Source organism: Trachemys scripta, chromosome 11 (assembly GCF_013100865.1).
Source record: "Trachemys scripta elegans isolate TJP31775 chromosome 11, CAS_Tse_1.0, whole genome shotgun sequence".
In the NCBI taxonomy this organism is placed as follows: Eukaryota; Metazoa; Chordata; order Testudines; family Emydidae; genus Trachemys; species Trachemys scripta.
In genome coordinates this window covers 13,822,240-13,894,328 of record NC_048308.1, presented here as the reverse complement: position 1 = coordinate 13,894,328, position 72,089 = coordinate 13,822,240, and the positions used below count along the sequence as shown (strand labels likewise).

At 40.6% G+C, this 72,089-nt stretch overlaps 1 long non-coding RNA gene across 1 annotated transcript; it reads left to right on the top strand.

Moving 5' to 3' along the window:
• Positions 1–18,773: 18,773 nt before the first annotated feature.
• On the top strand, positions 18,774–41,253 carry LOC117884655. The gene is made up of 4 exons (XR_004647619.1): positions 18,774–18,944; positions 19,194–19,243; positions 20,296–20,425; positions 41,107–41,253. It is a non-coding gene; the product is annotated as an uncharacterized LOC117884655 (long non-coding RNA).
• Positions 41,254–72,089: the final 30,836 nt, after the last annotated feature.

The window sequence follows — 72,089 nt, the reverse complement described above, 5'->3', positions numbered from 1 at the left end:
TGCTCATAATAATTTTAATTCCTTTATTTGCTAGGGTTTCAATTTAACCTGTCTATTTTTTTTAAAAAGGTAGCATGTAATATGACTTTCACTACTCATTCTCTATAATTAAGTCACAAAAAAACTACTTTAACATTACATTGAGGGTTCAGTTTAAATTCACAAAAGCTAAGAAATTGAGAGATAATGCTGAAAATCTGTCCTTAATGCAGCATCTGTGAAAATCAGGCCCTTGGTGTTCCAAGTTGTGCAGCCAAAAATTGAGCTAAAATTATTGGACACTTACACATCTTGCCTTAATCTGTCTAGGCTACATTGAGAGTTGGTAGAAGTGGCTATATCCCCACTGATTTCACTGGATTTTGTTTACACAAATTCTCAATTGTGTCCCCTTTGTCTCATTTTCCTCAGATGAGAAATGGGGGCCATAATGTTTACCTCCCTCACACACGACTTATAAGGATTAATTAGTTAATATCATACAATAATTTAAAGATACAAAACAATCTACAGATGTTTAAATTTAACAAGCATTTTTATAATTTACTGTATCTTAATATTACGTGGCTAATGTTTTCTATTTCTTATAGTTAGTCATACTTCCCCACAAAAATAAAAACAAAACAAAACAAAAAAAGGACAATGTAGGTCATTTAAAGGGAAATAAATTCTTACATCTGTGCTTTCACCATCTGTCTGCCCTTTATATGAAGTGAAAAAAGAGACTATTTAACAGTAAACAGTAAGATGCAAATGTTCTAAATACATAAATACGTTCTTTGAATACCACAGCCTACATCTGCTATGTTTTTTGCATAATGGGTTTTTTTCAGTCTCTTTCTCAAACTGTTATGTGTTAGACAATTGTATGGCTGTAAGTTACCAGACTCCTTTTTTGTATAAAGTGCGCATTGCTAAGTGGTCTGCATGGAAAACAAAATGATGTGATTTGTATCATGTTGGTTGGGCCCATTCTTGTAGTGGCACAATGAGCACACTTGGGAGAGTAAAGCATGATTTCAATGAAGAGCGTCTAGTGGTGAAACATCCTACCCTACCTCTGTCACAATGTACCAACCCTCATATCACCCTGTATCTAATGCACCTATGTTTTCTATTGACTTGACACACAAAGTTTTGTATCAGAAGCTATTTTTTGAGATTACTACTAAAGTAAACACGGGGGTGGGGGAGCGGGGGCTATATATATGAGAGAGAGTGACACACAGTCTTGCTAAGCTTTTATAAGGGTTTCAAAAACTATTCATTACTGCCCACATGAACAGCTCTTCCTCCTCTAATGAGCATGCCTCATTAGAGGGTATGTCTACACTACGAGAGTAGTTCGATTTTACTTAAATCGAATTTGTGGAACCGATATTACACAGTCAAACGTGTGTATCCACACTAAGGACAGTAATTCGACTTTGTGAGTCCACACTAATGGGACAAGCGGCGACATTGGAAGCGGTGCACTGTGGGCAGCTATCTCACAGTTCCCGCAGTCCTCGCTGCCCATTGGAATTCTGGGTCGAGCCCCCAATGCCTGCTGGGGAAAAAAATGTGTCGAGGGTGGTTTTGGGTAACTGTCGTCATTCAACCGTCACTCCCGCTCTCCCTCCTTGAAAGCGCCGGCGGGCAATCAGTTCGCGCACTTTTCTGGTGAGTGACAGCGCGGACGCCACAGCACTGCGAGCATGGAGCCCGCTGCGACCATCGCTGCAGTTATGTCCGTTGTCAACACCTCGCACCTTATCATCCACCTTTTTCAGAGTCAGATGCTGAGAAAATGGGCGAGGAGGCTACGGCAGCGCGGTGAGGACATTAAGTCTGAGAGGGGCACAGACCTCTCACAAATCACGGGACCCCGCGCCGCGAACATCATGGTGGCAATGGGTCATGTTGATGCTGTGCAATGGCGATTCTGGGCCCGAGAAACAAGCATGGACTGGTGGAACCGCATATTGCTACAGGTCTGGGATGAATCACAATGGCTGCAAAACTTTAGGATGCGTAAGGGAACTTTCCTGGAACTTTGTGAGTTGCTGTCCCCTGCCCTGAAGCACAAGGACACCCGGATGCAAGCAGCCCTGACTGTCCAGAAGCGAGTGGCCATAGCCCTCTGGAAGTTTGCAACGCCAGACAGCTACCGGTCAGTCGCGAACCACTTTGGCGTGGGCAAATCTACCGTGGGGGTTGCTGTGATGCAAGTAGCCAATGTAATCATTGAGCTACTGCTGTCAAAGGTAGTGACCCTGGGAAACGTGCAGGTCATCATAGATGGCTTCGCTGCGATGGGATTCCCAAACTGCAGTGGGGCTATAAATGGAACTCACATCCCTATCCTGGGACCGGACCACCAGGCCAGCCAGTACATTAACCGAAAGGGCTACTTTTCAATGGTGCTGCAAGCACTGGTGGACCATAGGGGACGTTTTACAAACATCAACGTCGGATGGCCGGGCAAGGTTCATGACGCTCGTGTTTTCAGGAACTCTGGTCTGTTTAGACGGCTGCAGGAAGGTATTTACTTCCCGGACCACAAAATAACTGTTGGGGATGTGGAGATGCCTATAGTGATCCTCGGGGACCCTGCCTACCCGCTAATGCCCTGGCTCATGAAGCCCTATACAGGCACGTCTGAGCAAGTGCAGAATGGTGGTGGAGTGTGCTTTTGGATGTCTCAAGGGGAGATGGAGAAGCTTACTGACTCGCTCTGATCTCAGCGAAACCAATATCCCCATTGTTATTGCAGCTTGCTGTGTGCTCCACAATCTCTGTGAGAGCAAGGGGGAAACCTTTATGGCGGGGTGGGAGGTTGAGGCAAATAGCCTGGCTGCTGATTACGCCCAGCCAGACAGCTGTGCGATTAGAAGAGCCCAGTGGGACGCGCTGTGCATCCAGGAGGCTTTGAAAGCTAGATTCCTCAGTGAGCAGGTAACCTGTGACTATTAAGTTTGTTTAAAGAGAAGCTGAACCTGCCCCCGTTTCTTTACCCACTTAATATTGACTATCCTCTGCAGTTACATACCCCATTCACCCTGTTCCCCCCTTCCAACACACGTTTAAAAATAAAATAAATGGAACTTTGTTAATTAACACCGTTTTCTTTATTACGGATTTTGCGGTAAAGTGTTGAAACTGGGACGCAGACTGTGGTAGGGAGCGGGCGTAGTGATGGAAAGAACGCTTCTAAACTCGAGGAATGACAGGCTCCTGCTCCTAGAGCGGTCCGCAGTGGTGGACTGGTTGTTTCAACGGAGCCTGCCACCCCTCCTTTTCGGGACTCTGTGTGCGGGGGCTATGTGACTTTGTGGCAGGGGGAGGATGGTTACAGATCCCCTGCTGCGTGGCTCTGTGATCCAGGCTAAGGACCGCTGCATAAGATCTCTAACCACCCTCCCCCGCCACAAAGTCACATAGCGCCCCCCCTCCCACCCCCGAACATGAAAACCACCTCCCAGACTGACCAGGGTGCCTAGTGACTGCAATGTGTGTGTAACCTTCTGCTGAACCTGCCCCCGTGTCTGTACCCTGGTAAAGGTGACTGTCCTCTCCAATTACCAACCCCCTTCTCCCCCTTCAAACACACTGTCCTCTAAAAGAACATGACGGAAACAGTAATTAACAGAAACATATTTTTTATTAGCAACTACACAGTTAGGGGATGAAACTGGGACGGGGGCTTGGGTGAGGAGGGAAGGAAAGGACTTTTCAAATTTTTGGGAATGAGAGCCTTCTGGTACTTGAGCAGTCTGCAGGGGTGGAGTGACAGTTTTCACAGCCCCTGCCGCCCCTCCTTCTTGGGACTTTGGGTGAGGTGGGTATGGGACTTTGTGGCGGGGGAGGGCGGTTAGAGATAGACTGCAGCGGGGCTCTGTCCTCCTGCCTCCAGTCCTGCAGAACATCCACAGGGTGCCAGAGCGTGTCCGTTTGCTCCCTCATTAGTGCAAGCAGCGTTTGAGTCGCCTGCTGGTCTTCCTGCCGCCACCTCTCCTCCCATTCGCTGTGTGATCGCTGGTATTGCGACATGTTCTCCCTCCACTGGGTCTGCTGGGCCGCCTCGGCTCAGGAGCAGCCCATAAGTTCTGAGAATATGTCGTCCCGTGTCCTTTTCTTTCTCCGCCTAATCTGCGCCAGCCTCTGGGAGGGGGATGCTGGGGTAGGTCGGGAGACATTCGCAGCTGTGGGATGGGAAAAAGGGAGTGAATTCCTCACAAAGATACATTTTTGTGAACAATGAACATAGTCTTTCTCTGTGAAGAAGACCATGCACAGCACCTATCACATGCACACTCAGGACAAGGTCGAATTTTCGGCCTTCGCATTCAGTGCCAAGTGGGGCAGGACAGCGGAATTCGGGTAGCAGGCGGACATGGTAAGCCATAGACTTTTGGCTGCTTAAAACTTAATTTATAGCAGTGCCCTCCTTTCATGTTCAAAGCAGTGCTCCTAGCGTTGGCCAGTTCCTGCTGCCGGCAATCCGGCAAGCATGAACTCTGCCCCTGTCCCACCCCCTCGTGGCTGTCCCCGGGAAAGATCCCTGTATGCTGCCCCTTTCCCACCTCCACCGCGTGGCTGTAAACTGCCGGTTACAGTTATGTAAAGGAACAGGCAAGCAGTCCCAATACTAACATTCCCCTAATTCAAAGCAGGTCACCATGAGCAATCCTCTGATGAGGATTTCTGACACAGAGAAAGACCGCATGCTGCGTGAAAGCCAGCAAAAACCACGGCCGTATGCCACCATGCTCTGCGAGGCAATGATCCCAGAGTACTTGATGATAGCCTGGCGCGGAAAAGTTTCCTACCACGGAGGACGCAATAAGGCCGCTCTCTCCAGGAACCTCATGCAAAGGCTTTCCAATTATCTCCAGGAGAGCTTCGTGGAGATGTCCCATGAGGATTTCACCTCTATCCCCGGACCTATAGACCTTATTTTACAGTAGCTGCACTGGCAAGGACTAAAAAAGTAGAGCACCTAGGGCAAACTAATCATGATAAACCGGACATTGTTAGATTCTTTTGCAGTAGTTGCACTGCGAAGGACTAAAACGTTAAGTGCCTAGGGCAAACTAATCATGAAAAACCCATTGTTAATATTCCTGTTCTGTTCAAAATAAATGTTTACATGTTTAAAACACTTACCGACTGATCCTTCCCCTGATTCAGGGTCCGGGTTAACGCCTGGGGAGGGTTGGTAGGGGATCTCCGTGAGGGTGATGAAGAGATCCTGGCTGTCGGGGAAATCAGCATTGTAAGCGCTGTCGACTGCCTCGTCCTCCTCATCTCCTTCCTCATCTTCCCCGTCCGCTAACATCTCCGAGGAAGCGGACGTCGACAATATCCCATCCTCAGAGTCCACGGTTAGTGGTGGGGTAGTGGTGGCGGCCGCACCTAGAATGGAATGCAGTGCCTCGTAGAAATGGCATGTCTGGGGCTGGGATCCGGAGTGTCCGTTTGACTCTTTGGTCTTCTGGTATCCTTGTCTCAGCTCCTTGATTTTCACGCGGCACTGCGTTGCATCCCGGCTGTATCCTCTCTCCGTCATGGCTTTGGAGATCTTCTCGTATATCTTCGCATTCCGTTTTTCGATTGTAGCTCCGAAAGCATGGACTCATCACCCCACACAGCGATCAGATCCAAGACTTCCCGATCAGTCCATGTTGGGGCCCTCTTTCTATTCAGCGATTGCATGGTCACCTCTGCTGGAGAGCTCTGCATCGTTGCATTGGCAGGAGGATGGACTAAACGTGCTCAAAACCATGAGTATGATAACCATGTGTGTTTTTATGAGTCTATACTGTAGCACACTTAGAATGCAAAAATAAATTAGAACATTGCTGCCTATGCTTCTCTCACAGGGCTTTGTCAGATGTAATCATACCACCCGTGAAATATTTAGGTTGTTTTTTCATGGACAAAAGAAATAGGGAGGATGACTGACAGTCCAACTCCTATTATCACAAGTAGATTCTCTATCAGAACATCAATCTGCTTCTGGCTTTTCAGCACATTGCTAGGCAGTAACATGAAGCCTATTTTTAAGCTGTCTGCAGATTCTAGAATGAATGAAATATTTAATATGGAAGAAAGTTTGTTGATAAAATTGACTTGGTACTGTATCCCTCTGTCTGTTACAGGTTTCAGAAGGAACTCATAAGAGCATTAGATGTTGTAGATAAAGGATGGCTCATTCAAATGTGATATTATCCATTACTCATCCAGATTAAGAGCATATATTTTTCTCACTAAAGGACAAAAGACTGGGATGAGGGAATAGAAAGGGTATGTGCCTTGCTAAACAGGAGTTTTGCTGCCATAAGGCCCCCCAGGATCAGAAGGAAGTGTGTTGGTATATACCTTTATGGAGGTGCTCTAAGATCCATGAAGACAGTGGGAGAACCACGTTTGGGGCCATACACCTTACCCATTCTGCCCTCTCTTCAAGGCAAGGACTGTTTTGTCACCCATTCCCAGCTTCTGGCAAACAGAAGCTAGGGACACTATCCCTGCCCATCCTGTCTAAAAGCTATTGATGGACTTATCCTCCATGAATTTATCTAGTTCTTTTTTGAATAATTTTTTTTGAATAATTAATTATTTTTATTAGGTAAGTTGTCAAGGTTCCTTAATCAGAACTAAAAAAAAATACCGTTAATAATAATTTTCCAAAGGGGACACTGAGGAAGAGAGTGACGGTCACTCACCTGGTCAGTGGCACAGGCAAGAATAGAGCTCAGGTCTCCTACTCCCAGCATAGTCCAAGTCACTAGCCATTGGATCATTCTGTCTCACATTATTTTCTTTTTACAGTTGTATCTCTAGGGTAGCAATTCGCCTCCTTTTGACCTTGTTTACCCTAGAACATACTTCGGAATAACGTACATTGGCAGAGGTGTCAATAATCCATACCCCTGAGCGACATATGTTATACCATCCTAAGTGCCTGTGTGGACAGAGCTATGTTAGTGGGAGAGTTTCTCTCGCTGACATAGCTACTGCCTCTTATGGGTGGTGGAGTAATTAAGCGAATGGGAGAAATCTCTCCCATTGGCTTAGACGGTTCACCAGAAGCTGCACCACTGTAGCTATAGTGTATTTGTAGTGTAGCTATAGCCTGTATTTGCTATCCTCAGAAGCCCTCATGTGACAGCAAACCCTGTCCAAAAGGCTTGCATATACATTTTTCCAGAGCTCATCAAGAATTCACCTTTACTTGTCCAGAGGAGTTTATTATGTGGCAACATGCGCTTCCTCTCAGCATCTCAGCAGCGTAGTGTGAAAATCTAAGCAACTCCTTATCTTTGTGACTATTAAGCTGAAAAAATTGCTTTTCGGGGGCAGATCCTCCTCTAGTGTAAATCAGAAGAGCCTCGATGATTTGAACGGAGCTCAGCTCATTTACATCAGCTAAGAAGCTGGCCGCAGTATTTATTTGGGTAGTTGTCCCTCACGCTCTAAGGCTAAGCAGTTACCTTATGCAAGAATTTTTCAATTTCATCTTTATTGTTAATAGAATATGGCAAGATTCTGCTTCTGGAGGATTTTAATATGTATGCGGATTCCAACTCTATTTTTATGGCTTTCAGTTTTTCAGATTTATTAGAAAGCCTTTGATGTGTCCCAAAATGTTTCCAAGCCAAGCCATAATAGCAGCTGAAATATTCGAAATGATGATATTTTATGGCATATCAGTTACTGGGCTGTCAGTAGCAGATCTCTGACCATTTTGTAGTTTCATTTGTGTTTAAATTTACCTTTGTCATTAACTACAGGCTGTATAAATTCACTAGTATCCATTAAAGACTATAACCCCAGGCAAGCTCCGTGAAGTCCTTCTTTAATTCATCTCCTGAGAGTACGTTCTCTCTATACTTGAGGTATTGGTATTTTTATTCTATCAGTTTTTGTCTAATATTCTTGATTTGTTTGCGTCCCTCTTGATTAATTAGATACATTTAATTTTAAGTACAGGGCTTCTTGGTGCAGTTATTATCTCAGCCAAATGAAAGCTTTTGTTATAAAACCTGAATGTAAATAGAGGACTTTTAAAGTACAGACATTTTATTTAGCATGGAAGAATTTTTGGTAGCACACAGTGTGTGAAGAAGATACTTTGATAAAGTTTTAGATCTGGGGGTGACTGAGGTTCAGCGCTGTTAACCTCAGACAGTTGTTTGCTACAATGAAAACAATTCTCCACCATAAAGATATGGATCTTTTTTCCCCTCTAGCAGAACATTCCAGTGAGAAATGTAATGAATTCTTCAAACAGTTCATAGCAAGCCTCAGAATATTACAGCAATTTTTTTTAACATTCTATTCCTGCCAGTAACTGTTTCTGATGTTATTGCTAATGAGTGAGTTTCATAAAAGAAATATCTGTGGTATTTATTACAATGGATGTGCTCCTCAAAAGCAAGTATGGGTGAAAAGGGCATGTTAAAAATAAAACTTCCTCCCCCCAGTTGTTGCACAACTTCTGAAGTGTCCAAAACAGAAAATGCTTTAGAGAGAGGGACAAATTTCCAACATGGGTTCTGCATCATTTCACTGCTCCGGTGGCTCAAAGTGGCCCTGCATTTAGCTTAACTGGCAACTGAACAAGTCCTCTTCTAAAGCGTGATCCTCTGGTGGCAAAGACCCACCATGATGAACCCCCATAATATCTTCTACACCAACTCTGTTCCTGAAAAGGCTGTGGCCATGAGGAAGGAGGACTTAATCAGAATGTCCTTGTGCATGCATGATCTCCAGCTGCCATAATGGCCCCTTGGGTCTTGGCAAAGGGTCCCTTATTTTTGGCAAATATCTCTCACCTTTGACCTGACAAACTCACATATGACATATAGGATATTTATCCGTAAACTGTAACATGTAATGTATCTACAGAAAGCTTGTCACCTATCAAGATTATAATCATAGTGAGATATATGTACAGGTAATATATAAGGAATAACATGTTAATATGGGAAGTACACTTTATGCACTTGTAGTAGAAATTAGTCACCAGGACATAATGTGTTTCAATAATGACCTGTTCAAACATGAGGGAGTTGTCAATCCTCCTTAGTAAGCCAGCAAGGTAATGCAAGATTCTATTGTGTACCCTTGCCACATCATAGAACAGTCAATGGAAAACCATCAAACAGAATGTCAAATGGTCAAAACCACTTGGAGGTGAAAAGGAACATTATAGCAGGCAGGAGATCATCCTGGCTATGAATAAAAACAAAAGGCTGTTTCAGTATCACAAAGGGTAGGGAAAGGCACTGTGGATTCATTCACTGAAAGATCAAGGGGCTTTCATGAACATTTGGATCCTAATTCTTGTGAAATTGGACAATTCTGCAACACGCTGTACTTGGTGGGGGTCGGAGGTATGGGGGAGCCTACTTTATTATACAGGAAAGGGAACTATTGATAAGATTGGACCCAGGTTTGTGTTTTAAGACTTTGTTTTGTGTGGTAACCATTTGCTCCCATCACTTTCTCTCATTTCAATTAAATCGTTATTATTTTTTAAATAAATCTATTTTGTGTTTTATCCTAAGTGCTCAGAAGTGCTGTATGGTTTACATCAGCAATTTCAGGTAAAAGTGGTGAACTGGGATCCATTGCACCTTTGGGTGCAGAAGATCTGGAATCTCTGTGAGTAGCCAGTGGCAGAGACTGGGTATCATAGGTGAACAATTCAAAGTGAATCCGGGATTGGGTGCTGTTGTTAACCTGCAAGGTAAACACAGGGCTGGAATAGCTCAGAGAAGAGTGCTTGGCCATCTGAATGGCTGGTGGTGTTAGGGAGCTGATACCCAGAAACACACTGTTTTGCTGAAGGTGGGGTTACAAGGCGAGTTACAGCCCTGGGTGCCATGAGAACTATCACAGATCTGTCGGTGACTAGTATAATTGCAGCACTCCTTAGGATGCTAACAGTGGGGATCTGGCACTTGGCTTGCCACAGGCCACTTGTGGTGTGTTGGTATGGGGCAAAGTTGACCTCCTCCCTGACAGCTGTGCTGAGCACTCAGTGAGACTGGAGAATTAGGGCTAAATCTCACAGCAGTTTTTCACACGTATTTTACAATAAAACCCTCTTGGCTAAGCCTCCTGAGAAAAATATAGACTGGATAAAAACAGCATTATTATAATCAACTGGCTATTGTGTTGTGTGCACCACTGCCCTCTAATGGATAGAATCAGAATTGCTCAATGGTGTCTTAGGCCCTATACGTCTAACTTTTGCTTATGTCATTACTGTTACCATGATGCCACAACCAAGTAGCAATGGTATGCAGTATAGTGGCCACTGTGAAGTCCTAGAGACCCATGGATTGTTTCAGTGTTCAATTGTTGAGGGGAGGAGATTTTTTCCCCCCCAAAAATTTCCAATCTAAGTGCCTCTTGTCTTGTTTCAATGGTCCTTTGAACACAAATTTTATGGTTGGAATTTCACTTGTTTCATTCCTGCTTTATTTCAACAGCTAAAAAAAAGCCTCAATAGAAGAAAGATACACAAGTGCAGCTGGGGAAAATATCAAAGAGACCATATCTGGAGCAGATTGATGAGACAAGTGTGACCATAGGATCTGGCATTGCTAACAGAGGCCATCTCCTCCCTCGCCTTCAGAACTGATGGCATAATTCTAGACTCCTTAACAGTCAACCACACAGAAAGTGCCTCCAAGGCCTTAACAAATTTAACAGGAGGATCTGGTGAACCAGGAACAGGAGATTGAACCAACAAAGATACCAATCCCCAGGATCCTTTAGACACCTTAATCTTGCGAGATGAAGCAACCAGAGCCAAAATAGACCTCTTAATCTTTGCATCAGACTATCTCCCAGAACCTGATGGTTAGCAGCAAAAGCTTCTTTAAGCAGAAGCACCTGCAGTTTCTTCTCTCTCTCCTTTTGCTCTGGGTGTAAAAGTTCTGCAAATAGAACACCCAGAAGGAGTGTGGCCTTCTCTGAGGCACTTAAGGTATTTAACACAGTCATCTGACACTGAGAGGACATGAAGCAGATTTCTTAATACGCGACTCCATCTTTGGTTCCACTCTCACACCGAACTTGACCTAAAAACTATTAGCTATACTATAAAACTACCTTAAACTACACAAGAACAAACTATCCAAAGGCACTAAATAGTAGAAAACCCCAGATCTGACAGACTGAAGCGGTTCACTTCCATCTGGTACAGCAGTTGGAAGGAACTGAGGAAGCAGAGGGCATAGCGTCCCCTTACATAGACTCATTCTCAGAATTTTTTGAGACATGGAGTGAAGAGGTAGGAGGAAACGCACATGTGCTCTAATGGACACTACTTGGAGAAGGTTCTACCATTTAGATGCACTGAGTAGCACATTAACCATAAGTGGGAATGTGCAGAGCCACCCAAAGAAGAACTAAGCAGTTGTTTGGTGGGAAGTAAAGTACTGTCATGGCTCAAAAACTGGCTAAGTCAGAGAACGCAAGAAGTGGGAACTGAGAGTGTAATATCATCATGGCAAAAGGTTAACAGTGGGGCGCCCTAAGATTCTGTCCTAGGACTAGTGTTATAGTTCAAAATTATTTGGAAAAGGGCGTGCTCAAGCAGTGCTTAGAGACTAGCCACATTGAAGTTAATGGCAAAACTCCCACTGGCTTCAATGGGGCCACGATTTCACTCTAGGCCAATAATAATGTAATGTAAAAATTCAACCAGACTTGAAAAACATCTGCATCCTGAAAGGATTTCACACATTAATGGAAATGCATCTGAACCAATGGGTCAAATTCACCCCTGCTACAATTCTATTGAAATCACTGGGGTTACAATAGAATGAATTCAGCACGGTATTTTTATCCTATTCAGACTTGAGTTTATTAAAAGGCATATTTTTTTCAGCCTCGAAATGATGTGGAAAGGTTACACTGCAGCTCCAGTCATACAATAATGAAACAAAGCCAGCTGTCCTTTTCTAATGTTTCTTTTCAGTGCACTGTGGAATAGATTCTGATCAATGTTACACCAATGTTAATCTGTAGTGACTGCATTAGGTTTATTATGGATTACCCAAATAAGCAATGGAGGACAGAATCTGGCCCTTTGCAATAAGAGTCCCTTTGTTTCATTGCTATTTTTAAGACAAAACATTCCATCTTTTTTTCCCATCTCTCTAGAAAAATGGTTTGCACATAGATTTAGTTAACTATTATCTTTTAAATTCAAGAAAAGAGAAATAATAAATGTGACAGCATGATATAAAAGTCCTGTTCTAGTTATTATTCTTTGTAATGTGAATTATCTGAAAAAAGAATTTGACTATAATTTCATATTGTTAAACACAATATATCACTATCACTTAGGAATATATGATGATTTATCATAGAAAATATATCAGTAGCAGCTAGAAACATGATTGGTCTTCTCTCTGCAGCCTCTTTCACAGTTTTCCTGAATATGTCCCTAGATTACCTTTAAATATAATTATGGAGTTTGGTTGTTGTGAGGTAAGGAATAGGCTAAGTGCCAGTGTGAGTTTGAAAGACCATGTGTATCGAAAGGAGATGAGGAAATAGTGACTAGAATTTAAATAATATAATTTTCACACACTTTAAGAAACAGAAGGGTCAGAGAAATCTAAATAATTTTAATGTTGATGTTTTATGCACACAAGTAAAGCTGAGTAGCAAAGCTGAGAAAACAAAAGGGAGATTAATTTGAGCTTATACACAAGAGGGAAATTTTGGCATGTGGCTCATGAGAAATTCTTTCTTGTGGTTTAAGATAGATGGGATTTTGTATTTCTAAGTCAGTATAATAATGCTAATTTATCTAAACTTTCAAATCTGTTGCTAATTATTAGGGCTAAAAGAATACTGCAAAATCTACTTTTTCTGGATTACAAAAAGTCAACTTTGCATGATCAGTTCACAGGATTGGCACTGGGCCAATGACTGCTTGTTTTACTTGGAGTTTAAGTTTCTAGGTTTTCCTTCTCACTTACAAGATCAAGGTTCCATATTGTGCTTAAGCATCTTATAAACACATAATAAGAGCAGTCACTGCCCCCCAAATTAGAGACTAAATAGAAAAGATAGATAAAGAGTGAGGAGGGGAAATAGGCTTAGAGATATGAAGTGACTTGTCCAAGGTCACACAGCAGGTCAGTGGCAGAAGCAGAAAGAGAACCCAGGTTATCCAAGCTCCAGTCCAGTGCCTAAGCCACTGGACCATAATGCAAGAGAACTAGATGATGTAAATTTGAGATTGAAAGAAGCTCAAAAGTAGCTGCAAATGATGCAAGTGAGCTAGGCTTCTAGATACATCAGGAGAAGTGAAAAGACAATGGCTTCTCACCGGAGAGCAGAGTGAGTTGCAAAGGAGCTGCAAAGGGTAGGCTGAAGGTCTGATCCTGATATCTATTACTACTTGGTGTAATGCATGGACTTCAGTGAAACTGCTCATAGCAGCAAGATTTAGGTCCAGTAGTAAATATTTGGAGAAGTAGTTCTTATGTTTGAAGGAGGTAAGTACACATTCTGCCAGCAGATGCATACAGGTAGCTCCCATTGAAGTTCAGGGGAATTGCACAAATATTTTCCAGGATGCAATTTGGCATTATGGGAGCACATGAGGAAGTATTGTAGGTAGACAGAAGGTGCCAAAGACATTAGGGAAGATGCTCCAACATGCTTGTCTCCACCTCCTCCGCTGACTCACAATATGCCCATACATTAGAGGCAGAGAAAGCAGGGTGGAGGCATGGGACTCCGATGTGGCACAGATACACCAACAAGGAATTCCCCACTGACAGAGAAATTTTCTGCTTGGCACATATGAATATATTAAAGCCCTTTTACATGGTCTAAAGCGGCAATAATCAAATTTAAGAATATGGCCCATAGAGTTCTTCCTTCTTCCCCTTGGTTATGGCTCATTAATGATCAGATAAATAGATGCAGCCAGAGTTGTTCAGTCAGTAATTAACATCAGGTCCAAAACAAAGGCAAAATTAGGTATGTATCTTTTTAATCATGCTTTTCTCTTCTGATTAGGATGGTTATGCAGAACACTCTGCTGAGGCGTTCCGATAGAGAGAATTAATGGAAATGGGTAATTTGATACATCTCAAACAGTTGTTTTGGGGAGATATGTTTATTTCTGTAGATACTCTCGAACACACACACAAGTTATAGGACTTCCTGTTGTTCCTTTACTTCAAGATCAGATGTTTATCCACATCCAGGAAAATAAAATGACTTCTGTGACTCTGAACAATATTATTCTTAGAACAGGAATTCATAATGGCCTAGCTGCTCACTTTTAACAAGCCCTAGTAAGATTTAAAGAATTACAAACGCATTTCTCTATGGAAGCACAGGCATTTTGGCCTGCAGTGCCATTAGCATGCTGATGACATTCAGCTCTATAGGGGTTGTTACCAGTGGTGGATCGTGACTTTTTTGATAGGTAAGGCACAAGTCACAAAATACTTATTTCCAGCCTCATTCAATGTATAATTTAATAGCTACTAAAAGCTCTCCTTGTTTACAGTGAAGAACCAGCAGGACCTGGGAGCTGGATCTGCCACTGTTACCAAGGCCAGCATGGAGACCAGAGCACGAGGCAGGCTCAGTGTTCAGCAGCAGTTCTTCACATACATGCATGGCACCAACCCTGTAGAGGAGGGAGCCAGGGAGATACAGAGTGCAGGCCTCATCCCTTCCCCTTGGCAACCCTCTGCCTCCCCATACACTACATTCTTCAAATTTTATGGCATTGCGTTTCGCTATTGGAGAGAGTGAGTTGTGATAAAAGCACAATTTGTCCTTAAATCTGTATATATTAATCAATTCAAAAAATTATGGAAAATGCAGTTTATAGTTTTTGGGAATTCTTGGTTAGGCTGTGCCTCAGTTGCCTGTGCGGATGAGCTGCCTGTGGTTGTTACAGTTGTTACCTCAGTCACCAGACAGTGACATCGGAGATACCACAATCACACCTCATTATCAGGAGAGGGAGGTATTTGTAGCTGAGACTATATGGTGATAATTCTTGGACTGCATTGCAAACAACTTTTTATTTCAGAAGGTTGAAAAAGCTACTGGGGGGAAGCTGTTCTAGACTTGATTTTAACAAATAGGGAGGAACTCGTTGAGAATTTGAAAGTAGAAGGCAGCTTGGGTGAAAGTGATCATGAAATCATAGAGTTTGAAATTCTAAGGAAGGGTAGAAGGGAGAACAGCAAAAAGAGACAATGGATTTCAGGAAGGCGGATTTTGGTAAGCTCAGAGAGCTGATAAGTGAGGTCCCATGGGAATCAAGACTGAGGGGAAAAACAACTGAGGAGAGTTGGCAGTTTTTCAAAGGGACACTATTAAGGGCCCAAAAGCAAGCTATTCCGCTGGTTAGGAAAGATAGAAAATGTGGCAAAAGACCACCTTGGCTTAACCACAAGATCTTGCATGATCTAAAAAATAAAAAGGAGTCATAAAAAATGGAAACTAGGACAGATTACAAAGGATGAATATAGGCAAACAACACAGGAATGCAGGGGCAAGATTAGAAAGGTAAAGGCACAAAATGAGCTCAAACTAGCTACGGGAATAAAGGGAAATAAGAAGACTTTTTATCAATACATTAGAAGCAAGAGGAAGACCAAAGACAGGGTAGGCCCACTGCTTAGTGAAGAGGGAGAAACAGTAACAGGAAACTTGAAAATGGCAGAGATGCTTAATGACTTCTTTGTTTCGGTCTTCACCGAGAAGTCTGAAGGAATGCCTAACATAGTGAATGCTAATGGGAAGGGGGTAGGTTTAGCAGATAAAATAAAAAAAGAACAAGTTAAAAATCACTTAGAAAAGTTAGATGCCTGCAAGTCACCAGGGCCTGATGAAATGCATCCTAGAATATTCAGGGAGCTAATAGAGGAGGTATCTGAGCCTCTAGCTATTATCTTTGGAAAATCATGGGAGATGGGAGAGATTCCAGAAGACTGGAAAAGGGCAAATATAGTGCCCATCTATAAAAAGGGAAATAAAAACAACCCAGGAAACTACAGACCAGTTAGTTTAACTTCTGTGCCAGGGAAGATAATGGAGTAAGTAATTATGGAAATCATCTGCAAACACTTGGAAGGTGGTAAGGTGATAGGGAACAGCCAGCATGGATTTGTAAAGAACAAATCATGTCAAACCAATCTGATAGCTTTCTTCGATAGGATAACGAGTCTTGTGGATAAGGGAGAAGCTGTGGATGTGGTAAACCTAGACTTTAGTAAGGCATTTGATACGGTCTCGCATGATATTCTTATCGATAAACTAGGCAAATACAATTTAGATGGGGCTACTATAAGGTGGGTGCATAACTGGCTGGATAACCATACTCAGAGAGTTGTTATTAATGGTTCCCAATCCTGCTGGAAAGGCTTAACGAGTGGGGTTAGAAAGTATGCTTATTAAGTTTGCGGATGATACCAAACTGGGAGGGATTGCAACTGCTTTGGAGGACAGGGTCATAATTCAAAATGATCTGGACAAATTGGAGAAATGGTCTGAGGTAAACAGGATGAAGTTTAACAAAGACAAATGCAAAGTGCTCCACTTAGGAAGAAAAAATCAGTTTCACACATACAGAATGGGAAGAGACTGTCTAGGAAGGAGTATGGCAGAAAGGGATCTAGGGGTTATAGTGGACCACAAGCTAAATATGAGTCAATAGTGTGATGCTGTTGCAAAAAAAGCAAACATGATTCTGGGATGTATTAACAGGTGTGTTGTGAGCAAGACACGAGACGTCATTCTTCCGCTCTACTCTGCTCTGGTTAGGCCTCAGCTGGAGTATTGTGTCCAGTTCTGGGCACCGCATTTCAAGAAAGATGTGGAGAAATTGGAGAGGGTCCAGAGAAGAGCAACAAGAATGATTAAAGGTCTTGAGAACATGACCTATGAAGGAAGGCTGAAGGAATTGGGTTTGTTTAGTTTGGAAAAGAGAAGACAGAGGGGACATGATAGCAGTTTTCAGGTATCTAAAAGGGTGTCATAAGGAGGAGGGAGAACACTTGTTCATCTTAGCCTCTAAGGATAGAACAAGAAGCAATGGGCTTAAACTGCAGCAAGGGAGATCTAGGTTGGACATTAGGAAAAAGTTCCTAACTGTCAGGATGGTTAAACACTGGAATAAATTGCGTAGGGAGGTTGTGGAATCTCCATCTCTGGAGATATTTAAGAGTAGGTTAGATAAATGTCTATCAGAGATGGTCTAGACAGTATTTGGTCCTGCCATGTGGGCAAAGGGGACTGGACTCAATGACCTCTTGAGGTCCCTTCCAGTCCTAGAATCTATGAATCTAATTTAAACAGTTTTTCTATTTGGGATCATCACATTTATAGGGTTAGCTGCACCTCTGACCCCTCTACAGTCTCACTAATTTCAGGGTGGAATCCCATGATTCTCCCAGTCAAACTGGGGGGCAACAGTGCCCCTGTTTACCCACTATGATTTGTCAGCAGACCCAACTAGGTTTTGCAGCAGGAAGAAATTTACTTTTGGAAACTGTGACTAGTAGATAAATGCAGGGGCTCACAGAATATCAGGGTTAGAAGGGACCTCAGGAGATCATCTAGTCCATCCCCCTGCTCAAAGCAGGGCCAATCCCCAACTAGCACCCTCAAGGATTAAACTCACAACCCTGGGTTTAGCAGGCCAATGCTCAAACCACTGAGCTATCCCTCCCCCCTCATAACTGCTTCCTCAAAACAAACTTCATTTATTTATACATAGGAACATAGACATAAGAAAGGGTTAAACAAAGAAGCCTACATTCATCTTGTCTTAAAAGTTTTGCATTTCCCTCAAAGCCTAGGCAGGCCAAACTTATCCCAGGTACCCCTATATCTGTGGACCAGGGCTCCGTGTATTTCCCTGTAGACACTGTCTCTCCCTGAGCTCAGGGCTTCAGGTTTTTATCTACTGTAGAACTCCGTTCTACATGCCCCAGCTGAAGGCCCTTTCCACTGTCGCAAGGTAAGGGTGTTCGGTTCAGCTTGGTCAGAGAGAAAATTTGACAGATGTGAACTCTTGCAAAAGTTAACTCTTTGAACCGATTTATCAGACAACATAACAATGAAATAAACAGAGGTACACATAATATTCATAAAATAATACAGGCAGCGCTGACCTCCTTCAAAGGTATCTTCAATTTAAGGCTGAATTATAATATATTAATCATTTGCTCAATGCATCAATATGCAATTAAGACCCGATTGGGCAGATCCTCAGCTCACGTTATTTGTCATAGGCCCACTGATTTCCTGGCAATTTCAAAAGGTCCATTGAAGTCATCAGGCCTATGACAATTTACATCCTCTAGATATCTGCCCCTTGGCTGTATTTGCACATACAATTTGTGACACTGAATAAGTCTGGAGTGTGCATTCGAGGATTCTCAGAAGCAAGAATTGTTCATGACAGTAACGTTGTGTTTAAGTTTAATATTAAAGTCCATGAACTAGGAATACTAAGAAGTACTAACAATGAGGTTTTTTTGATGTGGTAATATAATATGAGAAAAAAAATGCATGTTTCGATTTTCAAAGATTAGTAGGTGAAGGAAGATTTAAATTGAATGCTAATGCGGTTTGGGAAGCCTCGAGGAAGCTACATCCTTCACGTTTAAATTCTAATTTTAAATTAGCAAGATATTTCATCTCTCAGATGAACATAATGGAAATGTAGGATTTTATATACACAGATCAGGTGCAATACCTACCTTTTTTTTCTACACAGCCCATTTTATTACTTTGATACTCAATGGCACCTCGAGTAAATGCCATTTAAGATGTGTCACTTACTATTTTTTCTTCACTTCTCATTACAGGTTCCAAATAGGACTGAGAGGTGCAGTGACAAAGTACTGCAAGTAAGGCAATCCTTGTAGTATCGTGGCTTAAAAGTAAGTGGAAAACTCTGCAGACCATGAAAGAAAGTCTGTTCTGACCTTGCTGTTCCCTCTTCCACGTTTTTGGCATGTAAATCGAAGAAGCTCAGATATTCAGATAAGTGATGAGCATCTATATTTGACTCCGAACCAAACAACCATACCTGCTACATTTCACCCATTGCTAGTTAAGAATTAGTCTGTGAATACTTGCTAAAATAAACAAAATTTGATCTCCCTCTTTCTTCCTTTTTGTTCCTCCAGTGATGAACAAGAAACATATTTATTTCCAGCAGCTAAGTGTTAGCTCACAGGTAAGGAAGTAGAGACCGTTTGCTATTGTTTGAGAATAGTCTCTCAATAGAACTGATGGAAGGAACCCCATATCACTTAATTCAGTAGGCTGGACAATATACTGTAGTTCAGTGGTTCTCAACCATTGGGGGTACGGAGAGGTCTTCCAGGGGGTACATCAACTCATCTACATATTTGCCTAGTTTTACAACAGGCTACATAAAAAGCACTAGCAAATTCAGTACAAACTAAAATTTCATACAATGACTTGTTTATACTGCTCTATAGTATATACACTGAAATGTAAGTATATTATTTATATTCCAATTGATTTATTTTATAATCATATGGTAAAAATGAGACAGTACGAATTTTTTCAGCAATAGTGTGCTGTGACATTTTGGATTTTTATGTCTGATTTTGTAAGCAAGTAGTTTGTAAGTGTGGTGAAACTTGGGGGTATGCAAGACAAATCAGACTCCTGACTGGGTAATCTGGAAAGTAGTCTGGAAAGACTGAGAGCCACTGCTGTAGTTAAATACTCTGGCCTGCCTAAATTTTTCAGTGATTAATGGTTTTAGGTACCCAACTTCAAGAGATCTGATTTTCCAAAAGTACTGGGCATTTGAATTATGAAAAATCATACCCCTATAGGTGTCTTAAGTTAAGTAACCAAAAATAGAGCCAATCAAAATTTCATCTTGAAAATGTAACCCTTTTTGTTTGAGAGAATGTTACTTATAGCTAGACTATGGGGAACTGATCCAAAACCCACTGAAACCAATAAAAGGAAACATTATTAATTTCAATAGGCACTGCACTGGATCGTGTCCTAAATAAGATGGAATGTAGTAGGATACCATAACATATTCAAAGCTTGATAATGACCGCAGATAATGCATCATGTAAACCATCAAAATAAAATAATCTATGAGTTTGAGGGAGTAAGAGGAACCCATATGCAAAACAGTGATTTTACCACAGCCAAGCATGTAAAAATCAACCTTTAACTAATATTACCACATAGAACAGCAACAATGTTATCTCTCCTAAATAACTACTATTTTTCTAGAGAAACAGATGAATCTATTGCTACACAATGACATCATTCACTCCCAGCAGCCATGAGAGCACAGCTGGTCATGGAGATGTGGAATATTAGACATGGATTAAACAGTTTTGCTGCCATGCAAAAGAGAATTGTGAGATCTTGTCACTTTCTTATATTTTAATGTTTTATGAGATAATTAATTAGCTATTTTATTTTGATGTCTGCCTTAATGACTCCTGCAGTACTCCACTAAAGTTAGTGAAGCTACATGTGTGTGAGTGACAGCAGAACTTTCATAGAATCATAGAAGATTAAAGTTGGAAGAGACCTCAGGAGGTCATCTAGTCCAACCCCCTGCTCAAAGCAGGACCAATCCACAACTAAATCATCCCAGCCAGGGCTTTGTCAATCCGGACCGTAAAAACCTCTAAGGATGGAGAATTTACCACCTTCCTAGGTAACCCATTCCAGTGTTTCATCCTCTCCTAGTAAAATAGGTTTTTCCCATTATCAAACCTAGACCTCTCCCACTGCAACTTCAGACCATTGCTCCTTGATCTGTGATCTGCCACCACCGAGAACAGCCTAGCTCCATCCTCTTTGGAACCTCCCTTCATGTAGTTGAAGACTACTATCAAATCCCGCCTCACTCTTCTCTTCTGCAGACTAATTAACCCCAGTTCCCTCAACCTCTCCTCATAAGCCATGTGCCCCAGCCCCTAATCATTTTCACTGCCCTCCGCTGGATTCGCTACAATTTGTCTACATCCTTTCTGTAGTGGGGAGACCCAAAACTGGACACAGTACTCCAGATGTGGCTTCACCAGTGCTGAATAGAGGGGAATAATCACTTCCCTCGATCTGCTGGCAATGCTCCTACTAATGCAGCCCAATATGCTGTTAGCCTTCTTGGCAACAAGGGCACACTGTTGACTCATATCCAGCTTCTCATCCATTGTAATCTCCAGGTCCTTTTCTGTGGAACTGCCACTTAGCCAGTTGGTGCCCAGCCTGTAGCAGTCCCTGAGATTCTTCCGTCCTAAGTGCAGGACTCTGCACTTGTCCTTGTTGAACCTCATCAGATTTCTTTTGGCCCAATCCTCCAATTTGTCTAAGTCACTCTGGACCCTATCCCTACCCCCCAGTGTATCTACCTCTCCCCCCAGCTTAGTGTCATCCGCAAAATTGCTGAGGGTGCAATCCATCCCATCATCCAGATCATTAATGAAAATGTTGAATGAAACTGGTTCCAGGACCGACCCCTTGGGCACTCTGCTTGATACCAGCTGCCAACTAGACATCGAGCCATTGACCACTATCAGTTGAGCCTGACGATCTAACTTTGCACATCGCAATAATATTTCTCAGGTTCAGGTCCATTTAATAACAAGGCCAGATCCTCAGCTGGTGTGACTTGCATAGTTAAATTAATGTCAATAGATTACATTGATTTACATCAGCTGAGGCTACAGCCCTCTGATTTGAAAATGTTTAACATTTAGCAGCCTCCCTTCAGCAGAATTGAACTCTACAGTTATTGAGCCAAATTCACTCCTGATGTAAACTCATTGAAGTAAATGGAGTTACATGAGACATGAATTTGACTACAATTTAATACAAAGAAATGAAATGCTTTTCTAATATATTAGATTATATATGAACTACTATACTGTGTTTATCACCATAGTATTTGAGCATCTTCCAGTAGCGCATTAAGCAACATGCCTATACATCCATCACATGATGTTTGTTCTCTCATTCTCTCCTCAAGGGGAGAAGGTGTGTGATGGAGTTGTCTTGTTTTGGTAGGGTTTTATTTACTTATTTTATTAAATATACTTATTGCTTTGAATTTATGTCAGAGAAGAAAAAATAAAAACAAATGTGCCTTGTAATTACAGCCGAAGGTGGTGTGGTCTGTGATTGTCCTTCATTCCTCTAGGAGTTCGTTCCACAGTCTCGGACAGGCCTTGAGAAAGTTCTCTCCTGCACAGATAAGCTTTACCCTTACTGTAGAGAGTTTAATTGTGCCAAGACCTTGAACTTGATTTGAAATTCTATGGTAAGCCTTAGAGTGGAGTATCAATCTGATGTGCTCACAATAAACCAGCTTGCTGAAGAGATGTGCTGCAGCATTCTGTACTAGTTGAAGTTTCCTGTGTTGAAGACTTTATGCCCGGGTATACTGCATTGCTGTAGTCCAGCTAAGAGGTGACAAAGGCATGAATAAGTAAAATCATGTCACTGACCATCAGGATGGGACAGATTCTCCTAGCCAACTGGAGATGATAGGAATCTCCACGAGCAATGCTTTGTTTGTGAGAACTCAGTCTCAGTGAGGAATTCAAGAGTAGTCCTAAACTATGGCCCAAATTAACCAATAGTGAATGTGTACCTTCAGCCAAAGATGGCTACACTGTGGCTTCAAACTCTTCAAAATACTTTCCTCTATCCAACAGCATCGCCTCAGTCTTGCTCAGGTTCAGCTTCAAACAGCTCTTCTTCATCCATGAACTGATCTCATCCAAGCACTGGGCAGTTTTGGTAGTTATGGTGTGATCAGATGCAGAGAAATATAGGTGGAGCTGTGTGTCATCTGCATACTGCTGGCACTTGAGTCCATGTTGTCTGTCCAGTTCACCTAGTGGCTGCATGTACATGTTGAATAGGACCATAGAAAGAATTAATTCTTATGGGACTCCACAAGTGAGGGTACTAGAGGTGGAGATGCAATTTCCTACCATTACTTATAGGGTGTATCCCTCCAGGAAGAACTCAAACCATATTAGCACATTACCCATGACTTCTGCCACCTTCCTCAAGTAAGACAAGAGTATCTCACGGTCAACAGTGTCAAATGCTGTCCACAATGGATGTCCACAATCTATCCATTGACAGCAATAGATCATCCATCAGTGCCAATGAAGTGAATTCAGTTCCATGTCCCTGCCGGAATCTAGTTTGTGCCAGGTCTAGAACATTACCTTCAGTAAGTTAGCTTGTAATTGGAGTCTGAGTAGCTTCTACATGAGCTTACTCAGGAATGGGAAGTTTGACAGTGGGTGATAGTTGGCTAGAATTGATGTAACCAGGATGGGTTTCTTCAGTATTGAAGGAGGAAGGAAAAATTTGTCTTCTGAATGATGCATTGGCTATTACAGTCAGGAATGGCACCAGTTCTTTCTAACTTCCTTTCACGAGTCGTAAAGGGGATCAGTCAGATTCACAATTCTTGGGTTGAGACTTCTTCAGGGTGTCCAGAACTTCTTGAGTGACTGTACTGATTTCTGGGCATGCAGGTGGGCTGTTGGTGGTGTTGACAGGTGAGAATATCCATACTGTTTGAAAAGGCTTCACAAATGTGTGTGATCTTTTCAGCAAAGTAGAATAATAGTTCTTCACAGCGCTTGTTGCTTGGTTCTGGTGTAGGCAGTAGGCACTCAGAATTGATGAATCAGTAACCACCCTGGATGGCTCCTTAGAGTGGGATTTTTCAGTTTCTGTGAAGGTTGATAGGAAGGTTTTTTTGGACTGTAATACAGCTTCAGCAGAGGCTTTAAAGAATTTGTTATGGTTCAGTCTGTCTGTATCAGCCTTTGTCTTTGAACATCAGAGCTCAAGTTTCTGCCCCCTCTCTTCATCTAGTACAGGGTGTCAGAAAATCAAGGAGATCTGGATGGGTTCCGGAGTGGGAAGGGTGATTTTTGGGACAGCTACTGATGACTGATGCTTGTATAAAATGATGATGTGTCACCAGATTGTCAACTCCTCCTCCCATGGGAAGGGTACCGCTTTCTTTAGGGGGCTTTGGAATTTGTTGGAGTCCACGAGTCTTTGTCTGAATCAGGGTCATGGGTCTTTCTTATTACTTTAAGGTCTCTGACCACTTCCTTAGTGAGCTGATGTCCTGTCCAAGATGGTGGATGGGTTGTGATGTCTTCTATCTTGACATCTAGGCTGAAAATCAGGTCCAGGGCATAGCTGGCTGTGTGGATTGCATCAGAAATGACCTGTGAAACTCCTAGGGAGGAACTTAAATGCCTAGTCATTTCTATTCTTTCCTGCCAAGGATTTCTGTCTTCACTTGACAATATTTTCTTGGGTGATATAAATGTTTAAGAGACCTGAAAATTATTCTTATTGATTTTCCTTCCTACTTAACAGATCAAATCAATAGGGTGTTAAGATGAGGCTCCATTAAAATGATTTCTGGTGACATCAGTTTTACCTGAAAGTTTCCACAATAATAACCCTTGTGTTACTCTAGGAGAGGCCACTTAAACAAAGGAAAATAGTAAAAGTGTTTGCCCCTTTTGGGTTAATGTATAATTTATTGTTCTTTTGGGGATGCTTTATATATCTCACAAAATAGTTCCACAATGATGTAACTGCAATTTATTCAGTTAAAAGCACAGAGCACCAAGAGAAAAAAAATAGCTACATTATTTTGTTGCAAATGTTTAAATAACCAAACTGTCTTCGTCTCTCAAACAAATTACTGTTTTAGTCCACTACAAGAAAGAGCATAATATGAATGGCTGTCAGAAAGATTACAGTGTGTTGTGTTGTTGCCAAAAGGAGTCATGTCCCTTTGTGAAATATTGTCATCTGGGAAGCTGTATTTATGACTGTAGAAGAACACTTAATAGCAAAAGTTACACAACCTTCGTTTATGAAAAATAGGCACCTTGAAATCAATGGGAGTTAGACATCTAAACTGCTTAGGCACTTTTGAAAATTCACTAGGCTCCTATCTGAATGTTTAGGCATCTAAATAGCTTTTAAAATCTGGCCCAAGAGCCCTATTTTGAGGACTCAAGTGGTTCATAGACCTTGTGCTGTGCCCTTTGCACCAGGATGAATTTCACCTTTGATGTACATATGTAAAGTATATCTGGCCCCTTATGCTGGCCTTCTGCACAAGGATGAATTTCATTCCAAGAGAAACAAAGCACATGCCCCTAACTATTGTATTCTCTTGTTTTCTCCAAAAGGGGAAACTAAATTAGTTGATGTTTGTACGGTGCTATGAAGATGAAGGGAGAAATGTAGCCCAAGGCCAATGGAGTTCCATCTTCTTACACTAGGACTGAATTTGGCCCTTGTACTGCTATAGAAGTAAAAAAAAATATTATGTTAAATAACAGCATGGCATATTTTCATGTCACGCAATTCACACTAAAAGTTCGAACAAATGTTAAAACCACTGCAAGTGGAAAATTTGTGATATTACAGATAAAAAAAACAATCCAAAGATTTGCAAGTCCACATGCACAACAAGGAATTTTAAAAAATGATTTTTTGTAAAAGCCCAATTAAAAATGATCTTCCACAAAAAGGCAAATGCAGATCTCTACCCCCCAACTCCTGGAGCACTATCCTCTAGAAGGTACATGCTGTTTTCTTCATAGACTTTATGGAGATCCAGCCCTTACACCTTTCATTGGACCATAGCCATTGTTCTGCCTGGCCATATAGGAGGGAGCTCAGGAATCAGTTCAACAAATCACTTGAGCACATCCTCAAGGTCATCCCTCTTCAGCAGATTACTTAAGCACATGCTTAAGTACTGTGCTTCAGTCCCATTGAATTCAATGGGATTTAGGCATATGTTTAAAAGCTATGCACAATTTCAAAAGCTGCACCGAATAGGATGGACTGCTCAATTGGGACCTGATTTTAGGAGCTAAGATTTTCCCCATTCCACCAAGCTTTAAAGGAATTCATAATGTCAAAGGGAAATGAAGGGTCAAAACCAGCTGTCCAAAGAGGAAATAGGTTTCTCTTTTTTCCTGTTCAAAATTTGTCTCATGGGGAAAAAGTTTCTTTTCATTCCTACTCAACCACCAAACTCAGACTTGCTACAAGTGGGTACTACTTTGTTGAATTCAGTGGAGGTGAACAGCAAAGCACCAAAATGAGTTAGGAGCCTAAGTCCCATTGACAATCAATGAGACCTTGTGCCAAATTTTCAAAAGTGCCTAAGTCCTATAGACTTGCAATGGGAATTATGTACCTCACTTAGGCCCCTGAGCCACTTAGGCACGTATGAAAATGTTACCCTGTCTAAATCTAAGAAACTATAAAATAACCAATACACTTTGCAAACTTAACTCTCTTCCCCTCAGGGGGCAGGAAAGGAAGGATCCTTCTCTCCCATGTGCAACACTGAATGATTGGCTGAGTGTACTGTAGAGCATTTTAGTTTTCCCATTTTTTTCTGAAGTAGTTGATGTTGGCTGCTACCAGAATGGACCTCTTGTCTGATATGGTCTGGCAAATGCTTTCTTCCCGATTCATGAGATGTCTGGTCTCTTTCTGGAATCAAAAAGACTTCTTTCTGTATATATTTGGCTAGTCATGCAATGAGGATATCCAAACATCTGAGCTGAACCTTCACAACTTCTGATGGCCTTCCTTCACTGTCGGTGGCTCAGAGTTCGTGATAGGAGAAGTAGACAGAAAGAATCACTTCAAAACGATAAGCAAGTGGCTCAGCTACTGTAAATCAGCAACGCTCCACTGATGTCGACGGGGCTATTCTGATTTACACCAGCTGAGGATCTGGCTCTTTTGAACTGAAATCAAAATGTGCACATCACATAGGAAAAGAACTGCAGTCCCTCTGCCCCAAAAGGGCAGCTTTCACCTTAGCAAATGCAACCCCAATGCACTGAAAAAAGCTGAATAGCCTCTTTCAAGCCCCTACTCAAAACTGTCTTCTGCAAGAAAGCTTACGACGACGGACGAAACTGTAACCATCCCCACGCTAAAAGAAGAAACAAAAACAAAACCCACCATCAACACAACAAGAAAAAAATATAGACCCAGCACTCCCCAAATTGAATTCTAGCCTCCCTCAGCTGAGAAATAGTGTTATCTTACCATGGTCACCTTAGTCTCTCCTCTTCTACACCATTTTTCTACATTTGTGACCCTCTTCCATTGTGTCATAGTTTGAAAATTCCCTCTGGGTAGGGACCATGTCTTAACTTGTTTAGAGAGGCACCTACAACTTTTTGAGATGTTTGAAATAAATAAATGATAATGGTTTTGCGAAGACAGTGAACATTTGTTAGGGAACAAGGCCATTAGCCTAAGTTTATAGCTTTCTCTGCTGTCATTCAGACTGCAAATGGTGTTACCATCTGCTTTCCTCTGTGTTTTCATCCCAGCCTACAAAATGTGCCCTGGAGTAATTAGAAAAAAAAAAAAAGTACCAGCTCAGTTTCATATTGCAGCTTGATGCTTGTGCCAGTCCTTGGCAGAACTCTGTTTTCATGCAGCAACAAGGTGTTAAGACAAATGGCTGTTCTGTGAAGGATAAATTTTCCCAAAGAAATGTTGAGATTCAGCCACATGAACCCCAGAGATATTAGTGGGAATCCATTTGGAATTTTTGAATGGCCTTCCTTTCTACGCTGCCTTTGTGGACTCTCCTTCCCTTTAGTGGTTGAAAATATGTTTTCAATCTTTTCAAGGTGATCGTGGGAGCTTTGAATCTACCACTGGCAAGAAATCAGCTTTTTTAAGTCCTCAAATTTCTATTAGACAAAGTATGATTTTGTAGACCTATTTTTTTTCTCCAAAATGTTATAGTCTTTTATTACTTGCATAATGGTGCACTTACAAGAGACAGGAATGGATTGGGGTCAGGGGACTCTTTAAAAAACGGTGTCCTTTTTGTTCTTTAGACTGAAATGTCTTGGACATTGTTTAAAAAGCCCCTAGAAAGTGAAATTCTTGAATGAACTCCAAAGTAGCAATTATGGGCCAAATTCTCTGCTGGTATAAACTGGTGCAACTCCATTTGTTGTGCTGCCTTGGCAGCATGTGCTTTGTAGGAGACTCAAGCCGTAATCAGACAATTTATCCTGAGATATCTCCTGTTTTAAAAGGCCCCTAGTCCCTTTTAAAAGCTAGAATCTATTTCAGGGAACAAATGTAAAATACAGGAGGAGGGAGGAGGAAAAGAGAAAATAACAAGGAAAAAACATAAAACATTTATTCTCCAGTGACCATGTTCATTTCATATTGCCACATTCCATTCCCAACCTCTGTTTTAAGGGCTGTTCTCACAGGCATGAGATACTGATTTCTATTAAAAATATTGTTGCCCTTTTTTCCTTTTGGATTGGTAAAATAAGAGGTGCATTTATTATAATCTCTGACCACAGTCTGAATCTTAATATCCAGTGAGATAATTAATAAGATCTAATCCAAGTTAATTTATCTCTGGTTATGCAGGACTTATCTGCTGGCTGTTTCTCCCTACAATTCCATTAGTGATTGCTTCTTTCCTTTTGCCTATGTTTTCCCTCCCTCTGTCAGAATGATTCGGATTATTTATTACCCTTTAAATTGTCTTTCTTGTCACAAATGTAGGTGCAGATAATCAAAATCTCACACAGCGTTTGTGCAATAATTGGTTATTATTGCCAGGGGAGAGTGTGCTTAAAAACTAAAATCCTAATTATTTGTGTTGTTTTTTGGTTTTTACAATTATTTTCCAAGGGCCATAGCATACTCTCCTGCATTGAAAGCACTATGAAGGGGCTGGTGGTCAGAGTTTCCACTGAATGTTCTCCTCATAGGGAAGAGCTAGAGGGCTCACAGAGATGGCGGGGACAGAGGTCATCAAGCCATGTGGATCCCAAGGTCTTTAGTGAAATTAAACACCAAAGCTACAGTGGGGATGCCCCTGAAACCTGCTCTCTAGATTCTACCTATCCCATTGCATCAAAACCATCTCCACCAGGCGTACAATGCACTCCTTTCCATAGTCTCAGGGAAAATGACAGTGTAGGGCAGGAATTAAGTGCTGCTTCATGAAGGAGCATTAGATCCTTCTGGTTTCAGAAGAGATCATGTCATGTACAGTGACTGTTTTCGGTCTCTGTCTCTGCCCACTCTCCACCAGAGCCTGGATCCCTTACCATCCAGAGTTATCTCTGGAGGTCTTCTATGGAGAGGGAGATTATGCTGCATTAATTCTGCTTCCATCTTCTTCCAGAAAAGCCACAAAATAAGTAGAATGCTGGTCTTGAGGTTATGGCACTAGATGGGGACCTCAGGAGATTTAGTTCCAATTATAGGCTCTGTGACAGATCTCTTGTGCTTTAATCTCTGTCTCCATTACTCAATAGAAAATGGAGAATAATAGGAATGGGGATTCCTGCTTTGACAACTAGGCCTGACCACTCATGCCCCAGTCATTGCATCTACGAAACAAAAGAAAACAAATCCTATGATTCTTCAGATGCAATTTTTTTCATGAAAAATAAAATAAGACATGTTATTTACAGTTTCCTTGCTGTACACTCCCTTATCTTTTATATATACCATCCTCTCTTTCAAATATTCAGGAGGATAACTTGTCAACAATTCTGTTTAATAGTCTGAATGTTAACATTCTAATAGACCTCTGTAAACAATACAATTCATAAATACCCATAACTCTCTTAGAAAAGTCTGAGAAGCATTAATGGAGAGACGAGGCGGGAAAACAGATTTATGTGTTGTAAGTTTCCTTGAAACAATATACCAAGGAGTATTAGTAGCTTGGGTATATTGTATTTAGAATCTTAAAAGATAGTAAGGCAATTGATTGTCACTGTTTAAATTAAAATGTCAATGAAAATAATGCTTTAAAGCCATTTGAACCACCTCAAAAATAATGGATAGAAAGGAATGATCCGAGAAACAAAATCAATGAAATTGAGTAAAAAAAAAAAATAGAAATCAGTAATGCCAATGTACATATAAATAACATCTCAGAAATCTATCTCAAATTATTAACTGCTGCACTCTATTCCTTTTTCCCAGGAATGCAACATTGGAGCAAGTGTGCATAAAAATTAATGAGCGATGTACTCAGAGTACATATAAATTAAATGGGCTCAAAGCTTCAAGGTGCTCCAAACCTGAGAGGTGATAAGCTCCTCCAACTCACATCAGGAGGTGTGATCCCACAATTATTCCAATATAATTTGACTCAATTATGATTAGTTATGAAAGATCATTCTCAAATGCACATGCATGGATATTACACTCATTGGAGTCAATGGGAGTTTTACTGTTGACCTTAATAGGAACAGATGAGATCAACCTCAAGTTCAATCAAACATTAAAGCAACAATATACACGGTATTCAATAATCAAACTTTGTTTAGTCATATCATATTCTGACTCCACTCCCCTTTCTGACTATGTAATCAAGAGCAAGTAATTAAAGAATATATCATATCTTCTATAGACTCCAACTTATCATAACCCTTTGCATTAGGGTCATGTTGACCCCTTTATAGGAAAAGCTTAGCACAGTGGTCAGAAAACTCAAAGGCCCATATCCTCATTGGGAGTTAGGCACATAGACACCTTTGAGGCTCTGGGACCAAAATTTCAACTCTGAATCTTTCCTTCAAATTCCTCCCCTTAAGCCCTCTACAAAACAGGCATTGGGAGAGCCAAACTACTGCCCCAATAAACCTGCTGATATCCAGAGATCCATATAGAAACTCAGTGGATCTCAGGAACTTGCAGAAGACAGGGACATTTGATGCTGTGGAATGTGGCCATCTTGGAGATATCTCATAGAGCTGGAAGGGACTGTCATCAAGTCCAGCCCCCTGCCTTCACTAGCAGGACCAAGTACTGATTTTGCCCCAGATCCCTAAATAGCCCTCTCCTGGGTTTAGCAGGCCAATGCTCAAACCACTGAGCTATCCCCCCCACCTTCTTGTTCTGCCCTCCCATTCCAACACCTCTTCTCCAGACATACAGAGTTGTGGTAGAGGGACTGTGCTAGGATCAGGGTGAGAGTATGCTTTGTCATCTGTCATCAATACCTCCTCCCGCAGCCAATTTCTACCAAATGTTATTTCCCTTCACTTGCATTAATCAGACAAGAGCATAATGTCCTTAGAACTGGATACTGCAGGAATATTACCCACACAGAAAAATCAGCCATTTACCCAGAGCGACAGAATAACTGAACATTTACTGTGGAAAGTGACTGTAGGGGCTGGGAATGTTTGATGTTTGCCTTGGGCAATGAAAACCCTAGAGCCAGCATTGACTATCTAAAAGGGCCACAAAGCTACAAAGAACACACTTGATGAACAGTCCACACAAAGAGAATGAAAAGCCTTTGTCTTAGTTCCAGTGAACAAAGCATTCTAAACTGTCAGGTGTCCAAAGGCACCTATGCGCTGCTGGACTCTGTATCAGCTGCAATGCCATCAGAGTTGATTTAATTATTTAATAGCTTCCTTTGCTCTAAAGAAAATTTAATCTTCACCCTACCTGGCAAAACAAAGTTCAATCCCAATCCAAAACCTTCTGCTTTGTTTATTGTACCATCTGTTTATTCCTTCCAGAACTTCACAGTTGCTGGTGACCCTCATTTTGTGACACAGCAGGACAGATTAATAGTTTGCTAGGTCATGTGTGTGTGTGTGTGTGTAGACTGATATATAAAACACACATTTTTGCTCAAAATTAAGTGCACAATAGCATAAGAGTTATTTGTGCCTGTCATTTTCTTTAATGGAATTGTTGGTTGTTTGAATTTACTGATAATAAAAACCCTACAATTGACCACCACTCTCCTTATCATGCCGTTTCAAGAAGAGGGTAACTGTAGGCTTCATATTAGGTCTCAGTGGGCTGCATTAGGCCCTACAGCCACATTTAGGAAACCTTTGCTCTCATAAATTGCATACACTAAAATCTATAGCCCTTGACAATGAATGTGAGGGCTCCCTGTGAGGGAATCACATACATTACTGAACTAATTAGAGAAAATAAGGATAGATTTAGTACAAAATAGAACAGGCATGGGTAATAGCTAGTTACAGGAATGGGCAAACTTCCAGGAGAATAAAGACTCAATAGGCTTTGTCAATGGACAGCTGAAAAATTTGGACTCCATATTTTATAAATTCCTCCCTCTTGATTCAGCCAGGCTGCTATCTGGTAATAAATGATAGGGTAGTATAGTTACTTATAGCAAATTGGGCTTTTTTAAAACAACTGGGCTTAGGATGACGAGGAGAATGTATTTCCTTCAGCCGCTGGGAGTTCACAGATGCTTCACATTTTATTTTAAATCAAGCAACAAGAAAAGTTTTTGTAAATATTTTAACCTGCTTTTAACATTACTCTGAAATCCATCGGTAGCTGTCATGAGTCGCATAGGCCAGTATCCTTACAACTATATATCTCAAAGAGGATGCTGGGTCTTTTGGACTCTATGATGTGGCAAAGTTCTATCTAAACACTGTTTGAAATACTGCAAAACTGTTTGTAAAATTTATTTGAACTGCAAACAGCTGTTTGATTTGATTGTGTTTTCATCCCTTTTTATGAACTATTCATAAACCTTCACATGGATTTTGTTGTTGTTTTGGTAAAAATGTTTGGGGAATACCTGTTTGTTCACACAAATCCCTATATTTGCAAGCAAGACAAGTAGCTTTTTGTTCTATGCTGTTTATCCTATGCTATTTATTAGCCATTGTTCTCTTACTTAAGTTTTAGTCACCCAATCAAGAAGACGAAACATACCATGGGACATAGGTGACTTATCACATTCTATGGATAACAGATTGTGAATAATCAAACTGAAGAATTTGAGAGAATTTTATCAGCTTGAAATTGTTCATTAAAACCATCCAGAGAATACTTACAAATAAGGAATGAATTTGCCATCAGTGAGACTGGTTCACAAATGGAATTTGTCAGAGAATTCATTAAGAATGAATAATTCAACCTGGTCTTCTTATAGGGCTAGAGACTTCACTGGATCCATATGTGGAATCCCATTGATGTAACTGGGATTTCCATGTAAGTCTCACAGGCAGTATATGTGCCATAAGGATAAATTCTGCTCTCAGTTACATCACTATAAAAGCTAGAGTAAACTAGACAACGTTCAAAGAAAATAAATCTGTTTTCTTCCTTATTTACAAAGGAAGAGGACAGATTTACTTTGGATGATGAATATACTCAAATATACTTATTCTCATAACACTACTGTAAAGTATTTAAGGGATACCTAGATACAGTTAGAGTTATTGGTAGAGATCCTGTAACTATAGCTTGTAGATCCATAGTAATTACTTTTATAGAGTCACTCCTGATTTACACTGGGGCAAATGAGAGAAGAATCAGACCCAAAATATCTAACACTGAAAAGCTTTGTCTGACTCTGGGAGGGGAAATCTTCAGGTTGACTGAACATTTCCATTAAAATAATTCATGTGAGCTATTTCACTAATTATGTTGAAAGAAAACAAATAATGTACTGTGACTTTGTTAACTCTGTGTCTGCACAGAAACCACCCATAATTTAATATGTAATACTGAATAATAACTTATCAGAGAATTGCTTTCAGCTTAAGTGCCAGAACTGCTTAGCTTTTATTTGAGGTTATGGCATGTATACTTCTCATAAGATAATGTTATATGAGGCATCCACAATCATAAATATCAATTTATTGAAGAGTTCAGTGAGCTGGAACTGATCACTTTAGCAAATGTTTTGACCGGGTAATCTATTCAATTCATTCAAGAGTTTTCTGGCCTTGACAAAAATCTTATATTTTAGCTTATTTGAGCATAATTTTCAGTGTTCAAATTATCTCATAGAAACTCCGTGACAAGCAAATTGAACAGTTCCAAGAAATGCATGGACTGTGTCTTCAAATTAAGACGTATATAAGAAGAGTGTGATGTCATTCAACTACTTACATACTTTATGATCCTGAAGCTTGACCTGAACATTGTGTTGCATAGTCAGGTGTTTAAGTATGAATGATCATCAGGTTAGCAGTTGCATAGCTAGATATATGGTACTGCATTTTCAAAGACCTTTTAGAGATATAATATCTGTGTTCATATGAGAAATGAGCCTAGGTGAAGACTTTGATTTGTCTTCTAAATCAATTAATAAGATGATAGGTGTTAACAGTTATCTTTCTTCTTGCACTACTCCAATAAGAATATGTTTACTCTGTCTCAAGGACTACAGTCATTGTGGGAAACACAATGGCAAGCTCCAGTTATCTAGCACATTACAACTAACGGAGGTCAGGTACAAATTCAAGGGAACCACCGGCTTCTCAATAGCAGCCCCAAGACTCTGGGACACTTTCTTAGCAGAGTCCTAGAGAAGACCCACCATATTGAGGTGATGCTGCAAAACAAATATCTTCAAACTATTTCTTAAAGAACCAGAGCAGAAGAGAACCTCACAGAATGCTCCAATGATGAAAACAAAGAGTAAGATGAAGAACTGGCTATCTCCTTGGGACAATGCTCACTGCTGTTCATAATACATATACAATGCTTAGATCCTAGTGATAGGCATGAAATAAATGCTCACAGACAGTGACATATTGCTGATTTTGTTAGGGTAGTAACAGAATATTATATATGAAATGATCCTATTGGGCATTGCTGTATATTGACACTGACAAAAGGCATTGGGCCAAATTCTCTGCTGGTGCAAATTGGAAAAGCTGTTGAGATTAATGTAGCCGTATCAATTTACACCAGCAGAGAAGCTGTCCCATTGCTCTGATGGCATACTGCGAAGCACCACACTGTTTCTGACATTTTGACCAGTGAAAATATTCATTTACTGCGGTGTTACTTCATAAACCAGTAAGACTCAAAAATGTTTTAACGGCCATATTATGCCATACTCGCTACTGTACGCATATTCTGAAACTCATAATTAAAGCACTCTCCTGGTGACAGTCTCCACAGTTCATTATCTAGAATCATTGCTGTCGGGCAAAAGATCTGTGAACATTTTCATAATTCCCTCAAAGCCAATAAATATCTAAGTCTTATTTCAGTGAAAGGGAGCTCTATTCCTCAGCGTTGTCTGATCCAGAATCTTCAACATATTGAAAACCATCTTGTAATACATGTAATGGTTATCTGAGCAGATAGTAGCCCTCCAGGCTATGAATTATGCTTATTGAAGATGATATTGGTGTCATTTTTTACTCTGACCTAATGAAACATCAGAGAGACACTGGTAGATATACAGAAGAGCTTTATAGAAGATACTTATATAACCTTGGTGCTAACCTGGCCCCACTAATCCAGATTGTTCCTTTGATAGGTAATTCCGTTGATATATATCAATGAGAAGATACTGGATGGGCCAAGGAATTCATTCATGGATTATGCAGCCTTTCATTGCTAGATTACCAGTTCTTATTTTGTGCATATGAGTTTGTGGACAAATCCACATTTGGAAATGTGAAGAAAGATATATGTATCTGGCAGATTAATATTTTATTTTTATTGTGGCTTTATGTGGCTCCTCGGTGCTTAGGACTGTTACAAAGAGTCCAGGTGGAGATCGAGCGGGCAGAGTGTAGGTGAGAAGTGCCCAATGAATGGAATTTAGCACCTGGATGTGTAGTTGAGCATTTCAATATAATCCATCCATGTATGACATCTGGATGTTAGAAATAAGGGGGAGCCAAATAATAGTACCTTGGATGTTTCTTCACACAGTTTTGTACAAGGTTCATTTTGATGACTCAGTGGATAAAGCAGCTACAAAAAGCGACAAAGAGTCCTGTGGCACCTTATAGACCAACAGACATATTGGAGCATAAGCTTTCATGGGTGAATACCCACTTCGTTGGATGCATCTGACGAAGTGGGTATTCACCCACAAAAGCTTACACTCTAATACGTCTGTTAATCTATAAGGTGCCACAGGACTCTGTCACTTTTTACAGATCCAGACTAACATGGCTACCCCTCTGATACTTGAAAGCATCTACAGAGACTGTTCAGAAAATATGTTATATTCCATTTCAAAGCACAGATACCATATAATATTTGGGAAATCAAACTCATCTCCTTTCCTTGTTGATGTGCTATGCTTGAAGTACTGATTACAACAACTGTTCTGCTGACTCTCCAGGGAAAATGTGTCAGAACTATTCATTTCAGTAAAAAACAGGGTTCTTTTGTCCTTACTTCCCAATTTAAATAGCATCTATACAGCTGGTTCTCCCCCCCCTCACATTTTTAATGTGTTCAAATATTTTTAACTATCCTGGGACACTAACTCCATTATCTGAAAGGCCTTTTTTTAACAGTACGCTAAAAACAGCAGCGTGCAAGTTTTGCTTTTAAATAAATATTCGGGCTGCATGTAAAGAACTGAGTATTTATTGGTTTTATTACAAAAAAATTGCATTGCCATCACTGCTACTAATAGGGAATGACATGGAATTACATAAGATAAATGGTCATTCTTGCTAACTAGCAAATGTTCTGTTTTGTGAGGTATAGCATTCTAGAACAGGCAAAGTATAAAGGCAAAATAGGCGCATTGTCTGAAGAATTTAGCAAGCAGTCAATGAAGATGAAGATGACAAATAATTAAGTGTGAGTGAATAATTAGAGATCATGATTGGGGACCATGATGCTGTTGTCATCTGCCTCTTTCACATTTGTCCCTGATAGGTGTCTTCTCCTTTTTAATCAAAAGGTTGCAGCAGCAGAAAGTAGATTCAACTTCAAATCTGTCAGGATGGTTATAGGCCCAAACCACAACCTAAAAATTATTGACTGGAAATGTGGTGTGGCCATAAACTAAAGCTGCCCTAATAGTGAAAACTCAGAGGGAGGTAGTGGCTGTCTCACCATCTGACTGGAGGATGGATATCAAATAGAGCATAGGGGCATAGCAGACTCAAGGAAGTGTGATTTACCATGTCCTTTGCCAATGCTAGTGAATCCAACTCTATATTTCCTAAGGAGTCGGACATTTGGTTGAATTCACAGAACCACCCACCCTGAAAGAGCAGACCAGAGGGTACATATCCTTTGATCCAGGGAAGTAAAGGGGAGATATACCATCCTGCCACCACGCAGCAGGATTCTCGAAGGTAACTCCCTTCATAAAGCAACTGAACACAGCATGTGCTCAATACAGAGCCCTTCTACAGCCCCTTTACCACTACCATATAGCTGACTTACACCGTCAGCTAGAGATTCCCCTGATGTAAAGGAAAATCCCAGGCAATGTAAAGCCATCTAATTGGTTCCACTGTTTCCCTTGTAGTCTTTATTGTGATGGGACCATAATGTGTTGTTTTCCAGAAAGCTTCAACTAACAAGTGGCCCACTGGGGGACACTGCAGACAGGGCATAGTTTAGAGTAGCATCAGGGCTGCTCTAAAGTGTTCCCCAATGATGGGGAGCAATAATCAGTTTATTTGTGGCTCCCCCACCTCTGCTGCACACAGAAGAGACTGGGCACGGCAGAGGACACCACCCCAATACCTCTGCAACTTTAGTCTCTGAATCAGAAGAGCTTTACCCTATGATTGTTGGCTTTTTTTGGCTGTTCACGTCAGCCACATGATACTAAAATATTTTCTCCCCTTTTTATGATCCTTTTCTTCTTTGCCGTAGTTCCATTTAGTTTAGAATTTTGTTTCACCTCAGCCTCCTACCATGCCTCAAGAAAGCCCATTGTTTTTGGCTGCCAACCAAGACTTTTCCTTTTGAATTCCTTTTGAACTATTCCTACGCAATACAACCTGAATGGAAAGTGAACGTAATGTCATGTAGTTCGAGTAAATGTTCTCTTCATGTTACACACCATCCCCCCATTGTAGAAAGGCTCCCCATTGGGACTGTGAGCACTGATAGATGACATGGATTGTATTTACACTCAGACAGAGCAATGCTGCCTGTGGAATTTATCATTTTATCTGTAGTTCCCCACTCTACTCTGACACACGTTTGATAAGCACAAAGTAGTTTCTCCAAGAGAACCACTTTTTGCTCATGGCAATATTGCTGCCTTTCAAAAATAAATAAATAAATAAATAAAACAAACAAAACAAAACAAAACAGTAACAGAGGTGAAGAAGTTTTCAAACTAAGGGCTGAATCTTATGCTTTTGAAGACTCACATATGGAAATCAAATCTGACATGGATGTTAGTGGAATGTTTCCTTTTAGGTCCTGAAAAAATGCAGATATTTCCACCAGCATGCTACAAATTGTGTGTGTGTGTACACACAGAGTAAATGAAATATGAGATGATGTGTTCTGGCATAAAGGATTTCTTGGCATGAGTTTGTGATAGCAATATTTAGTGGTATTGACAACTGTTCTTTATGCAGAACAGCCCATGTAACTGCCAATTTATTTACTGTTGAAATTTTTAAAATTTGCAGTAAAAATATTTGCACAAAAATTTCTGCTGCTAAGATATTGCAAAAATTTAACATTTCTTCATGAATTTTTTTAATTACTAGGTACTGTTTTGCACTGCAAAACAGAATGTTTGGTAGTTATCAAGAATAATAATTTATCTTAGTGTAATTTCATGCCATTTCCCATTTATCAGTCACAATGATTGGCAACTCTGCTTCTTTATTTTCCTTTACTTGTTCTCATGATCAGGTGATAGGTATTTTTATTTGAAAAGTCACCTGGCTTTAACCAAGCCAGCTTTTGTTAAACTTAACAAGTCTTTCATGAACTCCTAGGACAACTCATTTGTAAAGCAGAAAAGTTATCTTCTGCTCCACATTACTGTATAAAACTTTGCAATTGTCTACAAGAGCAAGTGATTATCACCCTATGTCTCAGATAATTTACTAGGATATGGCATAATGGAATCCAATTGTTTCATCCTGATTTTGTAACACTGTGTTTAGAATACTGCAGACTACTTCAGTACAGCAGATACACCACAGTTTGTTATTATAAAGCAATCATACTGCCACAAAATATAGTGATTTACCTTCTTCAAAACAAACAGTAGAAGATTTCATTGCACTTATAAATTAGAACTACAAGGAGGAAAAGGAGGACTTGTGGAGAAAGTAGACTAAAGCTATCATTTAGAGCTTGGGGTTGAAATTTTTCAGTGTACTGAGTATTAGATTAAATCCACTTGCCTAGTTCTATCCCAATAGTGCTAATGACATTTTTAAATGGATAATGATGCCTTACTATTTTAACACTCCTAACATTTTAATTCATAACTTAAATACAGAGTTTGTTCTACCAAGAGCTGGTGGAATGTGCTCTAATGCTAGATTATATTAGATTGACTAGGAATGCATTTCAATTATAAACTCCTTGTAAGGAACAACAGGTGAAATCCTGACCCCCGCATTGAGCAAAACTCAGATTGACTTAAATAGGGCTAGGATATTACTCCTTGTCTTTTTCCATGTCTTGTTTGGGTCTAAGCCAATAATAGGTCTAAGCCTCAGCATCATCCTCTTGAAGAAAATGTACTGATGCATTCCTATTTTACACAAAGAAAGGTATGGAAATAGCATTTGAATATCTGTCACGTGAGCTTTTTTCTTTGATTGGTTTGTTGCCAGTTAAAGCTACTTTCTTAGTCTGAATGACCATACTGACTGCTCCATTCTGATAAATGCTTTTCTCCTTCTACTGGTTTTTGCCCATGGTCTTCCTTTTCCCATTTCCATAAATTCTTGTGGCTTCGGCATTCTTGGAATAGACTATGATGGATAAACTCTGCAAACTTCTGCAAAGCACTAATGCACCTTCCAACCTCTTTCAGAAAGGCTTATAATAAATTCACTTGTCTTGGACTCTTTTCATAAGCACCCGGGCCATATTCATTCTGATCTAAATTGGCCATGTTAATTCTATCATTACCACATCTTAGCTATTTATTAACCTAGCACACAATCAGATTTAAGAGGAAGAAAGAATATTTTTTCCTAGGGAAACCCATGTAATTAAATGTACACTCGTTTCCCAGTCTGCAACTAACCTGATGCATCTGATGTCTTATTCAAGAGATGATGCAAAATATTTCTGCAGCTGCAGCAGCATCTCGATTTCTTCTGTTGCACGTAAACATTACTTGCTGAATACACCCAGCCTGGTGATTCTTGTCACATGTGATCATGTTGCTAAATCTTTGCTGAAAAGCTAGCACACGCTACCTCTTACTCTTTTTCCTTCAACAGGGACACACCCTTGCTTGTCTCTGGCTAACTGTCCCATTCTGATTGTCAGATTTTGTGCTTCTGGAAAGTTACAGCCCGTGGGAAGTGGGGGACTGGTAGCTTTCAGCTACCTTTTTGCCACCCAGATTATGGTCTGCTTTGAGGTCTGAAATAGCCACTAGATAGGAAGCTCTGTGGAGTACTCTAATTTACAGCAGTCTTTCCACAGCTGTGTATTGTTGCAGTCCAGAGTCTGGCAGCACTTTGCTTCTTGCTCCATCTCCCTCTTGCCCCTGGCATGCCCCCTACACGACCACCTGCAAGGGTGTGGGCAGTCTAGGGCCACTTACATCAGCCCTACACTGTTCCTTTATGATCCCTCTACACTGCTAAAACAGCATATAGGATTCAGAGTGGGGGCCAGTTTCTCTCCCATTGCATTTAATGGAGTCACTCTATATTTACACTGGTGTAGCTGACATCAGAATCTGATCCAATATGCTTAGTATTTGAGTTGCTAGCAAATGACCACCTGAAAAGCTAATTAATCGGAGGGATAGGATCAGGCTCCAAGTGCACAGGTGTAAAAACTAATTCGAATGCGAATCAAGTTCGGCCAATTGAGCTTTGCACTTTGGGAGACCTTAACTTAAATGGTACCAATGCAGTGTTTTAACGTGATAGAAATGTTAGTTCTGCCTTTTACTGTATAGAAAATATCCATATGTGACCATTGATTTCCTGACCTGTGTTTCTCTCTGCATTCTGCCTGGTTCTGGTAACTGATAAGAAGAACATATGTTTTCTTTCAGCACTGAGTTTCTCTCTCTTCCAACAGGGCTCAGACAGAGATGGCATATCTTTATGTTTGCAGTTGTAATCTGATGGACATTAATTTAAACAGCATTAGAAAGAATATTATTCTTCAGAACATCCCATCCACAAGACTGATAAATGGAATATCATCATCAATGGAATATATGATCAGATGCTCTCTTTTTAATGTTCACTTTTATGAACAAGCAATTATGAAAATATCTAAATAATGTATGTAATTACTTATTAAAATTATTAGCACACATATTTATATTCTTATCAATGCTTCCTCAAAGTTATAGCCATCATTGTAAAAAGGTAAAACGTGTTTATATACATTTATTATACACACACACAGACAAATACGTGTATTCAGATGCTCAGCTAGGTTAAATTGTCATTCAGCTGTCATTTAACTAAATTCAAAGGCTGTGCCCCCTTACACAAGTTGAGGATATGGTATTAATTGTCTAAATTTTCAAACATGACTTGTGATTTTGGGTGCCCAGCCAGACACCTTAATGGGGCTTGTTTTTCAGAGGGAGGAGCACTTTCTTTCAGAGGGAGACCCCTATAATAGGTGAAATCCTGACCCTATTCCAGTCTGTGGGAATTTTGCTACCGACTTCGTTATGGCTGAGATTTCACCCACAGTATCTCAGATTGGTCACTGAATATTATTAGTCAGAAAAGCTAGATGGCTTGCTATAGTGAAGTGGACAAAAGTATCAAAATAAGTAAAGGGGGTGGGGGTCATAGTAGGAGAAGATTTTACATGTCCAACATGGTCACACAACCTACAAGGAAAGCGCTAAATGCTCATTAGGTTCCCCCCTGGACCAAGGCTGATTGCATATAGTTCTAAAAATTAAATGTGACATTTAAATTATGAAAGTGTATGAAGATAAAAAGCTAAATGTGAAGAACTTAATTGAGAAATCAAAACTGAGATGGCATCTATATTCTCTCTCATTCAAAAATGTCACTTTTCTAATTTGCCACCATAAATTGTATTATTATATGTAAATAATCTTATTAATCCCTATGCCCCATCTCTTTATCCTGTATTACAGAGAAGAGCAGAATGGCAGGGGGAGAAAAGAGTATAATAGCATGAGGTGAAGAATGATGGGATGACTTCCAAATAAGAGTCAAGAATGTTAGATGGATACATTATTATTGGAATTGAATAAGGATAACAAATTAATGTCTAATACAGTAACATGATAGCCAACAATAAGGAATAATAGTACATTACTATTATGGAAACCATCCCAGTCCATCCTTGTGTTAAGGATTTCCATTGTTGTAAGTAGGTGTGGGAAGGAGTCCATGTATTTGTGTCTGTGCACATGTGGGCATGGGGGGGGATTGGTGGAATTCCTTCTGTGAGGCAAAGACTTACATTTTGTATAGCTACTGTCTTATTTTATTTTCAATGATTATTTTTGTAAGAAAAAAATATTCTGAATCCAATTAAATCTTTATTAACTCAGTGACCAGTCAGTTGCACCTTTGAAAAAGTAACAGGGATATAGAAAAAAAAATCCTAAATTTTTTTTTAAGGATCTGTGCTGGGATCCAAGGAATAAAGCAATCTATACAATTCCTAAAAAGCCATACTGGTTCCCTGTGGCATGATCAACCCTCTTCACTTCCCCTTACACACCATGCTTTATAGATGGAATGAAGTGTTTGTCTTTGGTTTGTTAAGACTGGCTTATATTTTATTAGATTGGTTACCAATTTAAAACAAAAAAATCCTCATTTTTGTTAGCAGTAAAGATTTAATGGCATATATGTTCAATAAGAAGTCATAAGACTCTCTCCATTGGAGTCAACTTGGTTTTGTATCTCAGGGGAGTTATGATGTACTAATTTTGCAGAATCCATGTTTGGTTTAGAAAGGCTTTCATTTAAGTTGATGCATAAGAACAACAATCACTCCTTGCACATAGATTCTGAATGTAAAAAAGCATTAAGGGATCTACCATGACATTTCATGTGTGGGGAAGGGGGGAGGGGAGGGAAATACCATCTACCTAGGTACTTATACGGCCTTAATTCAGGATACGTGAGCATCTCATAATCATTCATGGATTTTATCCTCACAACCCCCCTGTGAAGTACTATCCCCTTTCCCAGATGAAGAACAAAGTTTAGATTTGCCCAAGGTCACATAGGAAGGAAAGTTCTGTACACTAGGGTAGCAGAGTGGATCTTTAATAGTTATTATTGTTATTTTAAAAAACTCATTACATTGTGCCTTCTAGATGTGCATTTGCCTCTGCTAAGTGACAATCCAATTCCATTGTATTTGTACTTGATCTTCCTTACCCTTTACCTTTTCACTTCTTACTTCACATCTAAGACTAGACTGTAAGATTGTAAGGACAAGGACCATGTCTTTCAGTGAACTACCTAGTATAACTTAGGATCAGGTAAACTGTTTAAAATAAAATAGCGATATCAAGTTTACTCCCTGCTATCCTAGCTCCAAGCATTGGATCCCTGGCCTCTGTAGGTCTGGCTGTAAGGGGGAAGGATGAGGTTGGGAGATGGAGATTTTTCTCTCTCTTGGTATGTGTGAAGTTTACCTTGTGTGGAGAGAGCGAAGTTAAAGTCTCCACAAAGATCAGCACAGAAGGGCAGAAAGAAAATTGGGACTCCAGCACCAAGTGCCTGACAGTGGAAACTCTTCACCTTATTTATCAATGTGGAAGGTTTCCTGATCTACGTTATCTTCTAGAACTCAGTCACAGTCTTTTGGGGGAAGGATGGGCTTCCCTTCATCACTCTGACTCTACGGGTACGTCTATACTTACCTCCGGGTTCGGCGGTAAGCAATCGATCTTCTGGAATCGATTTATCACGTCTTGTCTAGACGCGATAAATCGATCCCAGAAGTGCTCGCCGTCGATGCCGGTACTCCTGCTCCGCAAGAGGAGTAAGCGGAGTCGACGGGGGAGCCTGCCTGCCATGTGTGGACCCGCAGTAAGTACCTTGTAGTTCAAACTAAGGTACTTCGACTTCAGCTACGTTATTCACGTAGCTGAAGTTGCGTATCTTAGTTCGAACTGGGGGGTTAGTGTGGACCAGCCCCCAAGACACAGAGCCCCTTGGCAAACAAACAGGGAAGAATCTGATCCCATGTGGATGATGGAGAATACACTTTACTGTGCTGCTCCTGCTCCTGCCCTTGCCACCACGAGGACACAATTTCTCTGTACAGTCTGGCAACTGTGTGGAATCTACAACTCAACCTCTAGGAAATGAACAGATGCAAGTGGAACCGTAAAGCATCCCTACCCACTTCTGACAGCCATTTCCCTCCTTGAAACCACTGCATGATAGAAGAGAATCACACAGCTGCAGATATGTACGAATCCCTGTGGTTGCTATGGTCTGAGTAGAGACCTCAATTCTTTGGCTGAGAAGAATTTAGATTCCAGATAAAACTGACTTGCAAGCACATTTAAATTCCCAATGCTTTGAGAGATAACACAGTGATACTGTGCAAGTCTTGAATCCTCTGTAGGTGTTTTCTGATTGTAGAGAGTTGGTGACCCAGCAGAATTTCATGTCAAAGAATGCAGATCCCAATGTCACTATATTATTTTCAAAACCAAGCAGCAGATATAGACTAACATTTTGATAAAGATCCTGTGCTATTCTTTAGCAAACTATAATCTGCCCCAATTTATGGCATTCAAACCCCAATTCTACCTTGTGACACAAAACATGCACTATTGCTGAAATCAGACTATCAGAGCAAAGAAAAGATTCTTCGTATAAATATTATACCAAATAGTCTAATAAGGAAGAGAACTAAATTGTCCAATGGGATTTAATAATTATAGAGCCTGGCAAAAGTGTCCCATTGACTTTAACAGCAGCTGACTCAAATCCATAAAGAAGAAAGATCATCTTGTGTTTAAGGCTGCAGGCTGGGACTTGGAGATCGGGGTTTGAGTCCTGGCTCCATTAGAGATACTGTGTGACCATACTGTGTGACCTTGTGCAAGTCACCTGATCTCTCTGGGTATGTCAACACTGCAATTAAACATTAGTGGGGCTGCAAAATTGTGGTGTAGATATTTGGGCCCAGGATCTGAGACCCCTTCCCCTCTTACAGGGTCCAAGAGCCTTGGGTTCCAGCCCAAGCCCCAACGTTTACACCACAATTTTACAGCCCTACAGGGAGCCTGGATTGGCTGAAACCAATCAGCCATGGATGTTTAATTGCGGTGTAGATATAACCTTTGTGCCTCAGTTCCCCTTCTATAAAATAGGAGTAATATTCCCTACTACTTTTTTGTCTTATTTATTTAGCTGGTGAGATCTTCATGGCTGAACTGGCTCTTGCTATATGTGTTTGTACAGCGCTTAACACAAATGGACCCCAATATCATTTGGGATCGTTAGGTGATATTGCAGCACAAATAATAATACATTATTTATTAGGACAAACACGGCTGAGCCAAATTTCAGACAAAATATCAAGATTTGGATGCTATTTTGGCAGTTTTGAATTCAGATCAGAATTTGGGGAAAAATATGTTTAGTGCCGCTAGCAGTATAATTTCTACTAGTGCATCCATTAAAGTAGGATTGTATCTAAGTAACTTAGAAAATGGGAACCATGCTTAAGTCGCTTATTTATTATTTGTATTATGGTAATGCCTAGGAGCCCGAGCCATGGACCATTGGCTAGGTGTTGTACAAATATTGAAGAAGAAGAGTGTTCTGATCCAAAGAGCTTACAGTCTAAGTTTAAGGAAATCAACAAGAAGTGGAGCCAGACAGACAGATGGGGGAGTACAAGGAAACATTGAGACTATATTGGTCAGCATGCTAGGCTGTGCTCTCAGAACACTATGTGGCACTTATGGAATGGGCACTTCTAGAACACATGTTGGATACTGTGGACTAGTAAAATTCTGGTAAAAGTAAACTAAGTAAACCATTGTTTTTAATTGTGAGAAAAATTTATCTGAGGTAAATTTCTTCCCCCATCTTACCTGTACAAATAAATCTCTCATGGTCCTTGGAAATAGTATTGCACTTATTTAATTCCACCCTCCCCACCCCCAGATTAATTTCTACATGAGATATTGATTACAGCAAGTTCTATATCACTACCAAAAATTAAACTCCCTAAAAATGAGGAAAACTTGGGGACTTTGAGATCAGTTTTGAGCTCCTAACTCAGAAAATCCCTTCCATTGAAGCTAAAGGAAACATTAGCAAGGATTGCCTAAACTAGCGGCTTAAGGTTGAGCTGTTAATGGCTAGGAATGATTTGCAAGTTAGGTCTTCCAAACATCCTAGTCTCTCATAGATGGTTGTAATTTAATACCTAAGATTCTGATCCTGGAAGCTTACCCATGCGGACAGACCCCTGTGGCCACACACTGCCTCACTGACTTCACTGGGGCTCTGGAAAGGAGTCAGTCTCTGCCCTCAACAATCAGGCTGAGACTTAAAAATTTGTTTTGGTGATCATTTTTAATGAATAATTACAGATAGCTCCAGGTGGAATATCTTTTGATATTTTAGTGTATTTTAATTTTGAATTAGCAGTTCCATAAGTGTCTTTAATGCAGTAGCTAAACAGAACAAGATATTTAGCATGATTCCACACTTACTTGCTTTATTAGTAGTTCATAGCTTTACTGATGGACAGCGAATGGAATCTGTTCCTTTAAAAAAAAAAGATTGTTTTTATTGATTTAAAATGTTGCCAGCCTACTGTGTTTCATTTTGCAAACAATAGTTAATATCCATCAACACAAGGTTTATGCACATATTGATTGCTGATATCATTGTTATGTGTGATTGGGATGCATATGTGGATTCTAAATCCCAGATTTTTAATGACAGTTGTCCACAGAGTCCTGTTTACAAGCTTGATTTTGAGTGGAGGATCTCCTTTCACTCTAACAGACAGTTTATTTCAATATATAACGCAAGGGAAAACAATGATACTTTATCCTCTGCTTACCCAGTGTTAAACATTATTGTTACAGGAGAGAATTTTCAGATGTGCCTATTAGATGTACGCTCCTGAGCATCTAAGTCACTTTTGAAAAAAAATTAGGTTCTTAAGTCACTTCGGCACTTTTGAAAATTCTACCTATAATAATAATAATAATAATAATAATAATATTACAGCATGAAACAACCTCAGTCTATCTCTCAGTTATGATAGTGACCACTGGTAGCAGCTGCTACTGATCTGCCCCATATATACAGGCATGGAAGGATCTGATTTTTACCACTAGATGTCAGTATACATTGAGTATCAGAGGAGTAGCTGTGTTAGTCTGGATCTGTAAAAAGCGACAAAGAGTCCTGTGGCACCTTATAGACTAACAGACATATTGGAGCATAAGCTTTCCTGGGTGAATACCCACATGCATCTGACGAAGTGTGTATTCACCCTCAAAAGCTTATGCTCCAACACGTCTGTTGGTCTATACGGTGCCACAGGACTCTTTGTTGCAGTATACATCGACTTCACCGTACAGACAGAAACCAATTAAAAATATGTCCATCAATAATAATCAAAATTTATGGATACACAAACTAAGAAAAATGCTGCTTTAGAACATAAGGAATTGATTTATTTGTATATTTTGACATATGATGTTGACAATTTGTGTTTTAGTGGTGGTAAAGCTTTAATTTTTTGAATCTCAATGTCTGTCTTTAAATATGCCCAGAATTTCCCATGACTTTTAAAAAAAAATGCTTAAAACCATTGATATTATCCATCAACATTATAGTAAAAAAAATTGAGGTCCATCAAGCCTAGCTATATGCTTTTTTAACCCCGACCCAGGTCACATGACTGAAGCTAAGAAATAAAGAGTGGTATTTTACTCCTCTGTATCACATTCATTACACAAACCATAGGTCATCTCTTGTTCCAAATGGTAATCAGAAAACCCTAAAGTATCTCCTGGCCAGCCCATGGACTAATTTGCAATAGAACCAACCAAAGTATGGCCTACTGGCTTATACCATAAGCCAATCAACAACCTATGCTCGTAAAGAGGGCTACAGTAGTTTGAAGACAACTCCTGGTAGTCTCTGGTGTTGGGTTTAACTGTCCTGGAGCAATTTCTCCATCAAAGTATGGTACAAGACCACCTCCTCCCACTTTAATTTACAGCAACTGAGGATCTGTCCCATTATTATCACTGTAATGCCAGAGATTATTCTAAGACTTTTAAAGTTTTTAAATTTTCCTTCCCAAGTCAAAAAAAAAAAAAAAATGCAAACAAGGGGAGAAAATGGATGACTATGTTCATTCCTGTGACAAAGATTCACAATGAGATGAAAATTGTATGTTACTCTATTTGAATGACAGATTTAGGCTGAATTCTCATAGTCCTTCTTGGATGTCAAACTCTATAGAGCATTTATTCATCTGGGGAATTTAATAGTGAAGAATGGAAACCCTGTGAGAATATATTTATATATTGCATGGCATGTATCCCTAAAACAAGAGTTGAAAGAGAAACCAGAATTGGATATGTGACAGAGTGGTCCATCACTTGATTTACCTCCTCATCACTCAAACCTACTTCTTTCTCAAAGCTTCCAGTGGCGATCCCCACCCAAATTATGGCTGCCTGCCTCTGGTGTTTATGTCTTTTCCACCACTGATTTGAGCTTGTGTGATGTACACTTTGGGACATAAACTTTGAATATCCAAATGTTTCCAAAGCATCATATGAATCGATAGGACTCTATACATAATCTTCCCCTCTTCTGCAAATTATGCTGGCCCTTTCAATTCCTAGACACTGTATTAATTGGTTGAGATGAGGGAATATGACTGATTGAAAATAAACCTTCTTTTATGGCTTTTCCACTGGTAACAAATTAAACAAAACAAAAACAAAACTTCCCAGAAATCTTCAACTGTTGACAGTGGGGCCAATTCCGGAGGAGCAGTTAGGGACCATTGCAGGTTGCACACTTTGCCTGGATCCATCCATTTATTTTTCTGTTTGCAATCAACTTCTATTTTTATTTGAAGATTGCATGGCTGCATAGCCCAGGTCACAATCAAAGAGGAATATGTCTTGTGCTCCTTTTGCCCTTATTCTTCTGTGCAACCTCCTTGAAGCATAGGTCCAAACAGGTAGGATTAAATCAGGCATTGCACACTTGCTACTTCCCTTTCACCCCCAGCAGCGGGCAGGAAGGCCTAGATCCTCAAAGGATTCCTGCAGGAATTTAGGTGCCTTGTTCCCAATGGGAAGTGACTGGAAAGTGGAGCCAAGACTGAACTGATATGGGGCTCGGAGCAGGGGGAGAGAGAATTTTCTACTGGTATGGGCCAATTGCAAAACTTTAGCCCCTGGGAAAAGGGGAGGCTCTCTGAGGAACAATTCTCTTCCAACTACGCACAACTAGTCTTACTTAAGACAGATAGTCAATGCACAGAGAGCTCTCATTCTGCTCCCCACCTCCTACTCAACCGTGTCTTTCCCTCTCCTCTTGAAACATGGAGCACCATAACTTTAATCCTCTTCTTCAATAGCTCAGTCTTGACTTTGTGCTGAGAACACTCTGAAATATCCGTGGCTGTATTTTCCACTGCATATTGAGTAAATGCTGGCTGGAATCCTATTGTACTAAAAGTTCTGTTTATTTCATTTTCTGTTATGTATTTTTGTTTTCTTTTTGCCTTGCTGTTTCTTTTACGGAGTACCACAGTGTTTATTTTATTGAATCACTGGGCACTCTTTTTGTCATTTTCTCCCTATGGAAGATATAATCCCATAGGGATTCGATGCAGCTGGGAATTCATGTGTAATTTACACATTCACACATATTAGTAATTGAAAAAGCGTTATAAATTATAGGCTTCTCAGTTTTAGACTGTACTTTACAGTGTGCTGTCAGGAAGTTTAACCATACCATATAACATTACACAAAATAATAGCAACAAATGTAAGAGGTCTCAAACTGTATTGATACGACATACTTGCTTACCAACACAGTACCCTGTAAATTCATAAGCCTGGTGTTCTGCTTTTTGTACTGGGTCCTGACGAAAGACTGTAATCGGACAGTTTCTTTATCTTCCCTAATAAATCAGTCCCTCTACTTTTTATCTTCCATTTTCCTGATGAGATTCCTGTACATATAACCCCCAAATTAGCACTAGTCGTTTTTTTCAAAACCTGGTGCCCAGAGTTAGTCTCTTTAATCCAAATGTGGGCACCTAACTACAAGTGACCTTATTTTCAGATAGGATGAGCACCCAGAAATCCCATTGAAATCAATGGGAACAGTAGGGACTCAGCTAATGCAAGTCAATTTTATTTCAAAGCCCAGTGATCTACAGATCAATTTCATAAAGCAGTCCAGAGAGTATCAAAATTATTGTTACATATGAGGTACATAGCATATCTACACAAACCAGTTACACAAACTGGTGTCAAATTCACATTAACCTCTCGCAAGTTTTAGATACACTCTTCACTGTCTCATGACATTTGCATTCTCTGTGCTCTTCATTCTCTCATGTTACAGTAGTCAAATGCAAACTATAGGCTAAATATTGATCCTGTTCACACGATTTAAAAAAAGATAAACTGCCATGTATTATGTCTCCATCAGCATGGTCGGCTGAGTGCTCTCAGGTGGCTTTGGTTTGAGAAACTCACTTATGTGCATGACAATAAACAGGATACACATGCATAAGAACACATGGTCCCTTTCGGAACTCTTCTCAGACTACAAAATGCATTTATCTTTTGCTTCATATTCAAAACGTCATTTGATTTATTTACTAATTCTTTATGTACTTCCAATATGCTTTCTCCCATTTTGCATTCTGTACAACAAAGCATGTGAGTACTAAGATATCTATTTCATTTTTATTGTTGATTTTAACGTGCAAAATCCTAATAAAATATTCATTGTTGAAAGAACTGCCATAGACCTGCAAGAATACTATGCATGGAATTCTGTTTATTCAATGCCACTCAGATGCCATCATCTATCTTCATAAAGCTTATTTTTATCTTGATATAGTTTATGCACCTAAATAATGAGGTGGAGCAATTGGAAAAAGGCAACCAGATACACAACTATTTTGTTATGAATTAAACTATAGAGGGATGAAATCCTGACCCCGTCAAGTCAATGGCAAAACTCCCATTGACTTAAGTGGGCCCAGGATTTCACCAACCACAAGTATGCACCTCAGTAACCACATCACAACACATAGAAAAGTACAGATGACTAATGTGTTTTTGAAACCACTGCCTGATTCATATCCCAAAGTAGATTGTGTGGAGATTGCTAGGAATCCAAGACTCTCCGGTCTTTGAGTGGCTAAGGCTGCTCTTTTTTGAAAGTTTTCCTCCGCTGAAAAGTGAAATAGTTCCAGACAACATGGAGGAACTTCTGAGTTTTGAAACAGAACTTAACAGGAAACTTGCAAGGTTCTCATTAAAAGTGGGTGAATAGTGCAATCCTGAAGGATTCTTTTGAGTTTTTAAATAAATTTGCTTCTGCCAAGCGTCCATGGTTTATTCAACAAATATTTGAGCAACAGAGTTTGTTTGGCCCAGATGCTTGCAGAAAAATATTTCAGAGTTGCATGGAAAAATACCCATATCAGTAGTATTTATATGATCATTCATTCAGAGAATAGAAAATATACCATGTGATATGGATGAAGAATTACAGCTATGCAGTGCAGCTTGAATTCTGAATTGTCATAGTAATCCCTGACATAAGTAATTCAAAAATATTATAAATCAATACATTCAAGTGACAAATACATGTGAGTAAATTCCTCCAAAGTACACTAAAAGCAGAAAAATGAGGCTAAATTCATCAAATAAATTATGGTTGTGCACAAGTTGCTGAACTCTATTCTCACCTGATGGGAGTTCTTCATTTTGCTGGTAGATATGAATTATTTTACAGAAATGACAAATGTTATGTAAAAAGAACTGCCAAGACATCTTTATTCCTCTGGAATGATGCAGGTTACAAAGCTCAGGACAAAGCATGTGAGAGACAGAGATAAAGCATGATCAGTCAAACAGATCTGGCAAAGGTATGAGTTCTCAAGGAAATCAAACTACTTCAGAGTCTGACCCCCTTTATGGCATGTTGCAAAACCCTGCTCTTTTATAAAGCCCTCCCTCATCATAAAGTGACCGAATTTATATAGCTAAACAAAACCTCCAATATATAAGGAAGGGAGAAGACTCCATGAAACCCCATTGGCAACTGCTCTGCAAAGCTAATTTAGCTGGCAAGTGCTTAAATACTATGGCGATGGATACTAGAGAGGACCCTGATTTTTTTTTCTGTACTATTAACATTTATATAAAGATTTAAATCCTTTTGAACTTGATCAGTGTAAGGTTGGGAGAGGAGAGGAGGAGAGGAGAGGGTAGAGAAGGACAGTATTGCAATATATACTGTACACTTGTTAGCACCATGCACAAGTACACTGGATAAGGAAGTTACGGTTTTAACAATAACAATATATAACCTGGATACTTCCAATGTTCTTAGCTAGTTTGTGTACTGCATGATTAAAAAAAACCCTCACTTTATTATGGGCAAAAAACTTGCCTTGGGCTGTGCAGAAGTAAAGTACTGGGGTAGAGATGTAATGGAATGGAAAGAGAAGATAGAGAGTAGAGGGGTCCTATTTCTAACCCCTGCACCTCCGCTGTATGGAGCATCTACTCCAAGTGCTCCAGAAAGAATTAGGAAGGAGAACTGGCTTCTGAGCCAGCTCTACACCATATGCCAGAGGGAACTCATCTGCTAGTTAGAGAGTGCCTCTCATCTTGGGCAGCTTCTATAGTGCAGTTAGCAACATGTGTTTTCCAGGAATGCCCAATGCACCTTTTTAAAGACGTGTCGATGATGGGAACGTGCATCCCTGTAATTCTGTTTCTATGAAGACATTTTGCACATACAAATAAGTTTTTCAGTTCACTGGAAATTTAAAAAAAAAGTTTTGTGCTGTACTAAATATCAATTTTTTGGCAAATTAAGACATTAAAAGAAGTCGTTTTGTGCCAAACAATATGTTTCATTTCAATTTCAAGCTTTATGTTTTGTTTCCTTTTAAAATAAAAGTAAAGGAAATTTCAAAATGAAAATTCATTTTGAATCAAAACGACTTTTTGAAAGTATCAAAAAAAGTTTTGATTTTTTCATTTTTACTCCCACCCCGTCAGCTAAAATTGTTTCCCAAAATCCACATGAACTCACAAAATGTTTCTGTGTCACTGATTAGGTTGAAATATTTCACCCAGCTCTAACTTTTCAGGATTCTCACACTTAAGGCTTATCTCCTGAATGTGAGACCAGTAAAATTATCATAGCTCTTGAAGTTTTCCGTCCTTGAGAAGACAAAGTCAATGGGGATACTCATGTGAGCGCGTGTTCACCCACATTAATAAGGGTTCCATATTAATCAGAGCTCCACAAACCCCTTCACTGTGATCAGAATCCATGACCTTTGATTCTAAAACCACAAGCTTCTTTCTATTGAGCTAAAGAAGCTGTTTAATTAGCTCAGCAGCTAACAGAATTGGTATAAATGAGTAGACGTGAGCTATTCCAGCAGGTAGACAGCAGTGAGGTATACATACAAATGAGCTACTCTGACTGCTTCCCATCATTCCCCACCTGCGGCCTTTTCAAAACGTCTTCATTTTGTGCTACATAAACTGTGATACAGAGCATCTGCCTCTAAGGAAAAAAGAAAACAAAAACTATCCATGATATAAACCATTTCCATTTCATCTGGCACAGGCGGATGAAGTCTGATTAAAAGGAGATTAAATAGGCTTAGCTCGACATATGAAACAACTGTGTGGGATCCCAAATCTTGTTATCAGCAACATACAAAATTGTCCTATCTAACTAGAATTGCATTTTCTATCTCCGGTATATGATAAATATTATTCTACAAAGGGTGAATCTGAAGGTTACAGAATCCTTAGTCACATGAATTCCCTAGTTTATAACAATTGTCCTCTCTAGGAGGAGCATTCTATGTAAGCTCTTTTATTTTGATTATACTGCATATACAGTTCACCCTAGTTGAAGAAACTTTTTTTTAATTAATAGCAACTAAAGTTTCCAGGTTGTATTCACAGTTATTTCCATTTCTATGTTATTATCTGCTGAAAAAATACGTCAGAAACTTTTGCACAATAAAACAGTTCAAATGGGAGCTGTGAGTTCAATACTAAAATGTTTGGCCAATGCTCTTTCACGGGAAGCCAGTATCTCAGCTGGGGTTATAGGCTGAATGTTCATATTAATGCTATCACCTCAGCACATCTCTATGGTTTTATTTTTAATGATACTGTATTGGTTGAAGAATACAGTAAGCATTTTATTGAGATTTTGACTTGCTTGGGGAACCAGATTGAATAATTATATTATTATATATTATATTGGCATCTGTTATTACCAATCAATGTTAAGGATAACCTAGTTACCAAGAAAGCAAAGGAATGCAATGATGTTCATATACATTAATTGATGCTTACAGTAATCTTTTTGTTATTCTTCAGGCTGACCTGTCACACCTAATTTATAGTTTAATTCTGAATGAGAAAGAGAAATCAAATTACCTGCTTATTGTGAATGTTGCAGAGTGTTAACACAGATTATGCTCAAAACCTGAACATATAGTTCATAGTACTGCTCCTGATTTTGATGGCTTAAAGAGTCCACTAGAGAAAAGTTTACTGAGCAAAGTCCTCATTGTTTACTGTAAGTACACAAAGGAAGTGGTTGAATTATTTTTTGCCAATAAATTAGCTGTCAAATTTAGCTTTTTTTCCTCTTTGCAAATAATTTGTGATCTAATCCAGATTTCTGTAAATGGATTGGTTATTTGCAATATTCAACAAATAGTTTGTGCCAGCATCTGTCAGCCTGTGGAGTGGTCAACAACCGTTTACTTTAACTATTTTCTATTCATGATGGTAGTGTGTGTTTGCTCTCCTAAAGCACTAAAACTAATGACAATGAAAAATGTATAATAGTGAATAATTTTGTTCATGTACAAATATCACAGTGCACAAATTGTTCACATGTGAACACAAATAACTGTAGGAAAACAGAAATTCCCTAAGCATTTCATAGGTCAGGGGTCGGCAATGTTTGGCACGCAGCTCGCCAGGGTAAGCACCCTGGTGGGCCGGGCCAGTTTATTTACCTGCTGATGCGGCAGGTTCGGCCGATCGTGGCCCCCACTGGCTGCGGTTTGCCGTCCCGGGCCAATGGAGACGGCGGGAAGCCGCGGCCAGCACATCCCTCGCCCGCACCGCTTCCCGCCGCCCCCATTGGCCCAGAACGGCGAACCGCAGCCAGTGGAGGCCGCGATAGGCCGAACCTGCCGCGTCAGCAGGTAAATAAACTGGCCCAGCCCGCTAGGGTGCTTACCCTGGCGAGCCACATGCCAAACGTTACAATCCATGAACCTATGACAGGGGTTGGCAAGGCCAGAAGAGGCCACTGTGATTATCTAGACTGATCTCCTGTATGATCTCCTATAGAACTTCCCTGAATTTCTGTTAGAAAGACATCCAATCCTGAACTAAAATTCCCAGTGATGGAGAATCTCCCAAAATTCTTTGTAATTTGCTCCACTGGTTAATTACCCTCACAGTTAAACATTTGCACCTTATTTCCAGTCTGAATTTCTCTAGTTTCAACTTCAAGCCATTAGATCTTGTTCTATCTTTGTCTGTTTGATAAGGGGATCCTCACTTTATTATTTGTGCAAACAAAATATCTTTGCTTAAATACTTGTGAACAGAGAATAACAAGGTGAAAAAAAAAAAGCCATTCAGGATTCCCAGAAATGTTCATAAACTCTCTCTCCCTTTTCTTCCCCCCCAGAATAAAACCTGCTATAGTTTGCAAGTGAGGCTTTTATTTTTTTGAATAGCTACAATTTAAGTTCTGCCAATAATCTAGTGGCAATCATCCAGCAGTCAGATTTTTAAGTACAGGTAATATGAGATAAGATTTTTAAGATTTGCTACAAAAACATAAATATACACAGGAAACAAATACTTTTATCAGGAAAATGGGTTACACACTACTAGGAAGTAAAAAAGATGAGTTCGTCTTTCTGCAGCAAAGTGCACTTAACAGGCTGTCTGGACAAGTGCTGTGCCTCTTAACAAGCACTGATGAACCTTCATGGTTTTCCCATATTTATGAAAATCACTTTGTTTAGGTGTTCACTTTTTAGGGACCCTTGTTCAAACAATGTTATTTTCCCCTAAGGACTTGAAGGATACCTCTCTGTGACATCAGTTATATGGTATGTGTCCTGATCTGTACAAGAATCATAGTGTCAAATCGTAGTTGGGGTTGCATAGCCATATGTGGCAGTAGGGGAACACAAGGTGTCTCCTTATTCCCTTACAAAGCTATCCATAGCCTGTGTAGGGCAAAAGTGCAGACTCAATGGAGTCTATGTCCTACCCCTCTAGGCATGTGGGTGGGAGTGAGTGAATGGTTGGGGCTTTGCCTCTTTCTCAAATGTTCTCCATCAGAGCTGTGCTGTCATATTGGGCAGAGTCTGGAGTGCCAAACAGAACAATCATCTAACTTGAGCATTTCCATTCCAGAACCAAAGGGTGAAATCCTGGCCCCACTGAAGTGAGTGAGAATTTGCCATTGACTTCAGTGGTTTCACCCAAAGGCTTCAGGGCAATTCTAGATTTGCATTTAGCTGCTGCATCCCCTACCAAAATGGTATAGGTCTTTTATTCCTTAGTCTGTAGGGCAAGGACCAGAATTTCTTCCTAGCACTCATGTTTCTCATGAAAAACACGAACCAATTCTACCTTTCTAGGTACTTATAAGTCCCACATTACCATAGTATCTCAGGTTTCCAGACTGCAAACTCAGCAATAGTTCACTCCAGAAATTAAAGGAATCTATTGTTTCAATCAGTGAAGGTTCAAAGAGTTCAAATATACTCAATCTAAAGCTAAGCTTTCTCAGGAACATTAGATAACATCTTCAAAAGCACCTAAGTCTCATGTTCAAAATGGAAGCTACACTTAGGAGACTAAGACTTTCATAACTCTGTTAAGTCAATGGCAGTTAGGCGCCCAACTGCCATTTGTGCCTTTGAAAACTTCCCCCTACATTTTTTAAAAGCAGGATAAAAAAAGGGGGTCAACGAAAAAGAAGTCTCTTTCAAACCAAGAGTAATGCAACAAATACATAACGAGTCTTTTTATCTATTGAAAAGGAGAGTGAGCAAGCCTGAAGTCAAGCCATCCCAGGCTGTGATCTTGTCAGATCACACAAGCTAAAGCTGGACTGTACTTGAATGGGAGATCTTCAAGGAAATCCCAGTGTGGGGCAAAAAGCGGTGTTGATGCCTGATGCTTCCTTCTGAATCAAATACTGAACTAATGGCCCTGCATGGCGGAAGGATGCACTCTGCTGTTGGAGGTGTTATCTTCTGAAGCAGACATAAATTGAGGTCCAGACCACTTATGGTCTTCAAAAATTCCATGGCACTTTTCACAGGAATAAGTACATTGCCTGTATAAAACTTGGCCAAATCCTACTCCCCGTTAATGCTCCTCTTGTATTTCCAACTGAATATAGTATTTTTTAATACTTTTTGCACCCCTAATTGGGTGTCATGTTGTGGTTTTTGTTATGTAGCTGCCACGTCTGCTTATAAATATTCCCACCTACTTATAGACCTTGTTCAATAAGAAACTAGGGCTACTTCACCAGTAATGTGCAAGCAGTGAAGTAGCACAGAATAGATATAGAAACATAAGGACCTTCACAGTCTGGTACATAAGAATCCTCCTTAATCTTCAATAAAGCTATCAACATAGAGAAAATTAGAAGAGTAGAGGAATACAGTGCAGTACAATGTCACTAAGAAGCACTTGAACTCTCCTGTAGTTTTAGCATCTATTCAATGGGTAAGTGAGGAGAAAATACAAATCCTGCTTCTGTATCAACCACTAAGACATATCTCCCATTGCGGTATTTCTGCTTCCACCTTCCCTTAGGGTTTCCACCAGGATAAATGTGTGAATTTAGCACATTAGTTTATCTAGCCTCACCACAGCCCTGAGAGGTGGCTAGGTATTATCACCGATGAGGAAACTGAGGGACCAAAAGGCTCCATCGTCCATGAGCAGCATAAAGGAATATGTTTAAATTCAGGAAAAGATGGACACACCCTTTATGCTGAGTGCTCAGCTAGTTTCTGAGTGCACTAGCAGCTGAGGAGGGCAGAGCAGGGGCAGTATTTTTACAACTTCTGGCCTTCCCTCCCCCCACCCTCCAAAACATTTAGGAGCATCCATAATTTTCCACTTCAGCTCCCTACTATGTGTTCTAATAGCCACCACTGAAAAATCACCCTGTGTGTGATTGGACCAAGACGGCACAGAAAGTGTGCAACAGTGACAGGAAGAGAACCCAGGTCTCCTGGCTCCTATGCCTGTGCTTAAACCAAACTGCCCTTCCACCCCGTAATGTAAGCTCTCTTGTTAAGAACTGGTGACAGCCTCTGTCATAGGATACAATGCTGCCCCATAACTAGTCCAGTCAAGGCTATGTTATCTAACTGGCCAAACGTGATCTGAGAGAGATAGTGTGGAGCCCTTACACAACCACATGTGAATAAGTTCCCACTGAAGCCAATCTAGAACTGTAGGCTGAGTAAGGCCTCCACAATCAGACTCTATGGAACAAGAGCAAGGTATAACCCAGCATGAGTTGGAAAACCGTTTCCAGAGAGGAGTGATCAGTGGTTCACATTCAAGTTGGAAGGACATATCAAGTGGAGTCCCGCAGGGATCAGTTATGGGTCCAGTTCTGTTCAATATATTCATCAATGATTTAGATAATGGCATTGAGAGTAGACGTACAAAGTTTGCGGACAATACCAAGCTGGGAGGGGTTGCAAGTGCTTTGAAGGACAGGATTAAAATTCAAAAGGATCTGGGCAAACTGGAGAAATGGTTTGAAGTAAATAGAATGAAATTCAATAAGGACAAATGCAAATAACTCAATTTAGGAAGGAACTATCAGTTGCACACATACAACATGGGAAATGACTGCCTAGGAAGGAAAGGGATCTGAGGGTCATAGTGGACCACAAGCTAAACATGAATCAACAGTATAATGCTGTTGCAAAAAAATCAAATATCATTCTGTGATGTATTAGCAGTAGTGTTATAAGCAAGACATGAGAAGTAATTCTTCCACTCTACTCTGCGCTGTTTAGGTCTCAAGTCCAGTTCTGAGCGCCACATTTCAGAAAAGATATGGACAAATTGGAGAAAATCCAGAGAAGAAAATAATTAAAGATCTAGAAAACATGACCCATGAAAACAGGGAAGATTGAAAAAAAATGGCTCTGTTTAGTCTGAAGAAGAGAAGACTGAGTGGGGACATGATAACAGTTTTCAAGTGCATAAAAGATGGTTACAAGGAGGAGGGAGAAAAAAATGTTCTCTTTAACCTCTGGGGATCGGACAAGGAACAATGGGCTTAAATTGCAGCAAGGGCATTTTAGGTTGGACATTAGAAAAAACTTCCTAACTACCCAGCCAGTTAAGCACTGGAATAAATTGCCTAGGGAGGTTGTGGAATCTCTCTCATTGGTGATTTTTAAAGAGCAGGTTAGACAGACACCTGTCAGGGATGGTCTAGATAATACTTAGTCCTTCCTTGAGTGCTGGGGACTGGACAAGAAGACCTCTCGAGGTCCCTTCCAGTCCTATGATTCTGTGAGTAAGGATGGCATAGAATCATAGAATGTCAGGGTTGGAAGGGACTTCAGAAGGTCATCTAGTCCAACCCCCTGCTCTAAGCAGGACCAATCCCCAACTAAATCATCCTAGCCAAGGCTTTGTCAAGCTTGACCTTAAAAAAATCTAAAGAAGGAAATTCCACCACCTCCTAGGTAACCCAGTCCAGTGCTTCACCATCCTCCTAGTGAAAAAGTTTTTCCTAATATCCAACCTAAACCTCCCCCACTGCAACTTGAGACCATTACTCCTTTTTCTGTCATCTGGTACCACTGAGAACAGTCTAGATCCATCCTCTTTGGAACCCCCTTTCAGGTAGTTGAAAGCAGCTATCAAATCCCCCCTCATTTTTCTCTTCTGCAGACTAAATAATCCTAGTTCCTTCAGCCTCTCCTCATAAGGCATGTGCTTCAGCCCCCTAATCATTTTTGTTGCTCTCTGCTGGACTCTTTCCAATTTTTCCACATCCTTCTTGTAGTGTGGGGCCCAAAACTGGACACAGTACTCCAGATGAGGCCTCACCAATGCCAAATAGAGGGGAATGATCACGTTGCTCGATCTGCTGGCAATGCTCCTACTTATACAGCCCAAAATGCTGTTAGCCTTCTTGGCAACAAGAGCACACTGTTGACTCATATCCAGCTTCTCATCTACTATAACCCCTAAGTCCTTTTCTGCAGAACTGTTGCCTAGCCACTCGGTCCCTAATCTGTAGCAGTGCATGGGATTCTTCCGTCCTAAGTGCAGGACTCTGCACTTGTCCTTGCTGAACCTCATCAGATTTCTTTTCGCCCAATCCTCTAATTTGTCTAGGTCCCTCTGTTTACTATCCCTACCTTCCAGCGTATCTACCACTCCTCCCAGTTTAGTATCATCTGCAAACTTTCTGAGGTTGCAATCCACCCCATCCTCCAGATCATTAATGAAGATACTGAACAAAACTGGCCCCAGGACCGACCCTTGGGGCACTCCACTTGATACTGACTGCCAACTAGACATGGAGCCATTGATCACTACCCATTGAGCCCGACGATCTAGCCAGCTTTCTGTCCACCTTATAGTCCATTCATCCAGACCATATTTCTTTAGAGTCCTTAGAGAACAGCCAGTGAATCCAACTACAATACCAGTGTAAGGTATCCAGCCATAAGTTAATATCCAAAAATATATCCTTTTTTTCCCTGAAAACTTGTAGAGATACTCTAGTTATAGACATGCTACTTTGCAGTATTCAGGAATCACGCCTGAAATGGAGATTTTTTCTAAATGTCATTTAAAAGGTTTGATGATTTTATTTCTCATTTCTTAACACTAACATATGTGCATGTTATCCTGATCTGCTGCATTGTTTAAACCCATCTAGGCCCTCCATAACCAATCCTTTTGCTATCCATACATTATCCATTCCTATTGTTTCCAGTTCTTTCTCTGTTGTCTGTCAAAAGTTGATCCATGACTTACCCAGAAGCCAAGTACTGGAATGACTATACTATCTCTGATATAAATTATTTATGGTCATTTATAAGTGGTCCATTGCTTTCTTTTATCACTTGTTTACAATGTATATATGGATTTGAAAAGTCCCTAATTATTGATACCTCATCTTCAACTAGTTATTTGTTGATTCGGCATTTTGGGCTGTATAAGTAGGGGCATTGCCAGCAGATTGAGGGACGTGATCATTCCCCTCCATTCGACATTGGTGAGGCCTCATCTGGAGTACTGTGTCCAGTTTTGGGCCCCACACTACAAGAAGGATGTGGAAAAATTGGAAAGAGTCCAGCAGAGGGCAACAAAAATGATTAGGGGCTGGAGCACATGACTTATGAGGAGAGGCTGAGGGAACTGGGCTTGTTTAGTCTGTAGAAGAGAAGACTGAAGAGGGATTTGATAGCTGCTTTCAACTTCCTGAAAGGGGGTTCCAAAGAGGGTGGATCTAGACTGTTCTCCATGGTACCAGATGACAGAAAAAGGAGTAATGGTCTCAAGTTGCAGTGGGGGAGGTTAGGTTGGATATTAGGAAAAACTTTTTCACTTAGAAGGGTGGTGAAGCACTGGAATGGGTTACCTAGGGAGGTGGTGGAATCTCCTTCCTTAGAGGTTTTTAAGGTCAGGCGTGACAAAGCTCTGGCTGGGATGATTTAGTTGGGAATTGGTCCTGCTTTGAGCAGGGGGTTGGACTATTTGACCTCCTGAGGGCCCTTCCAACCCTGATATTCTTTGAGTCTATGATTCTTTTTAGTCCTTTCTGCTTGTTTTTAAAACTCTTCCAGTTCTCTTCCTTCCTTGGTGCCTCTTTGTTTTTTAATGTCCTCTCTATACCTCAACCTTCTGAGGCCCAAAAGTGTGCGACAAGGAGGAGCAAATATCCAACATAGAGGGACACAATAATAGTGACGGAAAATTTACATGAATTATTATTTTAGCATAAATCCTGTTGTCCATGACTGCAGTGTGAGAGCAGTGAGCATTTTCTTGTGATATTAGGAGTTTCAGTCCAGCGAGCAGGGGAAAGGATGTACCCCCGGAAAGGGGACAACTTCCATGCTGCTGTCTCTGGATGGGTGGGTGTTGTGTCTTTTGTTCTTTACGGAACACACACACACACACACACACACCCCAGACAAGTCCATTTTCCCAATGGTTTCCTATAAACCATTTTTCTGTCATCTCTAAATGAGCATTTAACTTACACTCTTAGGGGCTACAGGCTGCACTGCAATTTCCTTTTCTGTTTTACTAGCCCTCTGCAAAAACTCCCTATTTCCTGGATTAGGATCCTACCTTCGTTGCTAATTGTTGTGCCTTTTGATCTTTACACAATAACTGTAATAGGACGAACCAACCAGGGTACAATGTAGTCCAAATAACCCTGTTTACTAACTATATACAATATGCAAGACCTAGCTACATATATACTCTATGGCTCTGGCAACTTTCTGGTGTCTTAAAAAACACAGAAGACAGTGAGCAACACAAACTCTTTAAAGGGATACTACCTAATCCCTACACACTACAATGTCACTCCCACTAGCATAAGAAGGGAACCTTCTGGAGTTTGGGGGGGAGTTTTTGCTTTTGCTGGTTTTTAAATAGAACAGAAAAGCAGAATCCAGTGAGACAAATTAGTCTGTGAATGAGTCTCTCAAAGAGAAATACAGTATTATCACTTGGGAAATTTAAAATTATACTGCATAAGATACAAGCAAACGCTTCTTTATAATGAACAATTCATATGACGTAGAGTAGATGACCTCATAAGTATTGTCTATCTCTACCTCTGTGATTCAATAGACCTTGACAGTTATGTAATTTTACTTCATATAGGTCTCCAGTCACCTGTTTAGCTCTAGTTCCAAGCATACTGGTATAAGTTGATGTTTTAGGACCCAGTTGTGCAAGTCTTAGTCATGCTGATGAGCACTAATTCATATGAACAATCTGATATGGGTGGTGTGATAAAAGCATGAGCTAGTATAACATACTGGTGATTGTCCTTCTGTGCAGAACCATGGAGGATATGAGTCTGTAACAGCTCCAGCTAGAGAGCCGAGGCTTAACTCTTAATAAATCTATGATTCAAATGTTCCACTGAATTTAACGGGACTATTCATGTGAGTAACATGAGCTCGCCAACTTCAGCCTGGGTTGTATAAATGGGCCCCGAATCTGTTTTTTTTTTTCCCGAAATGAATTTTGATCATGGTTTGTCTATCGGTATCTAAAATATTTTCGTTTCCATTCCTCATTTCCCATGTATTATTGAATTTTATCCAAATTTCCCTTTGCTCATTTCACTTTCCTTGGAATCTGATTCTCCAGAAGTCCAGTATATGGCGTTACTACCCTATCTAGAGACCCTCATCAGCATTTTAAAGCTGATGGTATAAGGGAAGAACAAAGAGTCGATGCGCTAAAAGAAGGCTTTGTGTGATAAATGTCTTAACAGAATCTGTGACATCTCATTGAGCTAAAATTGCATGCATGAAACAGCCCATTTTCCTGAGGTCATCAAAAGGGTAAACCATTCTCATGACAACACTGTAAAAGTGCCATCTTTTTATGTAAAGCAATTTTGCAGTACAGTCTACCTCACATTGGGCAATTTGTCCAGGAATAAAAGGTAAGTATGCACTTTATATGAGCATTCCCGTTTGAGGAATTTCACCATCTACATCGTAGTAAAGAGAGTGAATAAGAAGCGGAACCTAAAAGAAAAGAGATGAAAGGAGAAAATGGCATAAGATGGAAGTTGTGGAAGAATGATAGAGCAACCAATTGTGTCGTAGTTAAAATTAAGCGAGGGGACCAGATTCTGCCTTGGCAGCATGAAGATCTTAAAGAGGGTGGAACCAGCCTTTGATGAATAATTCTCAGCATAATAGGGTTCTCAAGTGTCATAGAGCTGCCAACATAGCAGTATGCCATGTGCCACTCACAACTCACAGGGTTGCACGAGTGCTGTGGGTTCTGGCAATTTTTGACTGTGAAACGACTCACAGGAAGTTATTGCAGTCAAGTGTAAATTAGAGCAGCCCTAAGAAAGCTGTAACTTGCTTAGGCTAGGCAGGCTTAAAGTAATGGAAGATACAAATGCAACTTAAAGTCGAGCCCCAAAAAAGAAAATTCTGCCCCAAAATTAACATATTGTTTTAACACCAGCTGTGCAACTTTTTATCTGTGTGCATAACTGTATTATCCATGCTATGGTTTGGAAAATAACTACATTTATTCTTTTTTTTTTTTTGCAATTTTATTTTACTTTATTTGAAATACAATAGTACCTCATTTATCAGAGCCTCCATTATCCAGCTCTCTGGAGTAGTCAAACCACCAGAGTACACACAAGAATATATTGACGCTTTAGCCCCAAGCACCGCCACTCGGGGCTGACAGCCCAAGCCCCTCCTGATTATCTGAAGTTTTGATTATCCAATCTGGTCCCGGTCCCAGTTAGATTGGCTAAACAGGGTTCCACTGTATATTAAAAAGCACTTGTGGACAAGCATAAAATGCTGACAAAGGTCAACCCAGATAAACTCCTTGTAATTAATCCCAGATAGTCACCTTACTAAGGCAGAAGACTTACTTCGTATTTATGTACTTGCATATTACATACTTGTATACACACACACACATATATTTTACACCTATACATATGTAGCCCCCACCCCGTGTCCTCCCTGGGTTACTCGGGAGCAGGCAACACTCACCTCTGTGCCTGTGCACCTGATGATGTTGACATTAAAGAAGATTCTAAGTATCCCAGTGGTGATGTTGGATAGGTGGGAATCCTCTATTCACCCTTCTGCTGCAGTCCCATTACTCCTAAAAGAATTTACAATTGATGGTGCCTCTACCTGGCTGGCCCCCGTACACATTCAATGGCGTGCTTTGGGAACCTCCAGGAATAAAACCATTCTAATGATAATACTAATAAAGATCATCATCATCATCAGTGGCATGGGTGTAACTCAAAAATACCAATTATAAATAATATACTTAAACATATACTTCTAGTAGAGTTAACACACCTTTACTTAATAACTTAAAGAAACAGGGTATAACAGACTAAGATGAAATGTCACTACTAATTTAAATCCACAGGGGGCAGTTGAATGAAATCAATTAACAAATATAATGTACAGTCATAAATGAAAATCATCTAACTGGCATGTACACTGCCACCATTTACACCACCCGAGAGTGTACACTCCTCTGGATTTCAGCGTCTGAGACACTGGCGTGGGCGCACAGGAAGATCTGAAGCTGGAGACAGCACTCTCTTGGTTCTGTGTATCAGTGCAGCCAAGACAGCAAGCTGCACATCCCCTCTGAAGATTGGAGCTGGCCCACCAAATGTCAGCAGCTCTGGGTCATGGTTTGATGGGAAGATCACTCTGCCTCTCCTCAGTCTCAGTCTCTCTGTGGTGCCCCTTCCTTTGCAAGTACTTTCCCAAACCAGAGCGGGGGTTACTCACAGTTCCTTCACTGCAGGCTCACCTCAGTCAGCTCCAGGCACAGCATCAGTCTCTGTCCTGGCTCCAGCGAAGCCACCAACAGCCTCTGAGGTTCCCAGCTCAATCAAAGCCCCAGCTCTCATCAGCAGCTTTTAGCTTCCTCGCAGCACTTCCTGGTATGGACAGAGCTCCACACCAGCAATCTGGCTCCTCTCCCCAAAATGGAGCCCACTGCCTGTTCTCCCCACACTCCCTGGGAGAAGAAGTCTCTCACTCTTTACCCCAAGGCATCATGTGAGTTGTAGTCTCTAAGGCTGGATTGCAGCACACAGGATCTTCCCATCTGGAACACTCCAAATAAAGTTCAGAGGCCCCTCTAGTAAAGGGTACCTACATATGATTTCCATCTAATCACAGTACATATCCAATCAACAGCCGGTTGAAAAGTATAAGTGAAGCTTCCCGCTTTAGTGCATTAGACAATTTTGAGTGGGAACTGACTCCATGGATTCATAGTTTATAAGGACAGAAGGGACCATTGTGATCTAGTCCAGGGGTCAGCAACCTCTGGCACACGGCTCACCAGGGTAAGCACCCTGGTGGGCCGGGCCAGTTTGTTTACCTGCCGCGTTGGTAGATTCGGCCAATCACGGCTCCCACTGGCTGCCATTCGCTGTCCCAGCGCTTCCCGCTGCCCCCATTGGCCTGGGATGGCGAATCGCGGCCAGTGGGAGCCGCGATCGGCCGAACCTGCTGATGCGGCAGGTAAACAAACTGGCCCGGCCCACCAGGGTGCTTACCCTGGCGAGCTGAGTGCCAGAGGTTGCCGACCCCTGATCTAGTCTGACCTCCTGCATAACACAGGCCATAGTACTTTCCTGATGAATGTTCAATAGCTGTGCATGAACTAGAGCTTATCTTTTAGAAAAAAAACCATCCAATCTTGACCGAAAAATTTCCACTGATAGAAAATCCACCTGAAGCCTTGGTAAATTGTTCCAATGGTTAATTACTCTCTACACCTTATTTCTTGCCTGAATTTGTATAACCTCAACTTCCAGCCACTGGTTCCTATTATGCTTTTGTCTGTTAAATTAAAGAGCCTGTTATTATCACATTTCTTTTTCCCATGTAGGCACATAGTCTGTATCAAGTCACTCCTTAACCTTCTCTTTGATAGCGAACTCAATCTATTTAGTTTAAGTCTTTCACTATAAGACATGTTTCCAATCCTTTAATCATTCTTGTGGCTCTTCTCTGAACCCTCTCCAATTTTTCAACATACTTCTTGAAGTGTGGACACCAAAATAGGACAAAGTATTCCAGTAGTGGTCTCACCAGTGCCAAATAAAGAGGTAATATAACCTCTCTACTTCTCCTTACAATTCCCCTGCTTATACATCCAAGGATCTCATTGGCACTGCATTGGTAGCTCATGTTCTGCTCATTATCCACATGACTACCAAGCGTTTTCAGAGTCACTGCTTCCCAGGATAGGGTCCCCCTATCCTATAAGTACAGCCTGCCATTTTTGTTTCCTAAATGTCTGACCTTACATTTTGTCATACTGAAGTGGATATTGATTGTCTGCACCCAGCTTACCAAACGACCCAGTAAAGCTAAATCTAGCCAACCATTTGGTGCAGTATTGCTTTTTTTTTAAACTATAATTGCAATACATTTTCCTTGAACAGAAGAGAAATAAATCCACACTTCATGTATCAAAGTACGGATCTGTGTAGCCCTTAGGATTCTAGGCTCAAATTACTATAAATTCTCTCATTTAAACCTTTAATTTTCTCATATTCCACAGCTAGAGGGGTACCATAATAAGACAGTTAGGGGCACCCATACCTATACTGTCAGAAACTTAATTTCTCTAGGTGTAATTTCATAATTAGATTCAATTCTTCAGTCAATGAATGATTAAATATATCATGCCATTTCCTATTACTGGCAGAGGACCATCTGAACAAATTGAGCTTACCTCATTAAGCATCCACCCACCAAGTATAACATATTACACTCAGCTGAAGCTGATCTAATGCAGACCTTATATCACTTTAGTGTCAAGTGTTCAGCAGCCATTTCTCAAGATTCATGGATGGCAAAATAGCAATATTTATAAAACATGTCTCAAGAAATCTGCCCCTCCATGCACTAGAAGGGTACACAAATGAGGGTACACAAATGCATTTTAATTCAGTCACTTAGCGCCAGGTCTGAGCCAACTAGGAGCAGATAAGAGAGTGAGACCTGCCTTTGCATCCTTTTTCACATCTCCACTCTCCCAGCTGCTTCCTGAGAGATTCTATGAGTAGACATCTCTCACACTGGATGGTGTCCCCAAACTGGCTTTCTATGACTGGGAAATCCAGGCCACAGTCTCTGCAAATCCACACTAGGACCTGAGTAGAGGTCAGGTTTTTTGTCTGGACACAGGTCCAGGTGGAGGAATCAAGAACAGTGTTGGCACTAGCGATGAGGCCTTGCTGAACCATGCTGATTTTATTCTCTCCTACAAACTCCCTTTCACACTCCCCTGTCAGCTAGCTCCCCTTGGTCGCTCAGCATCAGGCTTTTAAGCCATTCTCTCCTAGGTCAGCCCTGTCCCCTTGTTAACACACAGGGGAAGGGTGATCACAAGGATGATCAATGGTGACCAAGGATCAAAGGACAGGAGGTGAGCAGCTAGTAAGCCTCTGGCCCCCATTCCCACCCAGTCCCCAAACACACAGTCTTCAACAGACCACATAGTAAACTTTAAGTGAGCCAAAAGAACAACCAAGCAGACAAACAAGCTTGCCCACTCACCCCAAGAAATGGTGATCGCTCATTCTACAGCAGGGGATCTCCTGCTCAACTCCCCTGTTTGCTAGCATCCAGGAAGCATGCTAAGTACACTTGTATACTTATAGCATGTGATGCCTATCTCAAAACTACACAAGACCATGCAATCCTCTTGTATAGCTGTGATAAGCATTAATGAAAGAATTATTGAACAATCATTACAACCTTTCACTTGCAGTATAATACAGCAAAGCCATTATTTCTAATAAAGACAGTGCAAACATTTTAAGCACATTTTCTCTAAAACTTTTTAGCATCACAACTAATGGTGATCTGATGTCTAATTCCACCTGTTTTATTTGCTACTGAATATCTGGCTATAATAAAAAACACATACAGTGCTAGACTCAGCTTTAGTGTGGATTCTTGGTTCAAGCGCACCCACAGAAATAATGAAACCAAAGGTGCAAACCTTGCAAGCATACACTTTTTCTGGCTGGGTGTGGAGGGGAGGCCAAGTTGGAGGGCAAGCCCCCCCTGCGCTCACCCTCCAGTGGTGGTTCCTGTCCCCAGGGGCTGGAGACAGTTCCCTGCTCTGGGTGTTGCATCCTAGTTCACTGGGTCATGGCACCACTCAGGTTTGGCCTGGCTGCCTCTTTGTCAGGACAGAAGGGAGGCCCTGCCAGACCTCAGTGGCAATGCAACCCCATGCACCAGGTCACAACACCTAGAGCAAGGATCCAAGTCCAAGTCCAAGAACTGTAGCTGCAGGGTGAATGTGGGGTAGGCTTGCTCTCCAACACCCCCTTCCCACACACCCTTGACACCAGGCTGGGATTAGGGTTACAGGGTTATTAGGATTAATCGGAGTTGTCAATGCCCCCTTGGTATTTTAATATACTGCACCCATTGAATCAGAAGACTATATCTGGCCCCAGATTAAAATAACTGTAGTGAGGCCCTGCGGTAATACAAGATACATTGCCAACTAGCAAGCACTGAAAGGAAAAAACCTGTAGCTCCACTGGAGGAACAGAAGGTATATATGTACAGTGAGAGGGTTCTGCTGTTCTAGTTAAATGGAAGGAAGGGGACTTCAGATTTAAGACCATTATTTGTTTTCAAGAAACTGATCTAGAGAGGCATTGAATGTATTATAGGTGCTCAATGCTTCTCTGGTCAAGCCACAAATACACAACTGAGAACTGTCACATAGCAAAGTGGGCCATGTGATGATTGAGATGGAAACTTCCAGTGGCAAATCCAATAAAAAATTAGAATTTAGGGGAAAAAAACTAAATCAGAAAATATGGGCTGAAAAGTGCAAAAATATTTATAGTGCTTATGAAAAAGGCAGCTAATTTACCATGGTGATTTACATCAGTCCTTATACACCCACCACATTCTCTCTGTCTATACAATATATAATTAGACACATGTCTGAGCTGTGAAGTTCAGTGATGTTTGGACTTGCCACTCTAGAGAGAATCTTGGATCATGAAGTTTAGATCTAAGTTTCCCTGGAGTTCAGAGAGATTCACATCTGTCTTGGGCTTATGTCCCTCTGTCTTTCAGTTTAACATTGTAGCTATTTTCTGGTGTACATGTGCACACAGGCATGAAATAGCCAAAATACATTATTCCTCCATCCCTTCACACCTTCATCACTAAAGATCAAGTCTAGCTCCCACTGAAGTCAATAGAGTCAACGGTTTCCTTAGCAGTTGTATCAGTCCTTATGAGAATTACTAAACCATCATTTTCACTTTCCCTCTTTTGTATGTTACAAACAAATGCGAAACATTTAAAAATTATTTTTGTTCACTGTGCCACAAAATGGTAGTTCTGTGGCGTGATATATTGTAATATGAAATATTGAATCCTCCTTTCCCTGCTTCCCTGTATTTTTCTCAGCTTCTTCCCATTGTGTAGTCAATTCAAATAATGATGCTTAGGGCAGAATATGTCATCACAGAGCCAGCTATGGAAAACCTGTCTTCCAGATGGTCACTCAGTAATATCCTTAGGCTGTTCAACTTGCAGTTCTGAAGTAGAGCTAAGTTTTCTGAATAATTGGGAAGTCAAGGAATTTACTGGCATAGTGTGTAGCAGTGTACCCGTGCTCCTATGTCAATCACCGTTTTTAAAGACTTAAAAAAAATAGTTAAATCTGTATATATGGTTAGGATGAAACAGGTTCTTACATCAACTTCAGATTTAGCAGGTGCAGGAAAAAGACATCTAGCAAAATATTGCTACCAAATGCAAATAAAATTGATCTTATTCCCTTGGATTTTCAACATACGCGTCTATAGTCTCCTTTATCCAAAAATAAACTTGGGTGTTAGTTCCCAAATTTACACTCTTCCCTTTAACTGTGTAAATTTAATCTGGATTGGTTTGAAAGAATAAAGGCAGTCCTGCCATTCTCTAATGAAGAAATAGAGGCAAAAAATCTGAAGTATATGTGTGTTGAAGGGACTAGGAAGATGGTAGAATAGAAATTTGAAAAGTGTGAAGCAACTGGAAGGTTTCTGGGTGTGGCTGGACCAAAACACACCTGAGGAGGTGGGAGCCAATGTATGCACAGACAGCATGGTTGGACCACAGAGCAGGCAAATTCAATAGAAATCCTGGCCATGAGACAAAAGAGAAGTGAGGTTTCAAAACTCCCAGTTATTCAAGGAAGCATAACAAAATTCCAGATGTGCGTTTCAATTGGAAGAGTCATTGGTGAGCTAGATGCCTGTACCAGGGTGCTGTGAGGCATTTTGGAATGTAATCCCATGTCATAGAATATCAGGATTAGAAGGGACCTCAGAAGATCACCTAGTCCAATGCCCTGCTCAAAGCAGGACCAATCCCCAGACAGATTTTTGCCCCAGATCCCTAAATGGCCCCCTCAAGTATCAAACTCACAATCCTAGGTTTAGCAGGCCAATGCTCAAATCACTGAGCTATCCCTCCCCCCATGTCCCAGTGCAACATAGGGCTAGAATGCTTGAAATCCAAGGCAATGTAATTGTGGTATGATGAAGAGCCAATTGGTGCAAGGACAGATTGGGGTGAAGCATGGGATATCGGTGGCCATTTCAGGGATGCTCCAAGATGGACTAAATATTGCTCTCTTGGATACAGTTTCTCTTTGTTCTCCAAAGAGAATAAACACAAAAGTCCAAACTCCTGGCCAGCTGACCCTTAGCTGCCATCTGAACAGCTTCCTCAGAGGACTTTACAAATAAGAATAACTGTTTAGCTTGTAACTCCGTTACTGTTTTGAGCTTGCTTTCAATCCCAGATTTCATTTCAGAATGCAGCAGAAGGCTAAGAACATTTGTTATTATGTATGGAAAACAGTCCTGCTTTATGATAGGACCCAATCCAAGTCCACTGAACTCTATGGGAGTCTTCCCTGGACT